This window comes from Calonectris borealis, chromosome 4 (assembly GCF_964195595.1).
Source record: "Calonectris borealis chromosome 4, bCalBor7.hap1.2, whole genome shotgun sequence".
NCBI classification, from domain to species: Eukaryota; Metazoa; Chordata; class Aves; order Procellariiformes; family Procellariidae; genus Calonectris; species Calonectris borealis.
The window spans coordinates 62,180,372-62,252,460 of record NC_134315.1 but is presented as its reverse complement, the minus strand read 5'-3'; positions in this window follow the sequence as shown (position 1 = coordinate 62,252,460).

The following is a 72,089-nucleotide window of genomic DNA, read 5'->3' as shown; positions in this document are numbered from 1 at the left end:
AGTATAATCCAAGTTAAAGTGGGTGTTTTCAAAGATCAGGCACCTTGATTACATGCAGATACCTAGCTGGCTTGTCGGGGTGCTGCGCAGCCAACAATGGGTGGCTAATGTTATCTGTGTGACATGATCAACTCTAGCTCTTAAAGAACCGGGCAGAGAAATCCTTCCTTTCTTGGAATCCCTCACAGAACACATGGGTTTGGCTTGGGAGCTGACATGTTTTTTATGAAACAATTCAATAGTGAATATAAAGCACATTCCATTTGCATTTCAAATGCAGATGGAAACCAGCAGCATATCTTTAAAAGAAAATGAATTGCTGCGTTGAAAATAAGTGTTCTGACAAGCCATGCATTGAGCTTGCACTGACAATTTGTCATACTACCCCAGCTAATGTGAGTCACAGTTTTGTATCTAGCGCTATGTGCTGTCCATCTGTATAGTGGGAAATGTGCTGTCTGAACTCTATATGCAGGCCTGCCTGAGAACTGATGCTCTGAACAACCAGCAAACAAGTGCTGAAGTAGCGGCAGGGAATCTTATGCTGTGGTGAGTGGGAGGCCAGGGGAGCTTTCTGGTCGTCTTCTTCAGTTTATCCACTGGCTATCTGTACTATTATCTCATCTTTAACAGTGACTGATGCTCTTTAAGTTAAAAAGAAACCCAGCCTCCTAAGTATTTGGCAAAACATATCCATTTAAAGGAATCAGTTTATGCTTGTGATGCAGAATGGCTGATAACCCATGTCATTGTTTTAACTCCCAGAGCTGCAGCTTTTAATGGTAATGACAAGAAGAACTTGGCCCAGCACCGTACAGTGTCTCTGATAAAGATGGGTTCATTTATGGACTCGATATAGGAGACTGCTAAGGGTAGATTTAAAACGACCTGTATTGAAATGACAATGGAGAATGACTCAGTTGTGAACTTCTGAACAGTCAGCCTGGGAAGCAGATGGCCCTTATGAAGATCTTTAGCTTTTATGAAAACAGTAGCAAAAAATGCCCTGAGTGGATGGACAGAGAAGAGATTAAGAGCTATCCCTCAGCTCTGTCAGCCCTACTGGTTGCACCTGCAGGCATCAAATAACCCCAGTAGTTGTACCTGCTTGACAACGGAGTGACAGTGAGATCAAGGGATTTAACTAAAAAATGAAGACAAAGAAACAACTGTTTGAAAGGAAAAGACTTGGAGATATATCTAATCCAGACTGACGTACATACCTTGGATAGCCAGAAGTAAGTGCAAGTATTCTTTTTTTTTTTGTTCTTTCTTTCTTTCTTTCTTTCTTTTTTTTTTTTTTTTTAAATTTTTGAGGAGATTCAGGTCTGTCAAAGGGGAGATTAGCTCAGAGCTGGTATTAAGGCATTCCTGGGTGTGTTGGTATTTGGTTTTGTATTTTTAACTGTGAAGTGACAACAGGAGGACTGGGGCTAAACCTGCCACCTTTGTCTTTGCAGTCCTTCATATGCTGAACTCCTGCAGCAGTTGTTGCTGGTAGGGTACCCAGATCCGAAGTCTTCGACACAGGAAATGTGTATCCTTCAAATTTCTCTGGAAATGGGAATAAGCATGCAGTGCTCCAGGCAGCAGCCAAAAAATAACATCTTTGGCTCCTGCTGGAAGAAAGCATCATACAGTCCTTTGCAGCACTTGTAAATGGCTCTTTGCCTTTAGGGGCTTTAAGGTCTACTGTTGAGGAGTGCTTGAAATGAGGCAGATGTGTGATGTTCCAAACTTATTGTGCCTCCTGGCTTCTAGGCATCTAACCTTGGCTCAGCTGTGAGGGTTCAGCCTGCAATAAGGGAAATGTATCCAGAACATAGTCCAGCAAACTGTTGCCCTTCCAAAATAGGTCTTTCAGTTGTTCCTGGGAGGCCTCTGACCCTCCCATGCCCATGTCTAAGACAGGGTCATGGAAGGATTATTGTGACTGGTCCTAGTGCCTGGTAGTCACATGCAGGAACATATGAAATCATATGAATCCGCTACTAATCATAGTAGTTCTTATTGGCAAAGACTTCGTTAGGTGATAAGAATGTGGTTTGATTTGCATGTGCAAGACCATTCTGTGGCTTATCTTGATGTGCTGTGAGAAAACACGTTAAGTCAGATGGCAGGCTGGTTGGAAGTTCCCATTTACTTTGACCTTTTGTGGAAGCTGCTCTGATTTCCTGGAAGGAGGCCTGTGCTGTTATGCTGAATTTGACCTATCCAGCCTGGCCATATATTCTTTACTCAGCTCTTTCAAGTTTCTGAAAAATAAATGTGTCTATTTTTGATGTCCTATGTTAACATGGCTTACTTGATCTGATCACTAGTGCTTTTCTCAGTGCATTTCTTTGGTTTGAAACCAAACTGCAGTATCCAAGTGTGATGTTTGCTTTGATGGAGCTACTGAATAGAGCAGCAGGACACTAGTTAATACTAGTTTTGTCTTTGTGTTTCTTTTACACTTGTTGGATATTTTTCTTTTTTCCCCCTGAACAATAACTTTTTTCCCCTGTACAAAATCAACAGCTGTGCCTGGCAGCTTGTTTTTAACTGGGGGACAAGATGTTCAAAATGCACATAAACGCAGTATTAGGAGTGCCACAAGGTTTTGTTCTTCAGGCAACTGAGCCTTAATTTCTTTCTGAATTTAAACAAATCTTTCTTCCTACATTGCACCAGTAATGGGACTGTCTATTCTAGAGTTTCTAGCAGTATACAGAAACTCTTCTCTGTTTTCCTACAGCAGAACTGCCAGTGTTTGCAAACAGTCATCTTGCATAAGTGTGTGTTCAGAGGGTTAAAAACAACGTGTTAGGAGACAGCAATGTGTCTCTTCTACTATCTCTGAATTGAGAAGTGCTGAAGAAATTTCTGGGTCCTTCTCTCTAATGGTGTCCATTGTGAGTTGGCTCTGCTCTCAGAACGGTGAGAACTCTGGGAAATGTTTGGCATATAAAAGTGAGGAGAAGGAAGTCCTATTTGCATAGAAATGCATTTCTCCAATTTTCAGATTATTCTTTTTATTTAAGAGAAGAGAGGAGAGGTATTCGGATGGTGGTATACCAAAAGGTTGAATTTTGTCTTCTACATGACTTATTTCCCAGGTCGGAAATCCACTACCTTCTTTGGAATGGACAAAGAATACAAATGTGGTGGGTGTTGTGGTAGGTGTGTTGGGTTTTTTTTGTGAGATTTTTGAATGCTATATTCTAGTCCTTGGGTAAGCTGAGCATCTGTAGCATAACTGCAAAAGAATGTGTTCAGATCCCCTTCATCCCTAGCCTTTTTGTGAAAAAAGGATGAATTCTGATCATTGACAGATACCTAAGTGTGTTGGTGATCAGTCTGAGAGAAAAAAACTTGTTCAAATGGCACTCAGACTGCCTTTAATAGTTTGAATATGCTTAGATTAACTTTTCCACTTGGTGCTCAACTGCGTGGCACACTGTAGAGACCCTGGCACTGAATGCAGTTAATTCAGCCACAGGGAAAGCTGGGAAGTACTAGAAGCTCTAGGCATGTCTGGGGGAGGGAGATGGTCAGGCAGGATGAAATGTCTGCTGTGTAGGAGCTGAAGCAAAACTGAGAACTCTGTGCAGAAGTTGAAGTCTGTAGTGTCTACAGCAGGGCCTTTGCATTGTGGAGAGTTGGACACTATTGGCCTCTACCTAGAGGTATGACAATCCACAGCTCCAAGAAATGCAGTTTCCAGTTGATGATAGATGCAGATAGATGTTTCTGCTTCAGCTTTGTGTTCATGCTTTCGAAGTTCTGGTTGTTTTAAGCTTGAAGAATACTTCTGGGTGAGCTCCATGGCAAAATCAGAGCATTACACCACACCTCATAGCTCAGCATGAGATTGAGCTACTTGGGTCTGCAAACCGAATTAAATAGTTAACCAAGTTCACTGACTGAGGACAATCATTACTTGCTGTGTAGGGGTGGGAATTTTTGTGAACTGCTGCTCAGGAGGCTGGCTCTCTTGAAAATGAACAATCAGATTATTATTGTCCTCTATTAATACTAGGGCAGCAGCTAAAGAGTCCACTGGTGTAGGCACTACACATGCAATGAATGACAAGACAACATTTGAGCAGTGGAAAGTAGCTTACACACGGGTCAGGAAAGCAATTTGCCCAAAGCTGCACAGAAATTCAGTGGCATTCTCTTGCATCACCCAGAGGATGATCTTGGTTCTGAGGAACCAAAGAAGGATTTTCAAGGGGATGGGACTGGAAGGAAAGGCACATCTTTGGCTCTTGCCCAGTTTTTGAGATTGAATGCTGGAGACTGCAATGCCAGGCGTGGGAATGACAGGCTTGTTTTGTTTCTTCATTCTCACGTCTTCCTCTGTTTTTTGACATGGTATGCATGTACGCTTTGGGAATGCATACTACTCCATCCATGCATCAGGCACAGAATTATTCAAATCTAATCATGTATTTTCAATAGCTATGTACGTTTTTTAACATATAATTTTAATGATTTGTTATTGCAGTCTGTGCTTTTTTTTTTTTTTTAAACTAAGCTAAGTGGACGGCAGAATTTTTCCAGAGCTTGTCAAAACTTGGGCGAGGAGGCTTCATTTTTAAGAGACCACATGTATTTTCTAGAGTCAGTGTACAGGACTGTCGTGGTTTAACCTGGCAGGCAGCCAAATACCACGCAGCCACTCGCTCACTCCCCCCGCCCCCCAGTGGGAGGGGGAGAGAATCAGAACCAGGACATGTACACTGACTTAGTGATATCTTTCTTCTTCTGGCAAGGAGATGAAGGGGATAATTTGTTATCAAGTGCCATGTAACTTAGGAGCAATCAGTGATCAGGAATGATGGGTTATAAATGACTCTGCTTGAGGACTTGTTGATGTTTAAGATTGCATTCCCACAGGTAGGGTGTTTCCGCCCCCGTACCCGCTGCGTTTCTCACCTACGCATACCTCGGCATCCCTTCTCTATGAGAACTGGAAAATGCTGCTTCTTTCTGTTATAACACCTCTGGAAACTTAGAGCTTGAAGAAAGCATGCTAATCAGGGCTGAAATAGGTTGGATACAGATTCAACCTACCGTGTGCTACACTCCTACCTGGGAGACAGCCACATGTATTAACAAGCAATAATAAAACCCCTTCAGTTAGAAGACTTACGGATAAAATAATGATTCATATTCTGCATCTGCTTTGAACTAAATAATTCAAGCACCTTACAGTGAAGCAGTGTTGAAATGTCTTAATTCTTCCATGTGGTCATGTCCTGTCAATAACAATGACCTGAGACTGGTGGCTCTGGATAGACAAAGGGCATGCTTCTATTTTGGAGTTCTCCGTTAGCTGTAATTATCACTGTTGGCAATTATAACCTTATTACCCTGTGGTAATGCCTCAGGAAATCTTCTGTAGGATTTGTTGTGATGATAATTAGCTTCCCCCGGATAAGTTTCTCTTCTTCTTGGCAATGGTATTGGGCAGTGAATTTCTGTCCACTCAGTCTTCATTTAGCTAAAACCAAACCAGGGCTGAAGTGATCTAAAAAATTATTCTTAGCTAGATGTTACTCAGTGCTGCAAAGGCTGTAAAATGAACTGGCCTCATGTTCCATTGTCTGCTGACCTGAGCAAGCGTTGAAAATACTAACTTGCCTCTTTTTAGATCCCACAGTGGAAATGAGATCTGCTCCATGTGGAGATGGATCTGCTTGCAGCCCATCCAATACTAAGAGCTCCTGCAGCAGACTATCCCATGTGTTTAGGCACAGCCCAACACAAAGCATGAGCACATAAATGGACTAGCAACAGAAACAGACCCATGAGGACTCTTGTGTCTGGTCCTTCAGATCCAGTTCTCTAAGCCTTGCTACCAGTATCAGACATTAGCAAGTTATAGACTATGGAGCCCATATGTTGAACTTGATCATCATTTGCTCATCCCTTGTGACTAATCCACGCAAAAATAGTCTTCCATCTACTTGGTGTAGCAGGAGCAGGCCCAAGTCCACAGTAAGCTTTCCTTAGTATAGTCTCTCAGATACTACGGCTCTGTTCCCTGTTCTGCTCCTTGGGACAGATCAGATAGCTGCTTCGGGTCTCAGTTGTCCCTGCTGTGATATTGGGGCCTTACCTTTGTGGTGTGTTGCGACAAATTAGCCTTTAAACGCTCTGCATTATAATAATGAGGAGTCAAAGTGTGTTATAGCATTTCTTGCCTACTTTGTTATTATATCAGTGGTGGTTGGGAGCCCAGATTGAAATTCTGATTTTAATGACGTGCTACTTAACTTTTGACTCTAACATTTTTCAGTTAAAAAGGGAAATGTGTCCAAATCCACCCTACAACTAGCACCTCAAATTTAAGCCTTGATTTACCTTTCCCTTTCGAGGAGTTTGCACAGCACCTGCAGTCTGATTTTTCTACTTCCATCAGTATAAATGAAGCCTCCTAAATCAAGCTATAACTACAAGCTTCTTATCTGTGAATTTTATTTACAGTGGGAACAAGGGGCTTCAGGAGGTGAAACTGCTATCACTTGAGCCATATTCACTTGCCTGGAGTAGCACACAGAGAATATCCTGCTCAAGAGGCAGCCTTGCTCTTGGAATTGATTTACAAATAGACTTCCAGGGTGTGAACCTTCCACATACTGTTGGAGTGAATTGGCATACACTTGAGCTGCACTGAAAGATGGCCTTTCCTTGGGATATTGGTATTTGCCCTTGCTTTGCCATGGATTTCTTATGACTGTACAGGTACATTGCTTGGGCTTTGTATGGGAAACTGTCAGTGAGTAGCCCAGGAGCAAACGCTGTGTTAATTCTCCTGCAAAAAAGCTACAGCATATGAAAATCTTTGCTTTTTATGTCACCTGCCATTCCACACAGGCTTTTAAAGGTACTGATCATGCTATTAAGTTTCCGTATCTTCTTGATCCTAACAGTTTTTCCATGTGGACAAGTCCTTTGTTTTTTTGTCTCATTACCCCTGTATAAAAAAGGGCTAGTAGCCCTCAGTTGTTTCACAGGAGCGTCACAAGGACAGATGCACAAAAAGCTGTTGTCCGTGGGAATGGGAGTGTATACCTTCCTGGTACAGCAAGATGAGAGTGGATTTGGACAGGGAATGTTGCTCTCAGCCTCTCAGGATTCTGGGCCAAGGCTTGCTGTAGAGTTGGGCTCCAGCTCTCTGTAGTGTTTCTGCTGTTGAGGTGGGAACTTGGAAAGGTTGTGACAGGGAAAAGGTCATCTTTTGGCCTGTAACAGCCCCTGCTTCCAGAGCATCCTGCCTTTTCAACTACGGTGAAACCGGGAGCATTGTGGTCCCTGCTCTGAGGAGGCTCTAGTTGCCAAATTCTGAGTGGACTAATGCAAGTTTGATTGGACTTGGGATAGGGCTGTTTTCCAGCAGTTCATCGAGCTCTAAAGGGTGACAGGGCAGAGTCTTCCAGATTACTGAATCTAGTTTGTCCCTGAAAGCTGATAACGTTTCGTTCAAATACTTGGATTATATGTTCTGTTTCTAAATAAAGAATGTGTGTGTATGTTGTTGATATTTTGAAAAATCTCGTTGGTTTTAAAAACCTAGATCAAATGAGTAATGCATTCTTCAAAATAAGGAGAAACTGTTGTGGACAATTTTTCAACACTTAAGAGCTTCCCAGCCAATTTACTTGCTCTCAGCAGAATAAATGGAGCTAGCCTATCTCTAGCGTGACTGCCAGCTATTTCATGCAGCTACCCCGACTGCTCTCTAAATTGAGCCCACAGAGAAATCGTTGCAATGTGGAAGAAGGGACTGAAGGTCCTTAATTAAATTGCAAACATAGCAGTTGTGAAGGCCTGGTTTCATCTCAGACAGGTAAGTGAACTGTGTTTAGAGAATTGATTTCCATATTAGTGAACGCATGTTTCCTGAGATCTGCTTCCGTGCATTACGTGGACATATGGTGGGTGTAAGAAACTATCAGGTGAACTTGTCTGGTGGTTCTGGATCCTGTCTGAAACTGGAGCTGACAAGTAGTAAGAAGTGGTCAGCTATGAGTGACAGTGTGGTAATCACTAGTTACAGGACTCCTTGCTGAAAGTTGCCTCCAAGCCACACCATCAATTTTTGCCATGAATTTTTCTAGTTCTCTTTGGAGTGCTCTGGTTTTGCTTTTTGCCTTTGCAAAGTGATGAGTGGTACAAAACAATTACCTGAGGCTGCAGAGAGGGTCTGAGCCTGAAGGCATTCAGCCATTTGGTTTCTCTTCCAACACGTGATCCCTTGGAGTCTCAGGCAGCTTCAAAATGGTTTGGGATACAAAGTGAGAACAATCTCTTTGGTGTATTGGAATACATAAAAAAAGGCAACAAGGTGATGCCACTGCAGGAAATGCAGTTGTTAATATTCTGGGATGCGTTAATAGGAGTGAATTATATTAGGTGGGAGAGGTAGTTGTAGTTATTCTACTCCATTTGACAAAAGTGAGAACCTGGTTGGATTATCAGTTTAGGCATTCCTGTGAGCACTGCAGGAAGGTGTAGATTCAACTTAGAGTCCCATGGTGACAACTTAGCATTTTTACCAAGAATGATAAGCTGTAAATGTTACTGAATGTTACCTTTAAGAAAAGAAACTGCTTGTTGAATCTAAAAATGAGATCCCTTCCAGTGTATAACATACTCACAAGAGAAGGGCAATGAACAATTGCCTTTTGCCTCTCTTTGAGGTTAAGCCAAGACGTAATTAATCTAATTGGAAACAATAGAGATCTTAGCTTGATACTAGGAAAAGCTTCTTAAACACTGAAAGTATGTTACCGACATAGCAGTGGAACTCTGGTAGAAGAGTTGAGTACATTACAAAAAGGGACAGAGTCTACCATATTTTATCATGTCTCTAGGTTGGTCATACCCTGCACTTCTCTGGTTGGTTGGCTGGGGTTTTTTTAGAAAAGACATACTAAGTAAAGACTTTGGGTCATTATGGCTTGGTTTTGCTAGAAGGACAGAACAGTGTCCTGAGACAAGGTAAGCCTCTAAAGAAGGAATGCTTAGATCTCCTGAGTGAAACAGACTTTAAATTGGAATCTTAAAAACAAAATTCCACACTGCTCAGGGAGTTTCATTCCATTCTGCTTTAATTTAGCAGATTTCAGTTGCTCTGGGCTGCACACAATCCAAGCAGTCCCCTCTATATCTCTTATAAAATAATTTTGCTTTTCATCATTTCCAGGGCTTACATGAAATTGTACTGCATGACACAGTCAAGCTTTCTCTCCACTTGATCTTTTGGTCTCTCATCATCCTTGCTCTGCAGAGCATTCTCAGGCACACTTAGGGAAGGATCATCCCCTCCTTTTCTAAAAAGTTAAATTAGATGCAGGAGACTGTTCTGGAAAAAGGCAAAAACTGTTTATTATATTCAACTACACAATAAAATGTGAGCAAGCAAATTAAACACTTCTCCTGTTTGCCATGTAGGAGGTGGGAGCAGTGACTTGCTGAGTTCCCTTCCAGCTCTGCGATTCCCCTTATGGATGAGATGTGAGTTGGAGTGTTATACATCCTGTTTGGACACATAGGCAATCCTTCTAGTCAATTGTATTGTGTTCACCAAAATGATCCTAGCTCAGAAAACAGCAGTACACTGTAGCGTGTAGCTTATAGACTGGCTGATAGATGTATGAAGTTGCACACTCCATAGTTCTGGATAAATGGAGTGCTTACTTTAAAGACAAAGTGCAGGGCTCATGAACCTGTGCCTGTACAGTGTAAATAGGATATAGTTTCTAGTCTCTGTGAGACACCAGCTGAAAATTTTTCTGTGGTGTCAATGGATAAATGAGGAGTACCTCATGGGTGCCTGCATTCTAGTGTTAAAGTGCTGCAAGGGAGAAAAAACAGCATTTCACGCTTCCTCTTTAATTTTGACATGCAAAAAAACCCTAGTCAGACCTTCTTATGTGGTTTTCTGAGATATGGGTTGAAGGTAGTAGCTAATATTTATATCCTGTGATGGGAGCCTAGGTTCCTAAGAAGTCAATTGCATATAACAATAGTTTTCTAATAAAGAGATCATAAACTACTCCTCTGAGTAGTTAGGTAACTTACACCTACCCATGCTCTGATCTATCGTTCTGGTGCTAACCCATCCTATATGGGCTTACCCATTGCTTGACCCCAATTTTGCTCTGCAAAGACAAGGCACGATAGTTGTCCTCTTGAGTGGGTCTGAGCCCATGTGTACACTGTCTTGTTTGTGCAGAGACACAGCTCTGGAACAAGATTCAGTGGAAGCTTCCACGTGCAGGTGGTTTCAGAGGAGACTTTTCAGAATGCTTCTGTAGAAAAGTTTTGTTCTCTTTCAGAAAGTCATTCCCAGCCCTTTCCTCCCTTCCAATCCAAAAGTCTTAACCAAGTCTATCAAAATTGTGTTTGTCCCAAAATGATATGCCCAAGTTCATACTGTATTCACTAGGTACTTTGTGCTAGTGAAAGTGTATATGGGAAGGGTTGGTGGAGAGAAAGATCATCAGTGATCGCTACGAATTTTACGGTGTGTTCCACAACTGAAGACTATTTCTTTTTTCCCAGTGTACCATTTTATTCTTTAATAAATGATATAATTACTAGAAGAACCATGGGAGAAGGGGGTGGTGTTGGGAGTGTGTGCATGTGCACAATTCTGGTCTCTTGATCAAGGAAGGTAGACTCCAGAACAAGGGCAAAGAGGTTAGAGGGGAAAGCCTGTCTCATTTTAGGGAACTAGAAAAGGTGACTTTCTAACCAACAATATTGTGAACTGGAGATAAAATAGACTTGTCTTAAAATAGATGGAGTTAAATGTTAGGGAAAGAAATGAACTACTCGAGTCCTATGACCGCACCTGGTAGTGGGGGAAAAGGCCATGACTGACTGCAAATTTAGCTTAGACCGGAAAGTGATGGAGGTTTTGGTATAGCAGAGGGAGGGGAGTGAGCTTCTGGAACAGCTTCCAAGGGCGGGGGGGGGGGGGGGGGGGGAGGAGAGAGAGAGAGAGAGTGATGGGGACAAAGCGATTGCTAAACTGCTTCTAAATGGAGCTAAATCACTTAATAGTAGTGATTGTATGGCACTGTGTTTACAGTGGTAGAAGACTGGACTTTGATGAGCCAGGAGAGGAGGTCCATGCAAACACTATTCTATCTCCACACTACCATATAAACATTAACTGATTTAATTCTTAGATCTCTTTAGGAGGTAGGCACATCTTAAGTGCATTTTGCAAGAACATTTGCACCCCATGCTGTGGTTTAGGGCCCAATACCATTGAAGCTCTACCACAATTAACATAAATCATACAGTGTGTGAATGTTATGTGGTGGAATTATCATTCATAATGCATGGCTAAGCTTGTGTTTGTTCAGGTGATTTGGACAGTTCTTAAGCAAATTGTTTGCCATAGTGACTGGATGTCACAGGTGGGTTGAGTTAAGTAACAAGCTATACCTCTTGCCCAGTTGTAGATGGCTGGGTTTGTCCAGCATGGTTTCATTGTGAGGTTAGCTCCCGTAGAAGTGCTGCCTTGCCAGATTGCCTCATGCCCAGCAATTGCACGGCTCTTACTGAGGTGGAAGCAGCAGGGAAATGCATGGTTTTTCAGGGCCTGGAGAGAAAGGTTTCCAGTCCTCAAGATGATGTCTGCTCTATATGACTGATTAAACGCTGGAGGAGGGATTGAGAGGCAAGCAAGTTCTCTGCAACACCTGGCTCGGCATTTTCTTTCTCCTCAGCTTAACAAGTTGTTGAAGTGCTTTATTTCAGCTGTCACTGCTTCAAGAGGATGGGCTGAGCTAGTTGATCTAAATTGATTGTTAAAAGGAAACAAAACAAATGCCCAAATACTTTGGTTAAGTAAAACCAGAAACATTTCCTTTCCCCCTCTTTGCCCTCTTCTACTTACCTGACCTTCAGTGGATGTTGTGTTTGTTGTAAGAATACTTGAGGCTATCATGACTGTGAACTAGTCCGTCATATAGATTTGTGAAACTAAAATGAGGCACTGATTTCCACCTCATTTTTTCCATGGGAATGGGTGTTTGTGCATGTAAAGTATTCAAATCTTTACTTTTTCAGCACTGGTAAAAAACAGTTCAGGCTTCAGCAAGGTGACTTTGAGGTTGATTGTGTACAGTTCTCTCTTTGAAATTCATGCAGCCACCTTATATATTCTGAAACCAGCTACACTTGTCAGAGAAGGAAGATGTGGGATTTCAGGTCTGCAGTAGGTTGGAAGGAAGAACCTAGGCATGAGGAGAGGGTTGTACTCTACTGCCAGTTATTCCAGCGTGAGTTTGCAATGAGTCTTAATTTCACTGTGCCATCTAATTCCATGAAATGTCTTGTGAAATTCATCAGTGATCTCTACTGCCTGAAGCTGGTGTTTCCACTGGAGATAGTTGTGCAGAATTGTCAGCGCTTCCGGTGGAATGAGATAAAGGCATTGCATTTTCCTTAGGAGCTGTATGTTGGCAGGTCACTGTTGTATGGCATCATGACAAGTGCTTTCTCTGTTGGCAGTTCTTATATGGCAGGCAATTTAGTGCCCCGTGTCTCTTCTGATGATGGTCCATAAGGAAGGCCTATTTAAAATCCTGTGGCAACAGGACGGAGAAGAACCTGTTAAATCACTGGTGTCAATAGGTCAGAGATTGTGTTTTGTGGCAATGAACACCGTAGTGTTGAGATTGTTTCCATTTAACACGACTTGCCACTGCCCAATTTATAAACCTGACTGGTGTACTGGGAATTGTGATGGCTTCTTGGGCAGACTAACATCCCAGAGACTAAACAGCAGCTACCAGCATTATCTGTCACTTCTCATGAGCACAAAATCCATCACAAAAAGAGCAAGCAATTTCTGATGCTTTTTTAATGAACTGTCTCAGAGAGGGAGTGAGAGAAAAAAATGTTTGTTCCTGAGTTACATAGTAAAAAGTTGGCTATAGAAAGCTCTGGATTTCTTTTGTGCTTGCTTCATAGTATGTAATATCACCGGGATTGTACTCTGAGCCTCTCTACCTAATACTACAGCCTCTTAAACACAAACATTGAATTTGGAAGCAAATTTATTGCAAACACTCAGAGAACAAAGAAGATAAACACAAGGGAATTGTTTCAGTATTTTGACAGTCAAGTTTGAGAGCTTTTACATGTTGATTCTTGACAGTTCAGGATGTCAGAATACTGGAAGTGAAGGGGAGTGACAGGAAGAAGCAAACAAAATAGGAACCTAACCCCCCAGCAAAATAATAATTAAAAATCAGAGCATACAGGAAAGATGTGATTTTTCCAAGGTGCTAAAACAAGAATACAAGATTTTAGTTTGTGTGGTCAGGGTGCACATGGGGCTTCATTAGGGCTTTTATGACTGTTGCTATTAACAAACCAATGATGTGTCCACTAAAACTCAACATCAGCTGTGGAGTATCAACATGGGAGCTATAAAAGCATGATGCTAATTTCTCTACATCTGTCTTTTCTTTGCATATAATCCCTAATTGCAATCTCTGGTTTTGGGTGGGTTTTTCTGAGTGGTAACCTTCAGTTAGGTTAAGGTCAATTTGTTCACACGGTTGGCAAAGTGTATTAAAGTTTGACAAGCTGCAATTCCTGAGAATTTCAATGATAACATCACCAAATGAAATATTGGAACAATAACAATCCTCAGCAGTTTTTCCATCTTTGATGCCAGTTTACTTTCTTTTTCCCACAGGACACTTCCACTGCTCTCCCTCTGCACCCATTTATATAAATTGTATTTTCTTATTGCACAGTGTTCTGATTATATTCCACGTATCACTGTGTGATGCCAAGTTATTCTGGTGGTAGAACAAGAGAGACTTTCTGGAGGGACACCACCCCCCCAAAACAAAGAAGTTATAACTGAGGTAAAATTCTTGAAAGATCTTGGTTCCTACGTGCACACCAAGTGTGAGCAAGCATCTTTTAAGTGTGGGGTGAGTTGCTAAAAAGCACCTGTTATATCTTAGTATGAACTCTTCTGCATATCTCTGTGATATGTACATGCATAGTGCTGCTTTGTGTTTCCGTGTTGTTTTTTCTTCTCTGTAGAAGACAAATGGGATTTTCTGGGTTCTTTTAATAGCTTGGGAGTGTACCTGGATGTTCTTGTATTTCCTACCTTGCTGTCCATGGGATTGAACTCAGTCCAGCAGAAAAACTTTGACAGATGCTGAGTACTTCTTTAGTAGCTACTTAGCCCTGACGGCAATGAGCTATGACTTCCTGCCATAGGGACACAGGGAAGCAGTGGACTTACCTGTTGTATTGAGATGCTTAATGGTATGCCTTGGTCCTTGTGGATGCTGAATTTTAGTCAGAAAGGTGTTCTTGTATTCTCCTCTTTTGAAGATTCTTGCTATATTAGTAGAAACAAGAACTTATACTAAGTGTGCAACTTTTAGATACCTTGAAACAGAAGAAGGCTAAAGATATCTTTTTGAGCTTTGTAATCGATTCTCACATGTGTGATTTTTATATACACTTTGCCCAATGCTAACATTGAATTTACAGCATGGAGGGTGAATCTGTATGTCTCACCTGTGGTTCTCAAACGTGTACACACATGCGCACGCGCACACAAACATACACACTCTTGTTCATCAGCCTCTCTGGTCTTAAAGCTTTGCATAATAGAGGTTCACACTTCAACTGGCAGGCTTTAGATTTGGGCCTGACAGCAGCCAGTGGTGTTTACTCAGAACTGCTGGCTGCACTATGTGAAATTGTGGGTCAGTTGAGGAAAACTGCTGAAGCCCAGCTTGCAGTAAAGGTTACAGAATTGCTGCTGCTCACCTCAGCTGTTTTCCTTTTTCAATAGTCAGGTGTTCGCTCTTGCAAAGTAAAAAGGGAACACTAAGCGCATTCAGAAAATAACTTAGCCTGAAATGAATGCTGGATCAGAGCATACAGGTGTAAGAGGAAGAATTGTAATTGAATTGTTTGCCCCACTGCCAAATCCAGATCAGTTCTTTAAAGCAGTCTTCTTTTGGGCACTTGGCATTAAGGAAGAAATTAGAAATCCAGTCAGTAGCATTCTTTCCTGTTAAATTTCATAGAATGTGGACCTCCATGTAGAAAAACATAGTTTTTTGTCTTGATGTTGCAGAACTGTCTTTTAAAGTGTGCTCTGTGCCTTTACAAGAGCACAGAACTATTTGTATGACAGTCATCTTTGTAACAAGAATTCCCCTTCTGCTTCTCACTGTGTGGGAAGCGGGGTCTGCATGCAATACTGATCATGAAATGAAGATTGTGAACATACTGCTCAGAATGCTGCTGCTGTGTTATAAGTAGTGATGAAATCAGGCATCAAGGTACTTCAGTGTAATGTCAAGAGTTTCAATTAGTCATGCTGGCAAGTTATTTGCCAGAAGATGCTGTTCAGTGGCCTTTGTAGAAGTGAGTGGTCTTGGACTATTTCCTTCTAGGTGGGCGAGTCATGCTCAATATGAAGTATTGTTGCGTAGTGGGCTTGTATTCAGGGCTTTAAAATTGAGGTAAATAAGATAATTTTAAATGACTGGTATGCCTGCTTGTACAGGTGAGGCCTTCAGTCCACAAATCACTTTGGAAACCACAGCACCTCAGGCCCACCGGCTAGCAGGGAGCATAACAGCACAGCAAGTTGTCTGGAAGATTGTAGCGGAGGCTTGCAATGTTCCTGAGCTAGAGAAACTTAGTTCTAGAGAACAGAGCTCTTTCAGTGCCAGCATGGTAAGAGTTGTTTGTTGTGTGATGGTAACATAGTATTGTGTTTATTGAGTATCTTGAATCTAGCCTTACCAAGTTCTGGTCCTTCTTAGGATTTCCCTGGGTAGGTCTGAAGCACAGGGCCTACCTGCTTCTGCCTCCCTGTTAGGCTGATTTTGCCATGGTAACCAGTGGTACATAATATTTATGTCACTTTTCTCTGGCTCTGGGCAACTAGACAGAGATGATCATAATTCCTAGTGTGTGGGAAAGAGCATAGTGTTGCTATCTTCTAGCAATAAGTGAGATAAAAGCCATGTTGCTAATGTGTACTAAGAATGAGTATGACTCTTCTATAAAATTGAAACTAAATCATGCATTGGGGCATAGGCTTGAGCAATGCTTGTTAGGTGAATTGTACCACTCTTGAGGTTGTGCTGAAATTTCACGTACTGCTGCTTCAGAGAACTGCAGTTTAAGGTAACTCTGTTTGCCTTGTTGCCTTGGGTTATACGTTATGTTTTGTCACCAGATAGGAGCCCTCGGGAGGCAGCAAGGAGTAGCAACAGCAGCTGCTGCTCAGAGGAGAACACACCAATTCCTTGTTCAGCCATTATTCCTGGCGTGGCTGAGAGAGGGCAAGTGCACAAGGAGAGAATTCTGCATAGTTTGCAAGGTGGTTAAGAGGAGGAGGAAACCTTCACACTTGGTATTGGAGAGGGCCATGATGCTGTTACTGTAGTCCTAATGGTGGAGAACCTCTGTCCATCCTTCTACTTGAGTAGTTGATAGGAAATATCTGTGTCTGATATTTCAGCTAGGGAGGCTAGAAGGCATGTGGTGCTCACACTGGAGCTATTATAGATGGAGCAAAGGAGGCTGTAGTATGAGTCTCAACAGTTAACATGTGGTACTGTTGTCAGTCTTAACCTATTGGGTGAATGAGACCATAACATGAGGTTAGCATGAAGGTAGTGGAACCCATAATACCTGCCGTAGAAAGGAAAAGCTGCGTGTGGGTAAAGGTCTAATTGTATAAATGACCATCTGAGAATGCTAGAGAAGAATCCCAAAGGCTTAGTGGAGGGAATTGTCATGGAATATTGCCTACACGTTTGTGTGCTGTCATTTGCATAGTGCAACAATTAGTTGGGGGTCCTAAGAAAGAGATGTTAGCTGAAATGATGCCAAATATTGCTTTGGTTATATAGCACCTGTCACCTGAACCTCCACAAAGATTTTACCTTTTTTTTTTTTTTAAAAATTAATGGTTCTATTTTGTTTTAGTTTCCATTACGAATCAAGTGTTGAAGCACCTAAAAAATGAGATAATGTTGGTTAGTTATACTGCAGCATTCTTCAGCTGGCTCCTACTCTACCTCTTCTCGTTTATCCTTTTATAGTAATAGTGGAGGAGTTCTGCGCTTTTTACTTCAGCAAAAATCCAGCAAGTTTGTTGCTTTGAAATACAGCTGGGAAATGCTACCTTAAAAATGTGGTTATGTCCTTAGAATAGATTAAGAGTCTGATGTTTCTAATAATAACAAATTAGGGAGACAGTACATTTTCTGCTTGGTAACTGACTGGAAGGCAACAAGATTACTTACAGAGTTTAGATTCAAATATCAGTTTTCTCTTCCTTAAATTGCATTAGTTATATCTAATTATAGGTACAGTTTGTGGTAATCAATTTGAAGCATAACGATGTGAGTTACCTCTCTCTATAAAGAATATATTTTCACTTGGAACATTAGAGGTATTTTGAATGCTGTGTGATTTTCATTTATAACTTGATTATACAGGTAATTGAAATGTGACAGACTCTGATAACGTTTTGTTGGAACAAATTTGTGAGTTCAACTTGTTTCTCAGATGTTTTTTTTTTTTCCTTGATAAAGGCGAAAGAAATGAGAGTTTTCATCTGCTTGCCATACAGATACTTACGAAGCATTTAATCTTTTTGCACTGGGTCTTAATTTTTCTTTCCATTGTGATGTCCATTGCAAGACAAAAACCCAAACAAACCTCCCTCCCCAAGCCAATAAACCCAGTAACAGAGCTGTTACTGCCCAATGACAGTAAACCAGACTTAAGTGTACTTTGGCAATTTAGGTGTAGGTTATAATGAACTTATGTCAAAACTATGCCGTTGCAATTATGATATTCACAATTAAGTTATCTAGCAATTGAATTACTTCTTGATTATGAAGAATTGCAAAACTATGCAGTCACTTAAAGACTCCAGAGTTGCTCAATATTCAGTAAATATCTGTAAACACTGTTACGACTTTTTCCTTGTGATGAAACTGAATGACCAACCTTATGTGAAATGTCAGTTAAAACAAGTACTTTTACTTCCATCTTGTAATATGTCTGGGGACTGATTGGGCCACTACACACAAGCCAGCACACAAAACCTTCATTCAGAAATAAACTATGCAAAATACTTTAAATGCTATATACGTAGCAGCTATTACATGTGATTAGATTGTACATAGCCAAATTTTTGTCTTGAGTAACCTGATCATAGGCTCCAGTCATGCAAATGTACACACTTAGATTTACTCATGAGTAGATTCATTAACTTGTTCATTTACAGTGAACTAAATTCTCTCAGCATTGGGACTTAAATATGTTGTGATAAATTGTTTTGTTGGAATGGGTGAAAATAAACAAAAGCAGGCTAACCAAAAAATGTTGTTTCCCTTTGGTGGAGAATCTGGGGAAGGACAGAGAGAGGGATAGTAAAATGAGAGCTGTTCTTTACCAGCCAAAAAGAAAAACTTGACTCTGAAAGTTCCCGCAGAATACAAATTTCCAATGAGTTAATTCAGGACTACTGATCCATATTGTTATGGATACTGTTGAAACGCTTCACTGGGAAACTGTCTAAAACTTAATTTAGATAATGTATTGATAGATTTGTGCATAGGTATATGTGTAAATACACACAAACACACATATGGCTACACACTACAAGTATATGGGTGCCCTGCCATATGTAATATTACAGGTACTCTTCTAACACCATGATTTGCAATTTTTTTTCTTTCTTCTGCTATTTGTAGATTGCTAAAATTTCTCCATGGGACATGTGGATCCCTGTGTAGTAGATTTAAGCTTACTAAAAGCAAGCCTGCTTTTCCTGGTGGTCTTACAAATTGTCACAGACTTGTAGAGAGTCATAAGGTTAATAGCAGCTTTGAACTAAGTTTGAATGTCTTGTTAGTGGCTTTTTTCTTTTCAATTCATTATCAGCAGTGTTTAAAAATTAACAAAATAGTCCTTCTGATAATTTTTTGGGTGAAAATAATGTGATCTAAGCTAACTTTTCTTAGTGCTTCCTAGTGTTTCCCTGTGTTCAAAACCAAAACAATCCTTCATTATTTGGTGTATCTGTGCGTGTTGTTTTGTGCGAGTAGGTTTAGTGTGATGAACTTGCAGATCTAGGTAGAAACGCTGCCTTCAGTTACATGTTGAATCAGATGAACCATGGGCATGTCCTGAGGTTTTGTGTGTGCGAGCTGATTCTCACCACCCTTTCCTGGGGCAGAAGTTTGCCTGGCTCCTTCCTAAGTGTGTCCTTCCAGTGCCACCTCTTGGTAGGTTCACACACTGACATAGCTGCAGAATTAATTTCCATGAGTGAAGAGGTAAGTATACCCTTAAAACACAAACAGCCTTCTGTCCCGTTAGCTGCCCGCTGAGCAAGCATTAACCTCGTCTAGTGTCAGTGGATACATGGAAGCCTGGAATCCACATTTATTTGTTGAAAATACAGTAGGCCTTATTCAAAGCAGGGGCTGGCTGATGCACCTCTGCTGGGTTTAGTGATGTTGCTACAAAGGTTTGCATGCATTTGGATTTAGCCCAGTAAATAAAAAGCTGTAATGTAATATTTTCCAGCAGATTTTCATCAATTCAGTGTGCCTAGTAGCCTGGATTATGGTGCTGAGTGGTCAGCAGTTTTTACAGCTGATGTGGAGAGAGATGTGCTTTGGGTGTTTAAAGGGTTGCGTAATCTTATGTGCTCTGAGGAGTAAAATCAAGGAGCATGTCCTTTCAGAACTTCCTTCTTCCTGCTTCTCCCAAGATACCCATAGTGCTTCAGATTTTAGGGAGGAATATTTTCAGGTGGATAATGGCAGTATACATTCAGCTTCCTGCAATAGGATCCAAGAATGAAAGGCCTAAGTGAGGTGGGTACCTAGCACCTCTTCTTCAGATCTTGCAGTTTCTTCATTCTGTCTTGATTTGATCCCTTTCTTCTTTTTTGATCTCCTTTCTCCTAAAAATGGAGATTGGATTGGTTAGGATTGGTTGCTTAGGATTTTCTGTTGATTTCCAAAGCAGTGTAACTGGTAAATCTGCAGGTGAATGCTATTTGCTCAATAGCCCTTGCATACATGGGCATGCTTAGGCACAGCAGAGCCAATCCTGTCAATTTTGGCCTTTGGTCAGTTTGTTGTGTTAACATCTCTTCTTTATGGCAGTGGTATTGGTGGTTATAGTGCTATAATCAATAGCTCCCTTACCCTTTACTTTGTTATGGATTATACCTAAAAATGCTGAGAAAAGCTAGAGATGAAGAAATAGCTTCAGAGAATACTCCATAAAGATGCTCATCTAATCTAATAATATAGACTGAACAGATGAAAAGGAATTGAAAAGTGCTATTCAAATGCCAGACAATACCAAAGAAATCATCCTGCAAAAGTGTTTTACAAGGATAATTAGGAAAGAAAACCACCCGTAACTGTACATACTTGAATGGGAACAGGGAGGTGAAAAGCTTTCATTATGTCAGTGGAGAAGGTGAAAAGCTTAATTTTTCTTTCAAGTTTACTCCTAATGAAGTTGTGGGTTCCTGATTGACAATTGAGCCCAAAAGCCCTACTGCCAATCTCAGTAACGGCATTCTTGCTCATTTCAAAAGCAGATACGTAATGTTTAATTGCTTCAGTGTTTCTGGTGATTCTCCCCCCCATGTGTTTTGAAAGCCCTTCATAATGCTTGTTGAAGGGCATACACAAGCATCATCACTTTCTCTTGGCTCCACTGACAGGGAGGATCCACTGGCGAGGCACAGGTCTCTAGGTACGTAGGAAAGAATGAGTTTTCTCTGTAGTTTATCTTAAAGATGTAGATGCAGAGGTGTCTAAAATTCCTTGTGTGTGTGTTTGTTTGGTGTTTATTTGTGACCTGATTGGAGGATTGCTCAAAAAGAATGAAAATAATAGCATCTTGCCCCTGGCAACAAAACTGACTCCTTTCAGAAGTAGTGGAACTGCTCAGAAGAGAAAATATCAGGCTTCTTAATGGACAATTGCAAACTGCTCTTAATAAGCTAATTTTAATTTTGTTTATTTTTGAGGTTGCTGAAAGTATTAACAAAGTTCAATCCAAAATGTTGATTTTGGAAATGTTAAAATTAATGTTGGGGGTTTGGCACCATTCCCCAGATTGTGGTGGAAAATATGTTCTCTTTGATACCTGAACATCATAGCTTAGGAGCTGCGATGCTTCTCAGCACTATGCGAGGTAGGGTTTAGGGCTCCAGTTTACATGGTTCAGAGCCAGAGCTAGAATTTCTTCCTTCTTTCTCCTTCCTCTTGAAAATCAGTGTACAAGATTATGCTGTGTGACTTTCTTGGCTGCCTGTCCTATAAAAAAAATCACTAAGCTTTGTGTAAATGTTACTAGGCCAGAGAGAGAGAGAGGTGGAAACAGTTGAGGCTCTAGGCTTATAAGTTAGGACATTCACATGGGGCACAAGAGACTGGCCTACTTGGAGTGTGATGTTTTTATAAAATTGAATTTATTTTGAGGGGTCCAAATGAAACTATTTTCATTGTCTTCATGGTTCAATGAGATGATGTTTCTTGCAGCTCTCTGCATGATGGTTTTGTTCAAGTACTACAAAATTTGGAGCTCTGTTGGCTTGCATTATGGGTGAAGCAAGTTATATTGTTTCACTCTAAACCAGTGGGCAGTAAGCTAAGCTTTCTAAACTGTTTTTTAAGCAGCATACCTGCTTTATATCACTGCATTGTATAGTAGTTATATAGCCATCCTGTATTTGTTCCTACTCGTTTTAGGTATTCTAGTAAAGTGGAGGGTTTCTGAAGTACCCCAACCTGAGTAGAAGGTGTTTATGACAAGGCTTGAATTCTGAGGTGCAATCTGTTCAATATTGGATTGAATTCTTGGACCAGCTGAAACTGATGCAAATACCTGTCTTCTCCCTGCCCTTCAGCTGTGTCCAGACTGTCACTGTATGCCTCTGTGTATAGTAGTTAATGCTCTACTGTTAGGATTATCTGCATTAAAATAATGAAAGACTTTGATTCTGCTGTCACATTCGGAGTGTGAAGAGAACTGATTTGATCTGGGAAAGTTTCTGACTGAGATTTAAGGAGAATATTTTTGTGTCTGTCAGTGCCGTCTGTTTTGCCTTACCTGTAAGGCCTGCATCTTTGATGTGGACAGCTGCCTATGCCCGTTGTAAAATCAACCTGACAAGTTTAGAGTTTGTGGTGCCCTTTTTTGTAATTACATGCTTCTCTCTGAAACATAGCAGAGCTGATCTTGGTAGAATGTGGTGATCTCTCCCACAGCAGATTTTATAGGCAAGTGATCACAATGCAAGTAGTGTATTGCAACTTAAAACAGGCAATAATAATAAGTCATTAACGTGTAGTAGTAACTCGGATATATGGAAACCAGCCTGAATGGCTTCTATAATTTTGTGTCATGTATGTGTTTCCCCTTTTTACATTTCTTCTTTATAAGTCACAGAAGTTTTAATGGGGTATGGAGGTCCCCAAGGCCTCATTCATCACAGGCATACTTACTGAAGTGTGTCTTCATTTTTTGGGAGATCTTCTGCCAAGATTCTCTTTCCTTGGTTTGATTAATGGATGGGAGGAGAAGGGTGCATGGAGTGGGTAGAGGCATGCACTTCTGCCTTGCAGAGATGCATTCCAGGCTCGTGGCACAGGGGAAAGCTACTAGGGAAGAACTGAGTTTTCTGAAGCATGTTTTAGAATTAGATTGCAAGTAAGATTAAGTCATTAGGTTTGATGATATTCTGAGGTACTGGAAACTTGGCAATGAGACTGGGACAAGACTTACTGAACTCAAGTGACGTTCCTGATGCAAGATGACTCTTCTACTGCGAAAGCACATGAAAAAACATGATCAATGCAAGGGGTACCCCTCATTTCAGGCACCATCAAAGCAGTGGGGATTTTTAACAGCTTTCAGGATGTGGAGCACTGTAGAGGGCATTTCCTCCCAGTGTACACTCCAGAGTCACATCAGGGTGTGTTGAAGAACACCTTGAAAAAAGATGTAGTACAGGTGAAGAGATGCTTTTTTCTTCCTTGCCCTGGGAAGAGGCCCATCAATTTTCTGCTGTGGTGACAGCAGAATAATCCAGATGGTCCTAACTGATACTGTGGGAACCAGAGAGCATTTTCAGTCACCAGGAGTCAAACTGATCTCTGCCAGTATTAGGCACATCATCTAAGCTAATTGTCTGGGTTCTTTCTGTGGCTGATTGAGATTTCTTTTAGTGCAAAACGCATCTGAAGTGGATGAAATTAGTTGCCTTTTGGCGACTTTGGTTCCTAATGGGAGGCTTGTTTAACTGGCCTAGACTGGGTAGCTAACTTCTAGCTAACTGAAGTGAGGTGAGGTAACCCCTGCCAAGTTACAAAGTTTATCCCGTGAAAGCAAGCTTGTTGAAAGACTCCTAAACTTGACATCCTGCTGGACTGCTTGAATCTTTCTGATCATACAACCAGGCGTTATGTTCCGGCAAAGCAGATCAATGCTCTTCTTGCTCAGTGAGACCACAGCCCCTGTAGCCTCTGTGCTGAAAAGAGAAGGGAGGGGTAGATAATGGGAAGAGGAAGCGAAAGGCACGGAGAAAGTCGTGGCAGGCTGCTTAAACCTTCTAACAGCACCACTGAATATAAGTATGGTAGGAGGTAGAGGCAAACCTATCTGGAATGTAAACTGCTACAGTTGGTAGAAACTCTCTCCCCAAAACCTAAACTGCGTTATACTTTCACGTGGCCCACCAGAGCTTCTGATATGTTACCTTTGGCATAGGTTATGCTGTTTTGTTTCATGCACTGGATCAAAATGGAATATGATATTGTCCAAAAGCAGAATTGAAAAAGTTACTGTAGATGTAATGTTCGACAGAGGCTTTCTCATCTCCCATAATATCTGAATTAAACTAGGTAATTGGAATTAAGCAGTGTGTCAATGAAATTCTGCACCAAATAAAACTAGTGAGTAGCATTCTGGTCATACACTTTTCAGATGATTTTAGGAGATATGCCCAATTGCAGAGAATAACAAGATGATACTTCGTTGTGCTGTGATTCTTTCACAAGATCTGCCTATTAGCAACACACAATTTGGAAAGCTGTAACTAATGAATAGGTTCTTACTTGAGTTCCCAAGCGAGTACACAACCTAGGAGAAACAACAAGGATAATATTGAGGAATTATTGCCCTGCTCAATCTTGCACTCTCCTTGCCTGGACCTAGTTTTTAAGAGTTAAGCACTTAATCCCATTTTCAAAGGCTTTTAAGTGTGTGAACCGAAGTTCATCTGAAGGAGCGGTACAGAGGGGCCTAACAACCCAGGTCTTTCCATGCATTTGTGTCCCTAACTCCCAAAGATTGTCATTTGGACGCTGGGATTCCTTTAGCAGTTTATGAGCTTCTGAAATGTTTCTCTTCTGTATGTAGCAGGAGGGATTGCAGTAATAAAGTGCAGTCGGGTGGTCCTCTGTCTGAAGCAGGTGTGTAAGTGTATCAAAGGGAACTGTCCCAGCAGTTGCTGGGAAAAGGCGGGGAATAGTGGTGAGTGAATTAAACAACAGGTAACTGAATAATGCATTTGCTTAGTTTCATGAGAACTTGTTCACTCTCTCCTTTTGCATTTATCTGTTGCCTGAGAATCGAGCACTATTTACAGCTTATTCCGCGCTGAATTATTTCATTTGCTCATTATTCCAAATAAGAACTTTCTGTAAGTCTCTATCACAGGTGAAGAAATCTAAATAAATTAAGCACATCTGCAAACAGAGCTGCTGTTGTATTTCTTATGAACAAATAGACAAATGGCAGGAAAAATATTCTTAGCTCACTGCTGTGTCAATGTGTCAAATCTCATCAGGATTAACTTCCAGCCCCTGGGTATCTGCGTATCTTTCTTCACAAACATTTGTGATTTCCTGGCACTGGTTACCTAGTCCATACCAACAGAGAGGCTTTTATGCTGAGATGAGTTACACAGATTGAGCAGAAATATTAGCACAGAAATTGGAAATTATTGATATGTGCAGTGCCTTGTCCACAAAGCTAGTTAGTTTGCTACTTTTGACAAGGCAATTTAACCATAGAAAATTGTTGATAGTGATCAAAACAGATTGCAGTGTGGAGACGGTGGGTTTTTCAAATGGAATCTAAGCTTTGTAAGCCTGCTAGTTCTGCCAAAGTCTACGTACCTTAAGTTGCCCAAGTTCTTAAATGACTTAAATGCTTTGGAAATACTGCCTCTAAAAAGGGGGTCCAGAGAGTCACAAGACCTAGACTTCATTTAATGCTCGCAATTGAAAAATTACCCAAGTAGGCATGGGATTTGCGCGTTCGTATATCTTTGAAGTATGGCTCTAGAACTTCAAAGGCAGACTATGGAAGTGGACTCCAAAGACACAGAGATATGCTTCGGTATTTTATCTCAAGATTTATTCTTTAAATCCACGGATTTGCTATCCAAAGAGAATGTTGTGCTGTGTGCTAGATTGAAAATTCGCTTCTAAAGATCACTGGGTATTCCATGTTAGTCCTGAGCTGCATGCAATCTCTGGTTGACTTGTGCTATTCTGGTGATTTGCAACGGTGGAGCTCTTCACCTGATGTGTATTTCCTTCTGCCATGCTTCAGTTGCTCCTTGTAGCTTTCTGTACTCGTGTTGTTTCCTTGTATCATAGTGGTGCTTGCACGCTTCAGCCATGCTTAGATCTCTTACTGAGCTTGATGCTGAACAAGTGCTGTAAAGGGATAAAAGGTAAGGGGACAGAGGCAAGAGGATTTGGAAGGACCTGCCCAGAAGTATGGTTGCATTGCCTTTGGTCTTCCTTATTTTAGCTTAACCAGGGATGTGAAGGTCATGTCCATTGGCTGGGGTGATTTCTTCTTTGGATACGCTCCAGCTTTTGTCATCTGCTGTGGGCAATGTGTAATGGCACTAAAACAGCATGAAAAGGGGATAATAACCCTAGTACCTGGCATTTCTACATTTTCCTCAGCTATTTCAGCTGGGATTCTGTCAACAGATGACTATACCTTTTTTATTGTTGTTCAGCTTCAGGTCACTCCCATGATCTCATCTTCCATGAGAGAGAAAAATCAAATTAGTTTCTTAAAAAAATTGAATTGATGAAATCCAGTTTATGACAGCAGTCTGGCTTTCTTAGAGCAGCAGCTCTTTTATCAGGATCAGAGCCCGAGGAGCTCTACAGCCCCTTTGTTTTTATGATAATCAGATTGTTTCATCCCAGAATCCAAAATGCTGTTGGAGCGTATTTAATATTCTAGCCCTTCCATGTGTCAGACAAACATTTGGGCTGTATCTAAGCTGGAAAACAAAATTACATTATGTTTCCTTTTCCTCTGTATGGCTGTCTGTCTTTACACATGTTGTTGAAGGGGTTTTCTTGAGCCCAAATACTGTGGGGAAAGGTGAAGTTATATCTCACCAGCTGCAGAAAAACCTAACTTTGTTAGCGATGACAGAGACACTGCAGAACAAGTAAGGAGAGCAGCAGATCCTGAATGCTACTTTGATTGATGAATATATGGGTGGTGCTGGTGGAATTTTCCAAAGCATCCAGGATTGACTGTAGCTCTCTTGCCATAAATTACTCTGGAAGACCCCATTTGCAAAGTGATTTTAAAAAACAGGCTGGATATAGAAGAGGAGCTCTGAATGTCAAGCACTGATTTCTTGCCCAATCCAAGATTGTCTTATGCAATATGGTACAATCTATGTACCTGTCTTTTACAGACCTAATTATGAGGGTAACAAATCTTTTCTTTTATTTTTTTTGGAAACTCACCTAAAAACTGTCTTTAAAATCATAGCCCTCCTTATTCACGTAACAAGATAAGAGACAATGTGCAGACAATATGCCATAGATTATTTTGCTAGGTGATAATGAAAAGCAAGATGTTCAGAAGACGTATTACTTAATTTTAAAAAAAGGTAGTTAAATATATAAATCTTTCCTCATAAATTCTCCCTGAATGGTCCTAGTTAGAAATTTATCACGTAGAAGTATTTTAGTTTCACAATTCATTTTTTCCTTACATTTTTAAGTTGGAGATTGATGCCTGATTAAAACATCTCTCCCACACCAGAGAAATTTCCAATTAAAAAAAATCCTTAGCAAACAAGAACATGTCAAGTTAGAAAATTCACAGCTACCTGCTCTGTGGATTTTCCACCAGATACTGACACCTGAGCTCTTTGTAGAGTACAAGAATAATTACAGTGCATTTGCATAGGCTGGTGCCGAGTTCCTGCAAAATAAATGCAGGAAAGGATTAGCATGCTTATTCACAGACCTTGCATATTATACACTAGATTCTTGAAATAATTGTCTCCTCTTCCCCCCACGCCCCAATTTTATTGTTGTATATTGTTTCTAGCTTGAAAGTTTTAGATAGAAAATTACTTTCAAACTAACTATATTGGAATTTGTAGAGGGAACCAAGTAGAAACAAAATCAGTTTATTAAGTAAATATTGGCTCTGTCTGAATTTTTTAAGTGCTCTGTAAGTGCGGAGCCTGTGTGTATCATAACTTAAATGGTATTTCCAGCTGGTTGAGGACTGTTAGGATTCTCCAAGGATAAGTAGTTGACTCTAGGTGGGATCAAACATCAACCTACAGTTTGTGGTTTTGCTGAAATGTCAACTAGGAACGCCAGCTGAGATCAGGCTCCTGAGTACCCGGTTATGTACACAGAGAAAGCAGATTCAACACAAGACCTAAGTGAACAAGACACTTAAAAAGGGAGAATGAAAGCAGTGCTCTGAGAAGTTACTTGTTTAGTTGAGCCCTTCTCCATACTCTGACTAAGAGAACTGGAACAGTCCTTGTGGGTTACTCAACTCGAATGCCTTCCTTCAGGTGCCAAATTTTTCCCCATGCAACCTGTTTCTGTGTAGTCTGTTTGACTCTGAATGTCCTACCTAGTGTAGCTTCTGCTGTTTCATTTGATAGGCTTTTCTGTTTCACTGTAAAGAAGTAATATTCTGCCACTAGTAAAGGGAAAGGATTTTCCTGCAAAGGGAAAATCAAGGAGAGCTGTAACTGTTTGCAGGTTTATAAAAGGCTGCTGCACTGATAGGACAAGTAGTGATAGGCCTGAACTTCAGAAAGATTTAGATAAGATGTGTTAAGTGGAACTTCATAACAGTGAGACTATAAGAGCTTGGGCTGCTTGGATATGATGCAGAGTCTCAAGTAGCAGAGATATTGTAGGAAAAGCCCGGACACGCTTTTGCAGAGGATGGAGATGGCTCTAGGCAATCTTTTAAGGTGCTTTTCAGTCCTGTGTCTCTGCCTTTCTTGGCCCTTCAAGGAGATGATGCCTTCTGAGAATTAAAATGTCATTTCATTATTTTGTTCACTATTGATTTTTTTTATTGTTAGTGGACAGAGCACTAATGGGAGCACAGAAGGGCCTGTATTTTCCTTCCAGTTTTACTGCTAACCTGCTGCATGACTTCATGACCCTGCTGATCAGAGAAACTGCAAGAACCTTCCGGCGTGTCCTTGTTATAGGGACGGAACACTTCACAGTCCCCACGAATGTTAGAAATGCACATGTCTTTTCATGGTAAGCAATGCTTATGGTGAACAACTGCCATGCCTAAAGCAATTCTGCAAGCTTATGTACAGCATTACAGAAAAAAAATGTTTTTTAATCTTTTTTTTATTATTCTTTTTTATTAGAATGTGTACTGTCTTCCTTGTATTCATTGCGATTTATTTCTGGGTACTAAAACTGCGCAATAACATAGGTAGAGAGATCCTTATTACTTTGCTTAAGAGGCAATAAGATTTAAAATAAATAAATGCATAAATTATTTACCCAGCATTGGTGTGAATTACACTCTTTTTGGCCGCAAAGCTATGCATTGCAAAAGTTATTTTTGATCCTGTAAATTGAAGGGATTTTGAGATTATGGACTAGGCTTTTGAAGGCGCTCATAGCTGCTCTCACTGAGAGCAATAGAGGAGAGCTTCCCCATTGAGAACAAAGGGAGCTGTCAGGTGCTGAGCACTTCTGAAACTTCATCTGTACAGCTTTGGACTGTGCATTTTGTTAAGGATTCTCTCTAAAGGTTCCAGTAGAAAGACGGTTTCAGCAGGCAATAGGACCAAGGGATTTGAATTGATGCTTATTTTTCCTCAGTTGGGCAAGCTAGGGCATATGGAAAAGTATGACTCCAAGATTCCAGGCTTGGAAGAACAATTTTGTTTCCAGCCTGAAAATTTTCCACTGCTGCTCAGTACAGGTCTGCTGCATTCACACCTGTTTTTGAGCCTTAGCCTTCCACCTATTTAGTATTTCTCCCTCAGTGTTTGCACTCACATCCCTCTGACAAGACTAGGTCTTTGCCTGCTTTTTTAACAGTGAACCCTACCTTCAGTTTTTCTTGGTATCTCTCTTTCCAGAACTCTTTCTTCACAGAAGCCCCTTTAGGGCTGACTTCTCAGAAATACCGATCTCTTCACTCTGCTTTCCCACCAATAAAGTCTTGTGCTAAAGCAGTAAGTGCTTTTCAACACTCTACCTTCCTGTGAGAAAGTTGAATGGTCGTGGTTTAAAAACAGAAATTTGCGTTTCTTTGTTGCCTGTTAATGTCACAGTATCAAAGTGCTTCGGTACAGTTTCTTGTATCCCTGTGAAGCAGAAAAGTACTTTTATATCCAATTTGCAGAAGAGATGTAGTATAGAGATGTTATTGCATGACATTTTACTTAAGAAGCAGAAATAAGCAATATCAATATGTCCATGTTAAACAAACTATAATGAAATTGTAAATCTAGAATCATTGTAGCTGTACATGTGTGTCTAGTAGGGACTTGGATTGGTTGGTTCTTGGTTCTGCCTGTATGACACTTTCATCAAACAAAGCTAAAATCATTACTGATAAAATCTACAGATGACATTAAGGCTAAAGGAGTAGCAAATAATAAAGAAGAGGTCGAAATCATTGGAGTCTGCATGCAGCTTATTAGAAAACTGCAAACAATGTGCATTCCAGTATGAATACGTGAAAGGGTGAAGAATGCTCACTGCACATGCATGTGTGTGGGGATCTGTCCTAGGACACCATGTCTCGAAAGGAGCTAGGCACTGTGATGGGTGATGAATGGGATATTCAATGATGGATGCCCTATGGTGCTTAATGAGTCAAGAGTCTTACATGAATTCCCACATATATAAAGAGCAATGTACAACAGGAGTACAATTTTTATATTGTGCTTTGATGCTGTTACGACCACTACTGGAATACGTCTTTAATTTTCATGTCTATAGCTTAAGAAGTAGCGGAAAAATTAAGAGGAGAACTGCAAGAAAGATAATTGAGATCCTGAAAATTGAGCTATGGGTTATAAGCATACTTGCTTATGTATTCTATTTCTTCAAAGAAAAAGTAGATCAATTTGATCACAGTCTAGCAATACCTATTTGAAAGCTTGAAAAATACGGTAACAGATGTCCAGCTATCAAACAAAAGCACAGCAACATACAGTGTCTAGAAGTTGAAAGCGCAGCTTCATTGTGAATGATCAGGATAATTAATGGCTGAAATTTTCAAACATCATTGCGGATCTACTCCATAATGAAGATTAAATAAGAAAACGTTCCTAGTGTGTGTCATACCAGACTTGAAGTTGGAAGGTGAAATTGGTTCTAGATGGCTGTATCATCTGAGTCTTGGGGCAATACTTAACCCAAAGGCTGGGGCTACTTGATTCCTCCCCCCCGCCCTTTTCCTTAAGCCTCCTGGATGTAAAATGTAACATGCTATTTCCAGCTCTACAAAACTGGGCGTGTTCTAGTTAGTGCCCTCAAGACTAGAAGCTGCAGTCGTCTGCTGCATCTGCTGCCTAAGAAACTAGGAGACCATTAAGAAATACAGGGAACTCTAGTAGGAAACTAGGAGGCATGCCATTTCTGCAGTGTTACCAAATTTACTTGTATATTAGATTTAGGCGATAGCTTGCTACTTGAGTAGCTCAGTACCGTCCTCTTTCCTATTCATTCACACCTGCTCTTCTAAAAATTCATTCAAACTCGAAGTGTAAAATTTAATGCTTATTTCATTATATCTAGCACTGACTCCACCAATCTCAATAAAATATATCCAGAAGGGCACTGTGTCATTTTCCTGAACATTGCAGGAGACATGTTAAAATGTGTATGCTAATTGAATGTAGGAAAGCAGGATTTGAAGGTTATGAGCTCTCTCGTTTTTCCTAGCTTTCCTGTCTTGCCCTTATTTTCATGTCAGTTCCCTGCCAATTTCTCTTCTGTATGAAGTAATAGCAGGATTAAATTTTAGAATAGCAATAATATAAGACTTTTTTTATTTTAAACAGCATGGCATGTACCCATGCTCAAAAAAATTCTTTGAATATGGCCATGATCTCATTTCCTTCCTGTTCTTTCACCGTCACACATGCACTGATGGGAGGGGCAGTCATTGCCAAGTACTGAATTGCACGAGGTCCAAGGGGTATTTTCACTTCTTTCATCAGCCAGGCTGAAGTGCTCATTGCAACTACAGTAAGGTCCAATAATGTGCACATTGATGAGAAAACTGCAGAGCAAACAGAAGTACGGCAGCCTTTTGTGTTTGAGATTCAGCAGGCACACAAATCTGAAAGTGCCTCTTCTGCTTTGACATTATCTACAGGTTCAATCTACAATATGCTGATTCTATCATAATACAGAAAATTGGTTAATTCCCTCTGGAAATTTACAATAAAAATAATTCTCCCCTTGAACTGCTCTTGCTTCTTCCTTTGATTAGATGATGCTATCGCCTTTATTCTTAAGCGGGGGACAAAGAGAGCATTTTTATAGCAAAGTATGTGCATTTATATAAAATCTGCGTACTTTATGCACATACTTTTCACTTTTTCTATAAATATTGGCAAGTGAAGGTAATTAGTCAAGCATATTTCCAAGTCGCCAGGACCTGTGCAAAACTTTATCATTTGCAAGTGGTTATCAAATCACTTGAAATTTCCTTTCCCTTTTGTGAAAAATTTTTCCCTCCCCATGCCGTGGCCTCTTCATTTCTTTGAGTGCTGTACTCAGCCAGGGTGTCCAGCTCAGCACTGGAATTACAGGTCACTGTATTGTCTGATATGGTGATTTTACTGTCCCAATAGAAGCTGTTTTATTAGGTAAATTGATCCGTTTCTTTCATCCAGCTATGGAAGGCGAGAAAGCTTGGCAAAAAACTCTAATTCGAAGTTTACACTTGTTTCTGCAGAGCAAAAACTAGCCAGAAGCTGGGAATAAGGCACACATCGTTCTGGCAGGGAAGGTAATTAAGCACCAGTACAACTTCACTATCATGTGGATGAACTCTCTAAACTTTATAAAGTAGCTGCTAAGGATCTGATGGACATCATGGTAATTAGGAGGTGGGGCCCATGGCTGGTGGCATGAAAAAAGATCAGATGAAGGGATGGTGATCACCCCTTCTGGCTTCATAATCTCAGACACTGTGCATTTCCTGAATTTTAGTGTGTTTATGGGTAATACGTACTTGAAAGTCAGGTGGCTCTGCTGTTAATGCATAGTGAAACAAGCCATATTTGATAGGATGCCACTTCTGTTTTCCATATGTGTCACTATGAAACTTTAAAGCATCTTTGTGAACTCTTTCTGCATTGTGTTACAGGTAGAATTCACATCCGATGAAAGAAGTTCTTAAAACAACGTTGTCAGGCGTTTGCCTGATGCAAGTTAGCACGTACTGAAGTCTTGACTCGGGGTGAGCATAGATGGCTAGAAAAGGGACCTCTGGGAGGTGATCTGGTAGGGCTGCCTTGACAAGTGTGTTTGTGTGTTTGCCCAAAAAACATTCTTAAAAATGACAGGCTAGTTGTATAGTCCACAGAAGGAAATACACACCTTGATCAAAACCAAGTACTTCAGATTACTTGGCCTTGCTTGAATTGTAGACTAGTAATAGACTACATTGTTGATCTTCTTGTTAATGTTAATCATAATCAACTGTAATCCTCAAAGTGTTATTGTTCTGTGTATAGCCCTCACCCAGAACTGGGTTAAAAACCAGCTAATAAGAAATCAGAATGATGAAGCTAGTGAGTGGGTGTTTGATTGGAGGAGATCAAGATGTATATGTTTTAATTTAAAAACACTATGGTGATAGATAGTTTAGTTTGTTGTGGATTCTATATTGTTCACTTCTGTAATTTTAAACAATGAAGATTTGTTGCTTAGAAGTTAGGTAACTAACAGGTGCGTGTTTGTAATTGTGTGGAGTAGTAATTAATTATAAACTGTGTGTTTTAGAGGTATTGTTAGATTTAGTGACAATTAATTTTAGCTATGAAAACTATAAACAGACGTGGTCCAAGCATGGCTCAGGGACAAATTGCGACCCTATAAAAGGAAAGGAGGAAATAAGTTCATGAAGAGTTCACTACCCTGCTGACCACCAGAGACCACTCGAGACCCTCAAGAAGACCGTAAAGACTTTAGTGCGCATGTGTCTAGGATGATGTAATATTATAATTAGTTCTCGGAAATTTAATGAACATGTAAAAATTTAAAAGAATTTTAAAATATGTGTGAGAAGCATGGATATAAACAGAAAGGTGACTAGACCAGGTGTGCTTGATTTGTGGCAAGTCCACCGAGCACCCAGGCCTGAATAAAACAATATCTCTCCTGAGTGTGTGGAATTGGTTACTTGCACACCGGGCATGAATCCGCTTTTTGGACAACATTCTCACAGGTGGTTTTTGCCTATTAATAGTAGTCTTCTATTAATATAGTTTGTGGTAAAAAACACAGATGTAGAGAACAACAATTTTCTGATGTACCTCTGCAGTCTTTGAGGCATGCTGGCAAGTACTGGAATACTGTATGCATGCTGGTTCCTAAGCTTGGAAGGCTTTGTGAGAAACTCCCTGCAACAGAAAATTTCTTGCTACAGTAAGAAGTGTGATTTCTGCTTCCTGTTGAGCTTTACTGGCTTGCTTAGTTTCCCATAAAACACAGAAGAAATCTGCTGCGTAAAATCTTGGGTTTTCTTTTTTCTCTTTTTTAATTTCTTTTTTATTTATTTATTTGCAAAAAGCCATTTTATGAGCAATTAGTTTTCTTTGCCCCAGAGTAACTTTTTTGTTGCTGATTTGGCATATCTTTAATTAGGCTAAATAAAAAAAGATCTGCTTAATTTCCAGACGACTAAAGAAAAATTACATGCCCGCCAAAGACATATCATTTTCATAGTCAGGCACTTAGGTTTGATGTTGGTTCAAGTTTAGCAAAAGTGCAGGGAAGAAGGGCTGGCTCTGGCCAGAGACAGAGTAGGTAGAAGGATTGCCACAGCCTTTGCATTGTCTTCCTTGCTTGTTCTAGATTTTCGGAAAACCACGCTAATGGCCCCTGCCAAAGCCAAGATGGAGTCATAGCAAACTGCAGCTAGTTTTGAGGGGCAGAAGATAGAGGTAGGACCCTCAGAGCAGTTACTGCCTCTACAAGCAATGTTCCTGATATCAGAAGCAGGAATAGCTGGTCTGGGTTTCCATTTCAGCTTTCTCTGCTAAGAATAGACCAGTCTCCTCCTGTGGCTGGCAGAGGCATGGCTTAGGCCATTTCAGGGGCTCCTGAAAAGCTGCGTGATCAATCTGCAGTGAAAAACAGATAATATACACAAGTGCTCAGCCCCCAGGGAAAGAGAAATGAGACAGAGACTCCTGATGTTTAGGCCTTTTCTCCTCGGGACTCCTGATGTTTAGGTCTTTTTTCTTAGGTCTTCTCTTAGGTCTTCTGAATGCAATGGTCTGTAGTATTTCTTCTTTCCCAAAAGGTGAGGGATATATTCCGAGGTGGCTAGAGAGCTAAGCTGATAGAAATAAAATGAAGGAAAGAATTTAGAAATTTCTTAGTTGCTTGCATTAAACAGGATTTTTTTTATTATTTAAAAATAATTTTTTTTTTATTATTTAAAAATTATCTGGACAGAACAAAGGTTTCAGAAACAGTTAAATAATCTTAAGGAAACCAAGATTTAGTTTAGCATTGAACTCTTTATGTACATCCAAATTAAAAGTACTCTTTTTTTTTTTTTTAATGTTTCATACATATTAAAAACTATTTGGTTGCAATTTATTTTCCTTTTCCGTATTTGGAAATCTTTTTTCTTTCTCCTTTTCTTTTTTTTTTTTTTTTAAATGAAGCAACTAACCAACCTCCCATTCATAGGGAAAGCTATCTGTAAAAGCTCTATAATACTTTTACCTGTAAAGTGGCTTACGATCATTTGGTATAACACATTCCAGACAAACAGTTTGTTAACAGCCAAATGAGTTTATGATGAACAGTTGAGTTAAAGTATCATTCTTGTTTTTTAACTACTTCTGTAATATATTACAGGAATAGTGAACTGCAGTATTACCTGCCATGAGGACACACCCCGCAAATAACCTCACCCTTAATTCTGCATTCCTATTCCCTTGTGATTATATAACAATGATGCACTTTCAATTTTGAATTAGAATATTGACATACATAACTGTTTTCAGGAATGATAGATTTTCTTTTTTGAGAGAGAGTTTATAAAAACAATCTTACTTTCTTGAACATGACAGGTTTGTATATCTATTAAGTATAAAGTGGGGCAGAGTCCACCAACTTTACTTAAAATCAGACAAGATAGAATAGGGCATGTCAAGTTCTGTTCTGGTATGCCCTTTGAAATGGACATATATTACTTCACTCTATTAAAAAAAAAAAAAAAAGGCAATATCATAATGGTTTTGTTATAAACACTTTGGAAGTTCCAGGGTATGGAAGGACTTATTCTGAGTTGCTACTTTCTGTTATGACAGAGGAAAGGAAATAGTTTTTTGAATGAAGGTGAACTTTAGATTCCTGACAGGTGATCCCTACGGCAAAATATCACAGTAGCCTCTTGCTTGCTCAACAGTCCAAAATTTTGGTCTTGCTGAGACATTGCAGGTGTTGCTTTCAGCAGCTGTAATTATTTTCAGTTGTCCCTCCTGATACGACATTTCTCTTGATCCTTTAATTAAACCAGGTACATCCAGTCAGTAGGAGATCACAGCTTTTACCAGTCAGTCCAAAATAACATGAATTGGAGAGAAGATTGTATTGCTTTGACTACCTAGTGTATTGGGGTTTTTTGAGGGGAAAGTACTGAAAAAAGGCAAAATAGGAATAACAAAGAATTTTATTAATGATAGGGAATGAACTGGGAAAAGAATTCAGATACTATTTGAAAAGTTAAAGGAGAGAGGGATGGTTTTGCTGGTGGTTAGCAGTGGCATTTCAGCAACAAGGAGCCAAAAATAGGATTGCTTCAGTGTCATGTGGCCTGGTTCGGAGAATGAAAGGAGACCACTGGGATGAGGCAGTATGACTTCCTAGAGTCTCCTAGTCTGGAGACTTTCTTGCCAATATTTCCTACACCAGACTGATCAGCTGTAGTGGAACTAGACAGAAGCATCCAGAGTTGGTGTGAAGACCATGAGGGACAGAAAATGCAGCCTGGCTCTTGGCTAAGAAATCTCAGCAGTGTGGAGAACGGGAAACTGCCCAGCAAGTCTTCACTTCAGGCTGTAAACTGCAAATTCTGTATTGGCTTGTTAAGAATGAAGAAACGTGAGTCAGTTTTGACTTTTCCTGCTAAGCATCTTTGTGAGTTGCCTCTTTGGACTTGCTGGAGTTTGAAGTCCTGAGACAAAATGCTGTGTTTTGAGACTTGTTTGCGTCTTAGTGATGTTTGCTAATTTTCCCCAATGAAATGAGAAAAACAGCCCTGCTCCCTTCTTCTCTCTGTTGGTCCACAAAGCGATGGAAAATAAAAAGTGTAGAAAGAAACAGAATGAAAAAAATCCTGTACGTCTGTGTGATGCTGATAAACCCTGAAGATACAATTTTGGTAATCTGGTGCCAGTCCAATGCAATAGGAGACTCCTAGTGATTAAATACCCTTCTTAACATCAGTAATAATTACTGTGGTACACTTAAGCAATAAACTAATCCCTGACTCCAATCCCTTATAATTAAGCTTAATGAATTGAATTGTCTTTAGTGTCAGATAGGCCTAAACATTGCCTAAAACTACAAGGAAAAGAGATATAATAAAAAGCTTTTGCAGGGATAATAGAAGGATCTTGTGACATTGTGTTTCTTTAAAATAGAAATATCTGCAATTGACCAAAACACATATTTATTGAAAAAATATTTAAATGAAATGCTGTAGTTACATTTTAGCCTGTTGTCTCCCTCCACCCCCTGGTTATAAAGGCTTCTTGAAAATTTTCAGAATTCCAACAAATATTTTGATGATGTGTTTATACTGTCTTTTTAGCTCACTTTCTCATATTATTTTTGAAACTGTTGTAATGGGAAAGAAGCTGGATGAATCAAGAAGTCTTTAGTGAGTTGGATTTTCAAAGCTCTCAGTAATAGCCTAATTCTGTTCATCATTTGACATGAGAAGCAGCAGTATTAGGGCCAGCAGAAAGTTCCAGGGTAATATTGCAATTTGAGCTATTTTAAGGACTAGAAAACTATTTTCTTCTCATTCAGTTTTGCGGACTTGTTAAAAATAACAATAATTAAAAAAAAAATATTCTGGACAGGATCTCATGGAAAAAAAGTTCGTAAGTTATGGCTTGTAATTCATTGATCCTCAACATTCCTGACAGTCAATGGTATAAAGAAGCATTTCATTCAATCCAGACGGGTTCCTACATGTGTGTAGTATAAGCAGTTGCTGAAGGTGGTTGAGGGACGGAGAGGGATGCTGGATCATGTAGTTTCTTCTTGTGCTATTAGTACCTGCTGTAAGAAGAAAGAAATACAAAGAGACTATGGTTCTGCCTCATGCCTTTGATAGTTGATCTTGATACAGAGTGATTTGGAATCGCATCTTTGTCTGGCATGCATGTTCTTTGGCTCTGCTGCTCATGCAAATGTGAAAATGTACTGGGGCTTGAATCAAAACCTCCAGTGTGGTAAACTGATGTCAGTGGACTTTGGTGCAGACTGGTGTAGTCCCAGAGAACTGCCAAATCTGAAAAGGTCTGGATCTTCTGTAGGTTTCATGTGCCTAGATGCGCACTTTAACAGCTATTTAGTGTCTTTAAAATGTCTGGTATTTGCTAGTATCGACTTTTCTGAAAATTCCCTTAGATGGCACTTGGGCTGCCTTAAAAAAAATAAATCCAAACCAAATCCCTTACACAATCCCCATTAAATGAAAATGTTCAGTCATTTCAATCTCAGTGGAAGATTTTTGTCTGAGGCAGGATTTAATGTGGTGCTCATTCACATCTGTAGGAATATATTAAAAAAATCAGAATGACCAAATGTACTAAAATGAAGCACATAAATCATATTATGTCATTAATCAGATTGCCATATGTAGTTGCCAGGCTCTGCTTAATTTGACTGGGATATATCAAAACATAATGCATCAAGTAAAAGGTATTTTTAAAAGGGATGAATGTAGCATGTGCTCCATTACCATTTCTATTTTTTTTATTAATGATCAAATGGAAAAAGCTCATTTGCAGTGGTGATGACTTGAAAACTTGGCAGTAGTGTTTTTGTATTCTTTGTGAAATAAAAAATGTGAAAGAATACGAGTGCCTCAGAAATGGCAAAGGTTTGTGTCCGTATATAAGTGTGTGTGCATATTCACATAATTTACATAATCCTCTTTAAGAGCCTTTTCACAAATGGGGCAATGGAAAATGTCTTGAATGACACTTCTCTGGATATCCTCTGCACTTTCAGTGCAGTGAATTATGTAAAGGTCCAATGAATCAAGTACTTTATAAGGAAAAGTGCCTCTGATTTTTCCACCCTTTATATATATGGGATTGGACGTGTAGCTTTCCTGACTCAGACAGAAAACAATCACCGCATAAGAAATTCACCAGTCACAGCCTGGATTGCAACTGGCTGTATGATTTTAAAGGTCTTTTTATATAGCTTTCCCTTTTCCATTCTGCATAATACTTCTTACTTCGATGAAGATTTGGCTGCTTTATCACCATCCTCATCAGAATTTCTCTGTCTTTTATTTTTAAAGAATGTTTTTGAAAGGAATCAACTCATTGTGGTTTTTACTTCTTTCTGAGCTTGACATTCATAATCATGAAAATCTAAAAATGTCAGTGCCGCTACCGTGCTAGAAATAGATATAATGCATGTTAATGAAGACTTCAAAGGAGGACTGTTTTTATTATTTTAGTTTAAAAATGACAGATATGTTTTTTTGAGTTAAACCGAAAAAGCGCATTTGAGGTGGATCAGTTCAGGGAGGAAGCAGAAGGAGATATTAATTCACGAGATGAGCAAGGCGGTTTCTTGTCATCTTTCCTTCTGTAAGCACTTGTACTCTGGCAACTTTAGTCGTCTTTTTGTGGAACTCACATGGACTGCTTGAAAGTTTCTGTACTTGGTTGTACACTATCTCTTTCTGTCTTCATATTTTATGGAACTTGGATTGAAAATGCCAGCTTTGTAAACAAATCACCAGTGCTGAGTAAAATGTAAATATGAACTTCTAAGTTTAGCTGACGATTGTAATAAAAGCTCTAACTGTGGGAAGAAAGATAAAGCTAGTTACAGATACACTTTAGTCTCTGCCTCAGAATTGCTGATGTGATGGTTGAGGAGCTGAAATAAAATTGAGGTTTTTTTCTTTTCCCGAAATCCCTGTCGTCATTGTGCTTATTTAAGATAACATTTCTTTTTACTACAGTTCATTGCTGCCAAATGTTTTTGATATTACTACTTCAGAAACCCATTTTTGTGATAATTCCAGATTACCTACTTCAAGCCATTTGCTTGTATGATCTGCAAAGATTGCTTAGTGGCCTGATGAATGGATGTTAGTGTGTTACGGGAAAGAAAAGGGACATAGGGACTGCATTTCAACTTTTCAGTTCATCTCAAGGATTCAACAGCATCCTATCAAAAGGCTGCTTCTGAAAGAAGATGGGCGACTATGTGTGCAAGTCAGTAAATGGATTTCCTGGTTTATAGGGAAGTCACCTCTCTTTCTGGTTCAGCTTAAGCTGTGCATGCAGACCAGCAGAGCCAGAATTGGCTCAGTGTCTGACCGTGCTGTCCTTGCCCATCTGATCTCTGCTGCTTTCTTCCTGTGCTGCATCTGCTAAGCATGATCTTGCTCTGTGTTAGGTGACTTATTTCTCAGCTGTGTAAGTGGGCTCATGACTAAAACCTGAGTCTCTTGTATCTTTGAATTACAGGCTGTAGAGCATAGAGTTAATTGCTTATGCATTTTTCAGTGACAAATAGGTAGGAGTTTACGTTCTGCATATAGTTATCCCTCTCATGTTCTGTAACTTGCTCCATATTGCATTTGCCTGGCTGTTGGTTTTGCACTGTTTTGCTGTATTTTTCTAGTCCAAGTTGCTCCTTTAGGATGAGTTTTCTTCTCAATATTGCTGCATGCCCTTTGCAAGAGCTGCGCATGGGAGGTGATACACTCCAGTTCCAAGTGTAGCCCATGCTGCTCTAACTGGAAACCAGCCTTGCCTTGCTGATAGCTTTATAGTTCTATTTCAGGGGCTGTAACTAACATGCGTACTTTCTTTTGGGTTTTATGTGGCATGTATTGAAGAATGCTGTCACCCAGCCTCTAGAGAATAGTGAGAAAATGGAGAAAACAGAAGTATAGACCTTTGCGGTGACTTGTTCAGGGCTAAACAGCAGTTTGGTCTTGGAAATTGTTTCATTTTTTCCCAACGGAGTTGTGCACAGAGTGGGTTACATTGCTCTCTTGCGCTGTACAGCCTTCTCTGCTTGTCAGTGGTACAGGTAGCTTTCAGCTCATCATTTGCTTGATGTTGCTAGTGCTGCAATAAACTTCCATATGTGTGCATTCTTGCCAAGTATCTGTCCTTTGCCTGGCTGAACCTACCTCTGTTCCTTCTAGTTTTTAAGCGTATACACCACATTAAAACCATCAGTGAAATTTTCTGCTGGGAGATGGCACTCCGAGCTGAGAAAGTGAGTGATAAGTAATGAGGAAAGTGGGAAGTAATGTGTAAATGCAGAAGATTTATCCTCTGAAAATTACTGTGGCATCAAAGTCCCCAGATGAGTAAAAACAATGCAACAACATTTCATCACAGACTCTCATCAAACCTTCAAGTAAAATTTTTACATCCATACACTATCATGAAGTACTTATAATTATTGTGCCAGGAAATCTAGCTGGTGATTCTTGGAAATCAAAGGATTAAAAATAAAAACCATAAATGAATAAATAATTATAGACTCTCTCTGTGCATTCTCTAAACCTAGAGTGTCAAAGTTTTTCTGTAGTGGGGGGTGACTGGCATTTTCAATTAAGCTCCCTAGGAGAGAAATAAAAAATGTGCCAGTAGAGCAGGGAAGGCTTTACTGTACACAGCTCCTAGTGAAATCAGTAGGAGTGCTCGCTGTGTAGCTGAATATCTGTGCCCTGGTTGTTAGGAGTAGGTATTTTTTTTTAAGATATTCAGGCACCAAATAAATAGGCAAGAGTTTGGTATCCAAATATCTCTCAGGGTGTGGCCCTTGCCTAAGTCCATTGTTATGTTTAGCTGCCACACATAAACATTGTGATATGCATAGGGCATTGCTGCATAAGGAAATCCTTAATTCTGAGTGAGGGCTTGGGCTTTTTTCATAGTATGTGGAGAGAACTAGGGGCAAACAAACATGGTTCTTGGAAACCATTAGGGCACTGAGCTGCTAATACGATCAGGATGGAAAGATGGAAGAAGTGCAAGTTGGAGGCTTCTAGCCAAGTGGCTGGGCCGATGCTTCTGTCTGCTTGGGATATCGCATGGGGAGCAAGCCAGGCTGTAGGGAGACGGACGCTGGTGGTGGAAGGCAGCAAAATCTCTTTGAGCAGCAAGGCAGTGAAAGAGATGGAAAACACTCAGATCTGTCTGGTGCCATCAGCCTATTCACTGGGCTTGGGACATACCCATCCAGCAGTCTGGAAAGTAACCCAGGATTTGCCTGCCGAGATGACATTAGAAAGACATAAATGATTTCTGCTCAAGTTTACCTAGAGCTGAGCAGAACCAGTGTGATCTCAATTACTGTGTGCTGAGCTGAAGGTAAAAAGTTGTGCTGGGATACTCTGTGTCCCTACCTGGATGCTGGTCGGGTTGGGGCAGTTGCAGGGTGAGACTGCGTGCAGGTGATATCCCTCTGCACAGAGAGGGCTTCCTTTTTGTGAAGTGCCACGGACTCATTGGGCTGGTGGTTGAGAATAGACCTGGTGCCTAGTCTTTGTCTCCATACACCCAAATGAGACAGAGGTAGCTAAGGGCACTGGCATGACTTGTAGGAGGTGCAAAGTAACACAGAACTGACTTTTTAGTTATTGTTTGTTTTTATGATAACAGTTACATGTGCCTTACCTGAGATGTGGTCAAAAGAAGCTCAGTTTGCAGCAAATAGAATGTATCTCAAAATGGACAGACAGGGAAAAAAGAAAGGAAAAAAAAAAAAAAAACAAAAAAAAAGGAAAATAGGAGTGCTTCAGAATCCTGGCCATGCCTCAATATCTTGATCCAGCAAGTTGCTTTACCCTTGTAGATCTCAGTTTTATAGGAAAAGATTTCATATTCTTTTAAGGTCTAGCATGGCAGCATTATATCTTAACTTACGCATTTTTCAGCTTTTGGTGGCACTTTTGTGTGTATTCAGTTGTTCTACTCCCACTGCAAAGCTGAATCAATCTTAGTGCCACAGTTAAATACTGGATAATTTAGTGTGCCATCAAAAACTGCATAAACTACCTGTTAGAAATGTATTAAACATTCAGCAGGAAATTGACTGTTCACATATCTCCTTGTAGTAAGAATACCTAAATAATATAGCAGTCATTACCCAAATTATCTGAACTTGGTTAATTGCACAACAATGTGATGATGATTTTGTGACTGATGATTTTGATTAATAGAGTGCAAGAATAAAGTATGACAAATATATTTGAAAAGATGGGGCTGGGTTTCCATGAGCAAATGACAGGGAAATGTTTGCAGTGATGTTCCCTAATCCCCACCAGGATCTAGACTCTCAGACCTGTGACCTTTTCTATAGTAGGTAGTTCTCCTTTCTAGTCGTCACAATTCCGGTGGCAACTTCAATGAAACAAATTCTGTGCACTTCACACTAATTTACTTTGCCAGATTTATGCCAAGGAGAGAAACAATTTTTCAGATATATTAAATTTTTCGAACAGACCTGAAAGATCCTTTGAATCCTGAGATGATAATATATGTCCTGACAGTGTTAGAATTTCCTTTATTGATGGAGTAGGTTCATTGTTTGATTATTACTCACACACAATAGCAGAAAAATCCCAACTGTTAATCTGTATGTTACTCTCATTTTGTTATGAAATGCTGGATAGGAAGCCAACTCTAATGGTTTAAGTTGTGATACAGTTTATCAGGGTGCTTTAAAATCTCTGGCACCATGTTGAAATAGACACTGTCTTTTATATGGCTAAAATACTGGGAGAATATGTACTTACCCTCTAGAATTAGGGGATCAGTCCAAAGAGATGATGGGAAAACAAGTTCGTTCACTGAAAGATACTGTGGGGATACTCTTCACCATCATTCATACATTGGATGAGGCCACAGATACTAAGGCCAGAATGAACTGTTCTCATTGTATCTGGCATTTGTAGGAAACGATGTGGAGCATTGCCATGACTCATAGCTTCCATTTGAGCTTCATTACTCCTCTAGAAGTCTGTCTGCATTTTCAGAGGATTTCTGTGCTTTCATTTTGAAAATACAGAACACCTGGAAAACAGAAAGAATGGTTGGGAACGGGAAGCATTCCTCGAGTTAAAAGAAATGCAGAGGGTATTTGGAGGATTTTATAACATCATAAGTGAATTAAATATTTGCCCTGTAGTGACAGTGTGTCTGTGGTGAAAGAGCATGGTCTTCTCATTTTCATCCAGGCTGATTTACAGTATCGCAGACTCTAAGCAGGGACCTGGCTGATTTGTCCCCGACATGTTTCAAGGGGTACATTTTCTCATCCCGTCTTCCCCAGGGAGTAGCGAATATTAATATTAGTCCTCACCCTGTTACTGTTCTGAGGTTTTTCCTGAGGTAGGAGAATAAGCCCTTCTCACTTGAGAGCTGCAGATTCTGGAGGAAATCAATTTTGTCCATGGTTGGGCCCGAGACCCAGAAGATGTCAGAGCCTAGAGATGGGTTCTCTGTCCCCATTTGGGCTTTATAAAATTGCTTCACTTTGCCTATACCCAAAACTCCATTTTCAAGTCATGAGAATGAAAGGGAAAGCAACATGTGCCCATAAAGAAATGCATTGGAAATAGCTGCAAGTCAGGTCTCTGCTGATGCTGGCCATCTTGTCAGAGGGCAAGGGTGTTTTTTAACAAGGTTTCTGTGATAGCCCTACATTGCAGGCAAAAGACTCGAAATGTCTCCCTCTTCTTTTTCTGTCTCTGTACTGCTTAGGCTTTTGCACCATCAGAGGAATGAAAGTGATTAACTTTTAAACATGTTGTTGAAATATTAAACAAAGTTTTTCCCGCTGATTGTTAATGCTGTATCAAAGCAGGTTTAAAACGGCTTCATAATCTGTTACATAATGCTGTCATGCTGTTCATATCACTGATGCTATTTCATCCTGATAGCTGCCACTGGTAGGAGGCTCAGAAATGTGATTCTAACCATTCTCAAATGCATTTTAAAAAAATGTCACAGATTATTCTTGGCGAGATGTGCTTTCTTATGTCACAGTTTTTTGATGGAAGCCGAATAGAATGCTCCATTACATCAGTCTTCTTGTCTGTGCATTGCAACACAGATAGTCCTCCTCTTCCTCCCAAAAAGTGGATCATCCTTAAAATAGGTACCTTTTGCTGGAGTAGGATTAAGGAGCTAGAACACAAAATCTTCCCAAGTATTCAATTCTTGCATATAGATGGTTCAAGGATTCAATCCTGTGTGGTATCTTCCATTGCAGCTAACTCTGGTGCAAAATAATCCCTTTGTACCCAGAGAGGAGTCTGTGATTGAAATGAAGGAGCACCTCCCCCTCCCTCTCCCCCCAGTTTCTGGTAGCTGATGAAGGGATTGATTCATGTGGGATTAGGAGATCCTGAGTTAGATCAATAACTTGAATAACGTCTTTCCACTTGAGTGGCCATATCAGTGTGTGAATGTGCCTGGATATAGGAAGTCTGTGTTTCTTTGGAGGAAAAAGAAAGAAGAATTCTTCAAAAAGAATCTAACTCAACCTGCTATGGATGGGAATACATACTGAAATAGCAAATATCTTTTGGCAGTTAAGAAAGTTACTTAGATATGGGCAGGAGAATCTTTCTAGATTATATCCTTCAAACCTCAGTGTAAAAGAAAGTCACTGGAGCATATACTAATGTCTTTTGGGACAGGCAGATGCTTGACTGCTTCCCTGAGGCAGAATGCTTCCTGGAATTAGCCTTCAGGTAAATATACCTTTTGGCATGTTGATTTCTACCTGGAGCCTTTATGAGCAAACCTGTGTTCACAGTCCTTACTTGGAGAATTGTACAAAATACTCGTGTGTTGGAAGGTGAGGAGTCAGGGAAGGGAAAGAAAGAGGAAGAAGCAACAGAATAAGGACACCCACCCCCCACCCCCCATTTCCAATTTGGTAGTGTATTTAAAATCCAACAAAAGAATATAAACCCTGAGATACTTGTGCTGCTGTTTAATCAAGAAATTACAATCGCTGTGCCTCAAGGCAGGTTCAGCCTTTTTGAGAAAATGCTGTCATGTTTCTTGAAAATCAGTCATCTTATTTCCTTAATCAAAATCTGTACAGACTGTTTTAAAGTGGTAGTGAGCGTCTGGAAAGAGAAATGGTCCAGTTTGGGATGTCATGGGAAATTTTGATCTAAGAAATAAATGAAAATGCTGTGGCCTGAAAGTAGAACTGCCAGAAGGGAAGTTCAGAGGAAGTCCATGAATGCGGCAACAGCCAAGGAGGAGGATGACTGAGAGGCAGAGAACCTGTGTGTGTAGCTGGTCTAATCAGAATTGTTTCCCTAAGATCATGATAAAGACATTTCTGTCAGAACCCTAATCAGAAAGCTTTGGCATTCCGTCTACTGTTTTGCATCTCTATCAATACTTACTAGTTTTGGCGGTTGTTTTGATCCAGTGACTCAGCTGTACTAGGCATCTCTCTGAGTATGGAATAATTAGTCAACTAACTGTTAAGTCTAATCTGCTGTCCGCTAAATTCAATAGGAGGACTTCCTTCTGACTTTGTAAGATGCTGGAACAAGTTCCAACCAGTCTAGCCTGCTTGAAGGCTGTAGGTCTATACACAGCTTGCTGAGCAAAGATATGAGCTTATGTCATTCTTGTTGCTTGGGTGTTTACCTTTTCTATAAAGCTTTCTTTCTCTTTTCCTCTTTGATACAGTGCTTTCCCTGCTTTGTTATTACTGCATTGATGAAAGTACACTCAGCTTTTGCAGTGCAAAACCCGTACCTACCGGAGTTCCAGTCTTCTGAAAAAGAGAGGGGTATATTTACCCTAGAGGGGTGTGATGGAAACTGGATTATCAGTGTTCCTGCTGGATGCAGAAGCACGGTTTGTAAGCTTACCATTATGCATGTGAATACAGCTTTATAGGATCAGGGCCTTAAGACCTGAAAAGTGCTTTGAAAGATTTTTGGAAGGTACTCATCACAGCTAATTGTATTGATAACAAAAGAAGATCTCATCTACATTAATGATAGGAAGCTGGCAATCCACATATTTCTTTTCATATTGTTTAAGGAGAACAAAAAAATCAGCATCTTTAAAAATAGCAGTGAATTTTAAAATATTTTAAATACTGAACAAGTTATTCTAGCTGTCACTATACCTCAGAGCCTGATACTTGTTATGATTTTTCCATCTTGATTTCAGCTTTTGCAGAGGAAATTCACAGACGGGTTTTATTTATTCAAGGTTAGGGTAGGCTTTCCAGCTCCAGCAGAATAGTGTTTCACTGTTAGCCCGCTGCTGATCACCAACGCAAGTGCCAGCCTCACAATTGACTCCTTTCTGCACACACACAGGGAAAGCACAAAAAGTTCTCAGGCTTATTCCAGCTATGCCTATAAATCTGTCTGGAAAGGATTCTTCCCCTTCAGCAATCCTGGTGATTAATTAGCTAGCACGAGTCTCTGCAATAGCTCAATCACATCGAACAAGTGGTGTCACATTCCCTTCCTAAATGTGATTATTGTAAATGTCCATGACATAGCAGCAGGTTCCTTCAGTGAGATCTTTTACTGCTGCAGAGATTACAGAACATTTGCTGCTTTCATTTACTACCAGACACCAGAACATCTCAAACAATTTCAGCTGTAAAGCCAGGGAATACATATATAGTTTTAGGATGTATTGGAAACTTATCTGCACTATTAAGGATCACAAAATCAAATATATGCAGGATCAAACTGGATTTACAAGATAGATATTTTAGAGGTTATGTTTTATGACTGATAATTCAGTCTTCTTGAAAATGTGATTCTACTGCTTATTCTTGCCTGCTACTGCTTGCTTGCAAACACCAACCTCTCCTCATGCAGCTAAATTGTTTGGTTTCAATTGCACAGGGCAGATATTCCCCTAAGATACTCCTCATGGCTCCCCCACTTTTTGGCACAGCTGACCCCTGCTTCACATCTAATTCTCCAAATGCTCATATCTGGGGAGAAAGACACCCTGTCCAAGAACCTGTGAACTCAGAAAGCTGGGGTTAATTATTGAGCAATACAATTAAATTATCAGCTCATAGTAATGTCACTGGTATTTATGCCTGAATTCTGAAGTGGCTGGCATGTCCTCCTTGTTGTAATTTCAACATGTACTGAGTCTCAGCAGGACCATACCAATGTCAGCATTTACAAAGGAAGTTGCCCTTAAAACCTTAGTCATGGTGCCGGTACTTTAGAAAGTGCAGTTTAATGTAGACATTTGCCTCTGTGTGTCTCCTACTGCTGCCTCGTTGGGCACATCTTGTCAAGCACAGGACCAAACCCTAGAGAGCCAAGTGCTTACTCTGTGGATGCAGCTACAAGTGACTTCCTATTATTTTTCCGGTGTTGTGTCTCCATGATACTTAAAAAATTTTGTCTGTGGTAACCTGTTGCTGTACTTGATCATAGTACCCCCTGGAAACCCCCTGCTTATCTTTTAATAATGTGGGGGGCTATACTAGAGAAACAAGAGACGAAGAAAGTATGCAACCTCAAGGCAAGCGTTATGCTGGGACCAAAGCTGAGAAGAGAGCTGGGGTCCTGTGTATCCTAATCCAATATTCTCCTGAGTTAACTGCATTGCAAAAATGCAGCTCTGGTGTCTGACAGAGCTCAGGGTTAAAGGACAGAGCAAGAAAAAAAAATGTTTGATTTCCTGTGTTATAATAAAAATCTTCCTAGATGTAACTATTTCTTGGGTTATGTTCTGCCACTAATATGTTTCTCTGTGGAAGATGGTGCAGGTTTTTTTACACTGTGGTGTGTAGTAAAGATGGTCAGTTTTAGATGCCACTGTACTCGGCACTGGTGAGGCCGCACCTCGAATACTGTGTTCAGTTTTGGGCCCTTCACTACAAGAAGGACATGGAGGTGCTGGAGCGTGTCCAGAGAAGGGCAATGAAGCTGGTGAAGGGCCTGGAGCACAAGTCTTATGAGGAGCGGCTGAGGGAACTGGGACTGTTTAGTCTGGAGAAGAGGAGGCTGAGGGGAGACCTCATCGCACTCTACAACTACCTGAAAGGAGGTTGTAGCGAGGTGGGTGTTGGTCTCTTCTGCCAAGTAACTAGCGATAGGACGAGAGGAAACGGCCTCAAGTTGTGCCAAGGGAGGTTTAGATTGGACATTAGGAAAAATTTCTTTACTGAAAGAGTGGTCAGGCCTTGGAACAGGCTGCCCAGGGAAGTGGTTGAGTCACCATCCCTGGAAGTATTTAAAAGATGTGTAGATGAGGCTCTTAGGGACATGGTGTAGTGGGCATGGTGTGTTGGGTTGACGGTTGGACCCGATGATCTTAGAGGTCTTTTCCAACCTTAATGATTCTATGATTCTGTGAGAATCTTTTCAGCCTTTTATGACTTTTATTGTTCATCTTTTTGTTGGCTTTAAGGAAAATTTCAGATAAATTTTCTGGTACTGCTATTTCTGTCCTGGAATTGTTGGTTGCATCTACCTGCTCTGGTATCATTATCATTAAATCTATTTACATTCTGATCCACAAATGTCACATGCTGATAGTTATTAAAACCGGAGATAGGGTCTGAGCGGCCTAGCAATGAAACCAGTAGGAGATTAGCCTCCCCGAGTGCAGTTCCAGACTGGAATGCATAATTCAAGTGGAGATAAGTAACAAAAAATGAAAGGGAGATAAATTCAGTTTCAGTTCAGAGGCAGCGCTCCTACTTCAGATGACCCTAAGAGGGAATTTGTTGGTTAATTGAGAGAGGTGCATAGCAAGACCTCTCTCAGCGACGGCTGTGACCCTAGTAATATGACATCTTGCCTAGACATGTGTTCCTTTTGATTGCCCTGAGAAGATCTCAGTCAGTGAGGACAGGCATCTCTGACATGTTCCTGTTTGGTAACCACATACCTTCAGGATTTGGCTGCTGCTCACGCAGGGTGTGTTTCCCTCACAAAATATTTGGGGAGCAAGAAGTCCTTATATGTATGTAGATGTTATCATTAGGATATCGAGAAGGGCTGATCCCTGATCAGTACAGGGCAAGGCACTGCTAGAGAAGGGGAACTTACAGTCATTCCTGCTCTGCTACTACGGATATTTGAGAGGCATGGTGTGCTGGTGTAGATCATCACCTGAGAATTACAGTCCCCTGTTGTAGTCTTGACTGTTATACTGAATTGCTCTTTAACCTTGAGCAAGACATCTTCCTTGTCTTCTTCTCTTTCAAACCTTGAATACTGCAAACAGCTGGGATTTGTTCCTGTTGCTAGGTGTGGAGTTAATGTGTTTCTTTTAGCTGTTTACTCACCAAAGATGTCTTTAGAGTCAAGAGGAAGGGACAAGAACTTGTGGGGGAGAAAGGAATTCAGCTCTTAGGCTGTACATATCTCTTTGCATTGGCAATAGAAAACCTGACCAAGAGGAGCAACAGCAATCTCCAGCAGATACCTAAACTCTGGGGGGCCAGGGCTGCCTGTGCAAGATGTCTTGCAGTGCAGATGAGACAGAGAAAAAGTAATGTTCTCAGAAACATGGGCAAACCCAGTCTCAAAAGTCAGGTATGCATTTAAAGGTAAGCATAGGGAAGCCAATAGCGTTCCTGATAGTACTAGACAGCTAAGGAAACTGTTACTTACCTTCCAGATAACTACCTATATCTTGAGGGATTTCAAACATCCTTGCAGAAATTGGGCCATTAAATGATTTTGTGTCCTGTTTCAGAAATGAGTTAGGCATTTATTCTTGAAGGAGTAGACCGAAAGCCGGGGGTATCGTGGTATTTAAGTGCCTCCTCCTTTTGCAAATGCTACCAGTAATCCCTCGGCCTCAGTTTCCACAGCTGAAAAAAGGCTATGATATACTAATGCCTACCTTATTCCTGTGAGAACTTGGCTTTGCCATGACAAATTCATTCCTGTGTTCAAAGCACAGTGGGTTGCAAAATTATGATTATTAAAGCCAGCTATTAGAGAGTGTTGTCTCCTTTGAGAATATTGATTTAATCACATGCCTCTGTGTATTTAAAGTCTGAAGTGGTATGATGTGCAAAGATCAATTTATTCTATGTTTGTATCTAATGAATAATTATGGAGTCTTCTCTGTTCTTTCTGTAATGAATAAAAATAAATGTTTTTAGCCAGGAAAAACAAGACAATGTGCTTGACAAAGGAAGTCCACCAGACCGTGCTGCATCAGCTTCAAACTTTCTTTCCTTTTTCTAGGTGTACTTTTTTCCTTCTTTTTTCCCCCATCTGTGTTCTAGTCAGTGCAGCAATTTTCTCCTACTCACCAGCTTCTGTGAAAAAAAGTGACTCTTTTTAAAAAAAAAAACAAACATGAGGATTACTGTAATTCTTATTGTTCCCTGAGGAACAACTATTTGAACTTAGAGTATGTTCTCTAAGAAGAATAGTCGTCACAAGTTTGGTCCTTCTACGTGAACTTCATGACTTAATTTAATATTGATACTGTTCTGGTGTGATAGAAGAGTAGAACCATACTTGACTACTGAAGGAACATCTGCTGAGGGTCCTGTGGCTTCTTGCTTAAAGGCATCCATGACCTTACATGAATGGCCAGGGATGGACTCCTAGAATGTATTCTGTTTAGGAAAACAGTTTGTGTGGAGGATGAGGCATGCCAGTAAGGCGCAGAGCAGCTGTGCCTTAAAAGCTGAAGATCAAAGTTCCTGAGCCTGGGGGTCAGAAACTCACCACTTAGTTCAGAGTCGCTGAATCATCTATACAATCCTCTTTGGAAAGGAGGATAGATGGTTACCAGCTCGGTCCGTAGAGTAAGTAAGGCCATGCATGCACATATAAGACTCTTGTGGCTGTCCCTTGTGTCACCTGACTCCTCACCAAAGCTTTTTGCTTGTGTATTGATCAGAAAATTCCCTTTCTCTTACTCTTGAGGTGCTTAGATGAGGCTTCATGTTTCTGGCCTTCATTCCAGCAAGCAGAGTAGATGCGTTGCACTGTGTTGTGTTGCCCCTGTATCGGCTCTCCAGAGGAGCAGGGCAATTAAGAGTACCGTACTCTGCCTTTTCTCCAAATGTAGGTTTGCTCATCACCAAGTTATTGTCCTCCTCTTTGTCCTTGTTCTGTCTCTTATTACAGAGAGTACCAATAAACCATGCGTTTCCATCGTTACATATCTTTCATATCTTTCATGTCACTGTTTTTGAGACCATGGCCCAAAAGGAAAGAGATTTATAAAAGAAGGGCATGTATCCAGTTGAGCACTCCCAGAGACTGTAAAGCTCCAGCTGCAGTGAAAACTAGTCTCCATGAGATTCTGCTGCCCTTCTGGGACAAAAATTACCAAACGCATATCTATGGCCTCGTTAGTAGGGATGTAAAACCAATATCACTAGGGACTGACCTTTTTCTACAAAGCCACTTCAAAACCCTCTGAGATTGCAGGCAAATGTTCTTGTTTGTCATTGTTGGCCATGCCACCTCTGTGTTTTATAGCTTAGACTGAAAGTAGATGTACAAGGAAAAGAAAGCCACCTTCTTTTGAGCTGTTTAGTTCTGTATCCAGGACTTCAGGGTCCCTGCGTGAAGGGTAGGCAGCTTTGAGAGATGGCATCAGACCTCTGTGGAGTTGATACAGCTGGGGCACAAATTCTCAGTCCAGCCTGTGTGCACACATGGAACTGAAGCTGATGGGGGCATCTTGTTTTTCTGAGAGGAAGGGAGACGTTTGTGTTCAGCTCGGGCTGAAACAAAATTTAAAAAAGAAACAGAAACCCACCAAATATCTTTGCCTCCCAACCCCAGCCCCCTAACATTTCCTCAGCTGTCAACACTGGTTTGGCCAGCTTTCCTAATAACAATGTTGATCCACCCTTAAAGAGAAAATTCGAAGGATTGGAGCGCTCCTTTGGGAAATGAAAAATACTTTCAGGTCCAGTGAGAGCTGATTTGCTTTTATTAGACTCACTTCTCTGTTGAAATAAACTAGGGCATGACGTTGTGAATTGCATGTTACAGTATTACCACCAGTAATGTCAACACTATTAATATAATGTCTGTAATTCACTGCATCGTGCCTCATTATTTCATCTCTATATATTCTTCTTGTTGTGAGTGTAATCGTTTTTATGTTGTATTAAATTAACTCTCTAAGAGGTCCAGCACTCTGTTGTATTCCTAAAAATAGAAGATACTAAGATATGCACTGCCTCAAAGGTGTTACATTTTTATTGTGAAGTGATAGATTACCTATTGGAATGCTTCCTGTTATATCAGTGGAAGGATGTGAGAAAAATCTCGTCTTTAAAATATTTCCATGGTATCACAATGGCTCTCAGATCTGCTGCTTTGTGCAGGTCCTTTTGGGAAGGATGCTGTAATTCTGTTTTTGTCGAAGTAGTATTTTCTTTGTATCTTACCGATTATCTGAAATCATTTTTACTTCTGCAGCCTGTAGGGTTTGTATTAGCAAACTTGCTTGCTTTGTGTAAACACACAGATGTGACCTGAAAGATAGTTTTGGCTCCACTTTTTGACACTGGAATGATTATCTTTTACCCACTTTATATTGTATGAATGCATCCAACCTTTATTTAATACTAATTTCTTACATTAGGCAGCTGAGGAGAATAGAGTATTGTGGGTATATGTTAAAGTTGCTCTTGAGATGTTTGTACCTTAGCCAAATGCACTGCAAACTGCAGTAGCAATATAAGGCAGCTACTTTGGAAGCTTTGGAACCAGCTGGTCTGGATGCAGCTAACGCTGCTCTGTGGCATCTTTCTGAAAATATGAATGTAGTCCATGTCTCAAAGTTTCTGGCCTACAGAGCTCTTTAATTTGGAGGTGGAGTTAAGGCTGAAGTTCAGAACAATTTGTACTATTTTTTAGCATTTATTTAATCTGAAATATATTTGTGTATGTGTGGTGGTGTATGTTTTCATCACTGTACCAAGGTGATGCAATTGGTTAGATGTTTTGGTTTTAATACAGGTCAGGCCTATGGTTTCGAAAGCCCGCCTGCAACGTAGTTGAAATTCTTCTAAAGGACATGCATTTTCAACCTTTCCCCCATACTCGTTAGGCATACTCTTGATGTTTTCTCAGGGAATTATTTTCCCATAGGAAATTTCTCACCCACAAAATCTCATTGTTGCTGGGAATCTGTGCTGGAACACAGATCTCATCTCTATGCTCCCTTCTCTGCCTTATCAGATGAGACCTGTCACATGAGCAACTGCAGAAAGGACAGAGGCAGCTAGTTTCTTTCAGTACTATATTGTAAGACAGCCAGCTTGGAGCCTCAGACCCAACTAATTCCCAGGTTTTTCTGACGGGATTGTTGGAAAACCCTATTCCATGGGAAACCGGCATTTGTGTATTTTTTTGTTTCCTCCTAAAAGATTTTAAAATTAACATTTCTTTTGGAAAGGTCTTCTATTTTCTCATCAGATCTGGCTGTAATATAGATTTTTCTGCATAGTGACAACAATAATTCAGTTTTCACTTTCCCAAAGTTTTTTGCTTTTTTCTTTGTACATATCCTTTCTTATGTCACACTGACTTTTGTAATAGCAAGTTTCTCCTTTCTTCTTCATTTTCCTATTAAACTGTTTGGGCGGCACATAAAACATTTGCCATTGCATTTTTACTTTAAAAGTAGGTAATTTTCTGATTTCACTGCATCTTTTCCAAAGTGGGAGGAGCTCCTATTAACTTTCATGGACCAAATAATATAAGATGATACATACTAGAAGTAGCAAGGTATTATGAAAATAGAAACATAATGTATGCCCTATTGAAAAAAGAGCACCTTGTAACATTGCATCTTAAACTGAACATGGAGTTTCAACAGGACGTGGCTTGCTAAGAGCTAGAAATGTCTTTGGTCTTTGACTTGGTTCTAGATTTGAAACATAAGAATGTCTGTTCCCTTTAATCCATATGAGTGCAAAACCCCTGAGCTTGTAAGATTTGAAGCCTCTGCTGAAGCGAAATGGAAAACGCATGACCCCTTTAAGTATGTGGAAGATAACCCAAAAGCCTATACTTAATAATAAGTTTCTGTGCATTATATGTACTCCTCCTCAAGTGCAGATTTTCTTTTAAAGATATAAAAGTCACTGTAGAAACCTGCAGCAACAGCTTTTAAACCATCAGCAATGTATAAAATTCTGTTCTGAGAAGGGCTAGGGACAAATCAGGTGAATTAATTTGAATCTTCTGAGAATGGCAGCAGCAGACCTGGAAAGTAGGAGAGAACAGCCTACAACAATTAGTGTCTATAATAACAGCCTTTGGGTTCAAATAGGTCAGTGGCACCATTCCTCTTCTACAGAAACTACCAGTTGAAGCTTCATTTACCAACTTCATTTAATAACGAAACTACCTGCAGTATCTTTAACAAGCACAAAACTTGTAAGGTGGAGGAGAGAGATCTAGCATTCAACCAGCTAAAGTTACTTTTTCTATGGAATTAAGGTGGGAGCCAGGAAGAAATTTTTATTTACTGCTTATTATTGTTTATGCATACTGCATTTCTATATGTAAAACAAGCAATAAATACTTTTTAGTCTTTTTCATCACTGAATGTTTGCAGGAGAAAGAGAGTTTCACTTCCTTGAACAAATAGAGTTACCATGGAATTCATCCCAAATACCTGAAATTCTTGTTCATTTTTAATAGCAAGCAGGACTGATCTTAAATAGCAAGGTAACTGGAGAAAAGTTGTCAGTTAACTTCATCACTCCTTCCCAGAGCTGAGTTTTTTCTTGTTTCAGTTTGCACTGAGGCAAGGACCGGAAATGCTAATGACTTGCTCTAAATCGAGAACATGGCAAGAAGTCCTCATTTGCAGGCAACAATGACTCGTAAAGGAAATGCCATGACGCAAGGGATTTTTCTTTCTTTCATTTATGGTTTTATTTCTGTCATCATTATTTGATAGTCATAGGCGTAGCTAGACGCCACTCAGGCTTTTAAAACAAACAGAAGTGAACCTGAAGCAAATCTCCTTGCACACTGGGGAAGTTCAGAACTGACTTCTCACCAGGCTTGCTTTGCCTTTTGGATGTGATTGGAGAATAGAGTTTCCCTCATAGGAAAAACTAAATGTTTTGAGACTTCCTTTCAGCATACATCAGAATGAAAGCGAATCCCTCGACTCTACTTGTTCCCTCTCCTCACTAGCCATGTTGTTTCCTAGATCCCTTCACTGCTTCTGTGCATCAGTCACTGTCTTTTCCCTTTGCTTTCAAACATGCTAATGCCTCTCTCATGCTACCTTATGAAACATCCCCTACATCCCATCTGCTTCCATCACTGTCACTTCTCCTCTTGTTCCTGTCTCCCTCTGTGTTTCAGCTCCTCGAGCAAACTGTGCCATGGCACACTTTCTTAGCTGTTCATTTCCATGAGTACATTGCATCTGTCCTCTACTTGCTGTCTGGGCTTCCTGCTCAATACTGAGCAAGTCCATCACGGCTGCTCTTCGCATCTTTAGCCTAGACTGCCTGAAGGTTTAGGATAAAAGCCATGTTTCACAGCTTGGTTCCTCAGGAGCTTCTTACTGAAAGGATGGAGTTTCTATTCATCAGAGGTGGAGTTTTCAGCTGAGAGTGCAAAGTCAATACCTCCACTTTTTGCCCTGCTACACAGATCCAGGGATTAAGAAATGCCTGTAGAAGTCTTCACTTTTTTCTCCATTACAAGGCTTGTCTCTCTTATGTGATTGCCCCAGAAACACACAAGGCACAGAAGATCTTAAATACATCTAATAAGACTTTTATAGACTCATTTTCCAATTGCAAAGGAAAAGTGACATAGGATATAGGTGCCACCTTGCACCTTTCCTGCTCTGTTTTTTAGGGATGTTGTCTATGTTATGGCTTTTGGTGTTTTGTACTGAAGGTCTGTACAAAGAATGCTGGGAAAGTCATTAGTTTGTTTTGGTGCTGTCAAGTGTTCCGTGACACGTTTAGTGGGGTTCTCAGGCACTTTCTGGATACATGTTCCATGGTGGACAGTGTTTACAACAGAAAGACATGGATGAGTCAATTAAATTGTTCAGTCCTCAGCCCCTAGATTCACAGGTAATGATTTCTAGTTGTACTGCTGTTTGGACATGAAGCTTTGATATTGTGTGGGAAAGAATACCACTAGAACAGCATAGCATGGCCAGCCGAGGAGCAGTGTGGAGTCTTTTCCTCCAGCGTGCTGCAGACTCATCTTCAAAATTTTGATTCACTCTGCTTCAGAGGCTGAGACGGAGGATTGAACATCCAAAACCTCCTGGTCTTTTTCTGTTCTCGTTCTCCCCAGTGTCTGTCTTGCCTTTAGCAGAAGGGACTTCAGTTCTCTCATTGAGATAGTTGTCCTTGAAGACTCTGCCATCTCGTGGTGGTCTTCTCTGTTGACTGCTCCTTTACTGGGAGTTACCCCTTTGGCAGGATAAACCCAAATTGTGTTGTATGTGAGTGCCTCATGCAGAAGGTAAGACCTAACAAGCTGGAAGTTGGAGAAAGTTTGTATTATTCTCTCCACATTGCAGTTGAGAAGCTGAACTGTGGAAAAGTGAAATAACGTCCCTGTTTCTGCACAGTGAGCACTGGTCAGGAATGTGGATGCAACTGCCTCCTTTCAGGTCTAAGCTTTAGCTTCTATGCCATTTTCTTCCCCTCTCCCTCCCTCAGTTTTTTTCATAAAGAAGGAAATATTTTCTGCAGTGTTGCAATAATACATACCTGAAATTTGAAGAAAGCCCATACCCAGCTTTTCCTGGCCAATATTCTTGGCACTATGACATCATAACCCCTGCGTATCCTGTCACTAAAACAAATGTATGAAACAGTTCCACTTCTCCTCTTTAATTGGAACTAGCTTGTTTCAAGGAGCTGAAGAGGCAGACTACTCACAAAGGTTAGTGTGGAGAAATATATCATTGTCTTGCAGGATGTTCTAAGTGGGTCTCTTGAGTATCAAGGTCAGAGTTTATTTAGCAGCAAGTTCTACTAGTATGAATCATCAATAGCGTTCTCTAAAGAAGTTCTACACTTTTTCTCAGGAAATGGTGCATATTTTTAACTCTTCATTGTCCTTTCTGAGTATAATTCTCAGTTTCTTTGACGCAAAAGAATGGATGAGATAACATTGTGTGCTTTTGAGCAGGTTTTAGGTCAAAAGTCAGTTCTGTATCAAAACGAGGACTTCTTCAAAAGCAAAGTTGATTGAGACAGAATTAATTTTCAGTAAAATCCTGTTTTTATTGATTTTCTGTGTTTTAAAGAATGTGATCTTGGGGCAATAGAATGTATAATTTTTTTTTTTTTTAATTTCTAATGGGGGAAAAAAACACCTTCTTTTACACTGGGAAATGAAATAATTTATTAGTAGCTTAGTCCATGCTTAGTGAAATTGATGAACTAAGTATTTCTGAAAATTCAGGATGTTTTTTATCAGTTTGGTGAATGAACTCAGAAGAATGAACCTCTGTTAACTGCCAGACTAAATGTGGCTGGGCTGTCCTGGCTGAAATGGCTCTGAAATTCCAGCTGTTGGCACCTGCTGTCTCTAGAAATGAGCTAAAGCACTTGACTGAGGATGGACCCAGTAAGTGCCAAACATAGGCAGTAAATCATGAACTCTAGCTCACTGAGTAGCCAAGAGGTTTTTCCACAGTTAAAGGAATACTGAAAAATAGAGCAGGTAGTACAGTTATAGGCAGCATTTTGCACACCTGTAATTGCTTCTTGGACTATAATTCACCATCGCTCTAAAAAAAAAAACCAAACCAAACAAAACCAAACAAACACCAAAAAAACAAAGCCCCAAAAATGAATCACACAAATAAACAAAAAAAAAACCCCAGACATTGATTACTGAGTAGGAGAAAGACACATTTTTCAAAAAAAGTTGTTGTTTTTTTATACAAATAATACCCAGTCTCACTATCTTCACCCTTTGGTATTTTCACTATCTTCACTAGCACATAGTACTCCGCTGTTATACACTGTGCCGATGAGACAATGTTCCCAGACAAGCTCCTGTGCTTTGGTGGAATGCTATGACCTGTATGGGACATGGTGAAGATGCATGCGGCCTTATGTTGCATTTCTGGAGGCACTCAGTGTTTCTGATCCACCTGTCCAGTCAGAGCTTCCCAGTGGTTCATCAAACACTTTATTTCTTGCTTCTCTGCTCCTACAGAATCGAAAGAACATAACCAACCTAAAATACTAACTAGCTGCAAACTCATCCCTCACCAAACTATTTATTTATTTATCATCCACCTGACATTTCAAGCTTCAGAATGTATCTTCAAGCTTTTCCCTGCAGTTAGGCAGACTAGCTACTTCCTTTTTGGGAAAAGCTCAGACTCCCATGTAACTGAATTCCAGGACCTCGGTCTTCAGTGCAAATACTAAAGATCACAAGATTCCCCATCTTTCTGTGGAGTGCCTTTCCCAGACTGTGCCTTGAGCTGTGGCTGAAGTTTCCCCAAGTTATCTGTGGAGATGAGGAATGCTGCAGGTTAGATTGTGTCTGTGTACGGTGGAGAGGTTCTCGGCCCCAGAGAACTTATATAGTTGAGACGATCAACAAAACAAATACAGGTATGAAAATATGGAAATGTCGTGGTTTAACTCAGCAGGCAGCCAAACACCACGCAGCCGCTCGCTCATTCTCCCACCCTGCAGTGGGACGGGGAGAGAATCAGAAGGGTAAGAGTGAAAAAAAACCTCATAGGCTGAGATAAAGGCAGTTTAATAGAACAGAAAAGGAAAGGATAATAATAATAATAATAATAATAATAATAATAATAATAATAATAAAGAATATACAAAATGAGTGAGGCACAACGCAATTGCTCACCACCCACGCTGACTGATAACCAAGTAGTGATCGCTACTTCTGGGAATGCCTACCATTCATATACTGAGCATGATGTCACATGGTATGGAATACCCCGTTGGCCAGCTGGGCCGGCTATGCTCCCTCCCTTCCTCTTGTGCACTTGGCAGAGCATGGAATCTGAATGTCCTTGACTAGCAGCATGCTTAGAAACAACTGAAAACATCAGAACAACATTCTTCTCGTACTAAACCCAAAACACAGCACTAGGAAGAAATTTAACTCTATCCCAGCCAAAACCAGGACAGGAAGTGACTGTCATGTTAGTGGCAGAGCTACGGACAGTTATTCCTATCCATTGTGCCAGCCTTAAAACTGGATCTGACTGAAGAAGCTGTTGTGACGTGGTGGGTGCACAGTCAGGGCAGAGCCAGCATTCAGACCTTTCTATCAGCATGTAGCTGAGAGTGGAGTTGAGCTGAGAGCAGAATACTCTGTCCTGCACTTAAGGAGCTTCTTTGTGTTCAGTAGTAGCAGGGGGCTATGCTGCCTTCTGATCTTTCCTCTGTTATTTGGGATTCAGAGGAGTGTTGCTAGACTTCGGCATTAAGTGCGGCAAGTCATTCAGAGCTGCACTGTGGATTGGGCTACAGGGCGAGAAACTCAGTTCCATATTCTGCATGAGCTGTGCAGATTATGGGGGGCTTTGCTGAGAACTGCATGAGGTGGGAAAGGGAGATGTGGGGGGATGGTGACTTTATTTCCTTAGTTACCCAGTGGGGAGATTTGTTTCTGTTATAAGCCATCAGGAAATAATAGCCTCACTGGAGCAAGAGGAAAGAGGGAGAGAGCTGAGTCGCAGGATCCTGGGATCTACACATCTCTTTAATGTAGTAATTTCCCTGAAGTCAGCCCAGAGGAGTGTGTCTGCCCAGGTATTTGGTCAAAAGTGGCTTGTTTCAGTTTGGAAGACATATACTTGGAGCTGATTTGTGAACTGTGCTTGGACACTCACTTTTTTTTTGCACCTAATTGATTGAACAATTTAATATTTCATCAGAAGTACAATCAAACTGATACAACTGTGTGTGTTGGCAGACACTGGACATGTCTTCTCTGTGCACAAGTTGTGAAGCAGAAATAAGGAGTTAGATTTAACAGACTTATCACCAAGTCTGGAAGCAGTATAACCATGTCAGCATAGCACTAAACCTGGTGTAATTAGCCTGGCCAGGAGGCAGAGTTTATTTTCTTTGGCTCTGTGCCATGCTGTCAGGGCAGTATTGAGCTAGCTATTGAGCTAGCATCTCCTCGGGGACTGTGTTGTGCAAGGGAATGTATCCAAGATGAGAGTTCAATGGTGTGGGGGGTTGTTTTGTGGCTTTTTGGGTTGTTTTGTGGTTGTTGGTTTGGGAGGGGGGTGGTGGTTTTTTTTTTTTTAAATGTGTTATGGTCGGTAAAGCGATAGGAGGAGTCTTTTCAGTGTTCTTGGCTTCAGAGCTTGCTATGGACCTTGTTCTCGTCATCAGAACAGGCCAGTGTGTTCAGGCTATGATACGACCTAAGCTGCATTGAATTTTTGGGGAGGCTTTATGAGAAACCTAAGGTAATGCTTTTAACTTTCATACAAGCCAAGGAGGCTGTACATGTGTGAAAAAGCTTTTAAGACAAAGAGGGAAGAGCCGCACCCTTTGAGGGGGATACAGGATTTTTCACATAGAAATAGTAAAATTGGTTCTTCTAGAATGCTTCAAATACACTGTGTAACACCCCAGTCTCCAAAGTAGGTGTTGAGGTATAGTGAATGTCCCATCCCAGATTATCCTGCAAGCTTTGGGTACACAAAAGATAGAGGGGTCTACTAGGATACCACAGTTTGACGGGCATTCATGAATTAAGAGAGGGTACGCTTTGTTCTCAAGCTTACCCCTTTTTCTTTTTTTCAGGAAAAAATATTATTATTAGAAGGGAAACTGCGTTACTTGGTGGCAAATGTCGTTTTTATTTTAAAAGGGAAACTGCTTCTTGTTGGAAAATATCCTTTTTATTTTACTTGGTTATGAGTTATTGAGCCTGCCGGTTGCCTTGCACAGAGCTTATTAAAGCTGATTCTGGTTTCATCAGAGCTTATGATAGCAGAAGGACTGTAGACTTGTTTTTTGTTTATTTTTACTGGGCACACTTAGAAAATACATACAACAGTTAGATGAAAGTGAAAGTACTGCAGGTGGCTTAAACGATATATTGAACAAGTAGAAATAGCACTGCTGGGGAAGTAGCAATGTAAAATGGTGGTGGATCAGGTGAACAATGAACAGTGGAAAAGAACAGAGGGAATCCTCCCAACCTAACTCCTAACTTCTTATTGATCAAGTTTTCTCCCAGACTACTAATAACTGCTTGAACATGTTCCTGCTGCTCTGTAAAGCTTCCTCTCTTGGCTCAGCTGTGGGCTCATAAATATTCAGTGAATTCTGAGTTATCATAGTTTCCATAGAGAAAAGAAATTATCTGGGCAAATGTTTAATTGCAATGAAAAGTCACCTTAAATGCAAGTTATGGGCATCTGGAAGATCTTGCCTACTTCTTTTGCACAAAATTTTACTTCTCTAAGGTATTCTGTGGACAAACTATTCCCATAATAGTTTTCATAGAGATGATAACATCCAGTGGTGGCTCTGGTACATACCTAGTACATGCTCTCCATGGCAGGGAACACAGAAATTCTGCCCTCTTGCACCACTAAATCTCTACACTTGCTCACTTACCTTGTTTGTTTCTACTTTCATTTCCCTCTTTAACCAGGGAAATTTACAGCCCTAGACGTTACTTCCCCCTCTCCTTCAATACTGTGTTTTGAAATGCTGGTAACACAAAATCCTTCATCTGTCTGGGGACACTGTGGGCCAGATTTTTATGTTCATAGTCCCTTGGTCTGGGGTGGAACTCAACTTCAAGGGATGTCATCTGTCTTCTAGGTATATTAAGTGGAAGCTGAATATTTGAGAGGTGCATCCAGATTGCTTAAATAATTCAAAAACACAAACCCAAATAAATGCCTAAAGAGCTAGTCATGAAGTTCTTATGAAGGCAGTGCTTTCTTTCTGGGCACAGAAAAAAACTCTGCAAGTTCAAGTGTAGATGCTGCTGCATGACCAGCCAGCTACTCCAGGAGCAGCACAACCTATTTTTCTATTGCTCTCACCTTTGTGGATTCCCTGGCATGAATTTATTAACCTTTCCTCCATGGAACCATTAGTCCTGTTTTTTTCTTCTCTAGGCATGCCTTTGCTCACAGACCTTGAAAATCTGTTTCTCTCTGAATCATCTCTCAGATCTTGTTTAATATGATGTCCTATTGGCTAAGAAGTTATTTAGGGCAGTAGGGAAAGATACCGTGATTGTATACTTCTCTACTCCTTAGGACATGAAGCAAGAAAATAATACATTATAATGAGATCAACCAACTTTGGCCCGGTGTGTACAAACGGTACACACAGTACCTTTTTAAGGGTACCTTTACAAAAACATTTTTTAAGTATTTGTGTTATAAAACTGTAGAAGGAAAAAAGGCCTTATTTTATTATTAGCCTGCTTCTTTTATGACATGCTGATGTTAGTGACTTTAATTCCTAAGGGGCACACGTTTTTATGATAATTTTTCTAATTGTACTGAAGCCCCAGGGGACGTGCACGGGAAACTATGACTCTGGCTTTACATGGACAAGAAGCAGACTGAGTGTCAGAGCTCTTGGGTGAATCGCACAGACGGAGCCTAGCTGACTTCTCGAATGGAAGGTCTAAGCAGGTGTAAGCACCTTTCAGTTGAGTTTGCCATGAGTTTTCCAGATGGATTCAGCCTTCAGGCCTCTGCTTACTTACTGTTTTCAGGCACTGAATTCTACACTATAACTATATAATCTCTGTTCGAGCAGATAAGTAATTTCAATTTTGCCGTCTTCTGCAGAATACAACATCTTGGTTTAGTGGTAAGGCACTCTATTTGAAAAATCATTTATCTAGGAAGTTAAATTTGTGAGGCACTGGACTTTGCTGTTAGATTTTTTTAACAAATAGTTTGACAAAGCTGTAAATGTTGGCAGATTAATGTTTTGGATTCAGTCATCTGTTGTCTCTGCACTCGCTTTTCTTGCTGTTGTTACTTTCTTTTCTTACTGAAAATAATCAAAAGGGGAAAGTCTGGAAGAAATAGCTTTTGTTGTATTATATTCCAAAACAGTAATATTTTCTCCCTCTTTTTTTTTTTTTTTGAAAAAAAGAAACATCTTTCTGACTTATTTTCAAAGAAATACTTTAAACATTTGTAACTGGTCTAATAATTAAATCTAGCTCACATCCTCCCCATCCCATGTGTTTTTGCTATCTGCAAAGCAAGGCACAGCAAGCTGCTTCTGTGTTGTGTGCCTGCACCCAGAGACCAGGCACACAGGAGAGAAACCCTTTACTATCCCCTACCCAAGGGTAAAGCCCCGTGGTGGAGCCTTCCCTAGAGCAGCATGTTGCGTGGGTCAGCAGTGACTGCTCAGGGGGCAATGTGCAGGTTTTCCCAAGAGAGCTGCAACTGCTGTTGACTGTAACCAGACAGTGTTGCTGAACCAAAGTGTTGTGAAATCTCCATAGCAAGGGAAACAGGAAAGCCTGACAGAGAGGGAACTGCAAAAACCAGCCTACGCAGATACTTCATCTGTTCTAAGGCTTGTTGTCTCCTGGAAATTTAGGAAAACCACTAGTGTTGTCTTAGTCCTGAGCAGGAATCCGCTGACCTGTTTCGGTCTCCCTGCTCATGCAGGTGAGGTCCCTGTCCCTATAAGCCGGGTCTGTTTGGTCTGTTCTTTCCTAAGCTTGGCATAAGAGCAGTGTGACTCTGAGGGGAAATAGGAAAGCAGTCTCTTCAACTGTCTGAATACAGGCATTGTTTACAAGCCTCCTGCCATGCTTATTGGGAGATATTTTATCTGGAGCTGTTGTATTTCCTTCTTGCCTGCTTTCTAGCAGGCCTATGGTGAAGCTGTGAATGCGGAGAATTAACCCTGTGTCACCACATTAGAAACATTTCAAGTGACTCTCTCCCACAGAGCATATGGACTGGTCCCACGTCTTTAGTTCTGTGTGCTGTTCTAGGACAGCAACTCCACATAGGAATTAAATGGCCTGACTACTGTTGAGAAGGGACCCTGTCTTGCAAGTGCAATTTAAATCAGTCCCTCTTCCTCCTCAGTTGCTCCTATTACCTCATCTGTTCAGTATCTAAACTAAACATGGTGTGTTAATGGAGGGGACGAGGAATCGTACTACTCTGTGAGATACCAGAGATGTCTGAGCTCTAAATAGAGTCTTCTCTAGGTTCTTTTAGACAGTTAGTGAAGAGTGCTTCTCCTCCATGCAGTCTGGCTTGTCTGAAGTGAAAGGTCCTCTGGATGATCATCTCTTCCTGTTGTCTTTCAAGACTCTGGGAAGCCTTGCCTTTCTGTGTTGATGCTTGAGCGAGGATTTCCTCTATGCCAGTGCTATACATGTCCTTCTTGGCATCCATGTGCTGTGACCATGCCAAATCCTACTTCTCATGGAACTGTGCTATGAATAGCTGCTGTAACCTGCATATTTTAAATCTGAATTCCAGACAGTTGGCAATCGTGAAACATTAAGCATCATGATTTCTCTAAAGATACAGTTTAAGTGGTTATATAGTGCAAGTAAATTGCTCTGAAGATAGTGAAGATAAATGTTAAGGCAGAGGATGCTATTGTCACCTGCTAAGCTAGTGATATTTTGCAGTTTGTTGTGTTGATTCCATCAAGATTCTGCAGTGGTCTTTGCTCATCTGTATCAATGGTTAGTATCAGACTCTCCTGTTATGCAACATAAATCAGTAATATCTCTCCCTTCCAGGGAAAATGTGCAACAGTTTATTGCCTTGTAGAAGGAAAAATAAATTAACAGTGCTGACTGTAACTACAGTGAAACACGAGGGAAATCAGTTTGCCATGAAAACATCTGTAAAGGAATTATCTTGCCGAGAATCACGTATAAAAATTGCCACTTTAGTACATGACTAGCTTAGATGAAAAGCTGAATTGCTGAGCTGCATTTCTCATACTGTGAAGTAATATAACATAGTTCTAATGCAAACACATTAGCCGAGGGCCAACTTTATGATACCTGGAGTCCAGATTCTTGGATGCTTGCCTAAGCAGAGCTGAGCTTACCACATGCAGCAAAACTCCAAGCCCTGTGGTTATTAAAATGATGACTTACACTCTTTGTAACATCACAAGAGTCAGAAGGAGGAGGGAGAAGAGCCTTTGTACTCGAGGATTGGTGGCACTGTCTGACTTTTAGGAGGAACACGAAAGGGAACAGGTTGCAGTGAGAAAAAAAGGGGAGGGTTGGGCCTGAGGAACAAATTGTCCTTCCTTTAGGCTGACAGGGAGAAATCTGGAGCAGTTGTGTGGGACTTGCAATCTCATTGGGTCGGGGGGGGCAGTGCCCCTTGCTGAGGACCTCAGATGACTTCGACCTTTGCTTCTGCTGAAAACCACCTGCAGCTGATCTAGCTGTAAATGAGTAGCAAGGCATTTGGGGTAGGGGATCAAAGATGAGCTGTAATGCCGGTCAGATTTCTCCTGTCTGTGTCATTGCTATGGAAACAGATATTATGTTTGCTAACCCAGTGGACCCAGAAGGCGTGGGTAGACCTTTGACCTATCTTCATTTTACCTTTGTGTGTGTGCATAAATATATGAAAAGCAGAATACCATCTCTGCCTAGAAAACATGCATGTCCTTTCTCTATGATGTGGCTATGCAGAGTTATACAACCCAAGCTCTTGGACTTAATGGGTAGTGGTGTGACTTTGCATAAGACTTTTTGATGGGAAATTATCTTTTAAATTCTCTCTGAAGTCATCAGTTGTTAAAATAATTTTAAGTAGTCATTAAGTGCTTCATTAGAGTGTTTTCTTCTTAAGATGCTTTAGTTTGATTAAAACTGAATTGTGCCTATTTCTTATTATCTATTTTTACCTTCCTTTTTTCTAAATGGACTTTGGCTCATGTATTTTTGAGGTTTAATATCAGTTCAACTGAATGCTCTTGAGTTCCTGAATTAATTCAATCATTTTCTCTTAATGACCATGAAGAGTTTTGTTAAGCTAGAGTGCCATTAAACTCAAGCGCTGTAGAGTTTAGAGCTAGCAATCACTGGGGGAAAGCCTACAGGTAGAAAATAGGATTGAAAATTGAACAGAATGTATGAGGGGTTCATTTGCTGTGAATCCAGCGATAATCACCTGGAGGCTACGTGGTCCAAAGTGATCTAAAATCAGTAGTTCACTGAAGGAGAGTGTGCTAATTCTTTCAGGATATATTTTCCGGTGGTATCTATACTTTTGATCTGGGGCTCAAATTTTCCTCTTGAAGTCTGATTAAAACTTCATCATCTGTTGCAAATAAAAATCTTATGTTTTGTGAATATGTTTTACATAGCTGCTGTTTAACTAAAGAAAGCTCAGATGGCCTTGGCATACTGACACATTCTCTTCCTACTGATGCTGGGGAAAAAACCCAGACAGTTTCGTTCATTGTCATATCTGTACCCATGAAAAAAGGAGTTTTGAATTGAATGGAAGGGGGGGTATTGTTTTCAGGACAAATTACATTTTGTCTTAGGACAACCTAAAATTAAATTATTTATTTATATTTTTAAAGCTATTAAAAAATAAAATAAAAGGACGTTTGAAATGAAAAGTCATTGAAAACATAAGTTAGTTATTTCTTTCAAATTCCTCAAAATTCTTTTCTGTTCATCTTTTGCTCAAACATATTTCTAAACTTTTTGACATCACCCAGTTGACATTTTCACAATGGAAGATAAAAAGGTTTAACATGTTAACCTAATTCTGGTTTAATTATTCTAGATCAAGCTGTACTCTGTGGTTTATGTGAACTGAGGAGAAAAAGTTCCCAGGTTGTACTAAAATTCTGAGTGGTAGGGGCCGCTCCTTAGAAGTGAGGGCAATATGAAAGGTGCTGGTTTATCTTAATCACAAAGAACAATTTTGTACGTACTTGGACCAGGCAAGATTTTCAGAAGTGGCTGGCCTTGGGCTTGGTTTCCTGTCACTGAAGCTGTTGAGATTAGGAGCCCTGGCAGGCTGCTGACTAGCACTTTGAGAAGCCCATTTACGCCTGCTCTCAAAATAGAATGGCTTCTTTCCATTGCTACCACCGTGTGGGGGAGGTGGACAATGCTGTGGAGAAGAAAGGATGTTCTTAATTCAAGCTAATGAACTTCAGTTAAAATCTTAGTCATTTGCCAGAGCAGTTTTTAATCTTCTCGTGGATTAGCAGGGTGAGGTAAAAATAAAGTGTTTACCTTCACAGGTAACACTTGTGAAAATTGTGGATGGCTTTGCCTTCCTTTTAAATATAAACTATCTGTCTGGAGTTTAGAGGACCTGGGTTTGTGGGGGTTTTTGGTTTGTTTTTTGTTTTGTTTTGTTTTGTTTTGGGGGGGTGTGGTTTTTTTGTTTGCTTTTATAGTGAAAGTAGGGATTTCGCCCTTTAGGCTTGTCCTGGTTTTGGCTGGGATAGAGTTAATTTTTTTCCTAGTAGCTGGTATAGTGCTGTGTTTTGGATTTAGTATGAGAATAACGTTGATAACACACTGATGTTTTTAGTTGTTTCTAAGTACACTGCTAGTCAAGGACTTTTCAGCTTCCCGTGCTCTGCCAGGTGCACAAGAAGCTGGGAGGAGGCACAGCCAAGGCAATTGATCCAAACTGGCCAAAGGGATATTCCATACCATATGAGGTCATGCTCAGTATATAAACTGGGGGGAGTTGGCCGGGGAGCAGTGATCATTGCTCGGGGACTGGCTGGGCGTTGGTTTGTGGGAGGTGAGTGGTTGCATCACTTGTTTTTCCTGGGTTTTGTTCCTCTCTCTCTCTCTCTCTCTCTCTCATTGTTTTCCGTTCCATTACAATTTTATTATTCTCCCCCTCCCCCTCAATTATTAAACTATTCTTATCTCAACCCACGAGTTTTCTTACTTTTGCTCTTCAGATTCTCTCCCCCATCCCACGCGGGGGGTGTGTGTCAGCGAGCAGCTGTGTTGTGCTTGGTTGCTGACTGGAGTTAAACTACAACAAGGCTAAAAACAAGTTCATGATTTTAAAGTGTTATGTGCTCCCCCCAGGACTCTCAGCTTTCAGGTTTTCTACCTGATACCCCACTCTCTGTCAGAGAGCTTTCCTGGCTAACGTGTCTCACCAGAAGATGTTTCTTCTTTGAGTATCTGCTCTGAAGGGTCACTACACACAGAAGAAGGTGATTACCTTCATAGCACTTTTAGCTCAGGTCAAGTTAAAGTCTAAAGGAAATGTGAGTATATTCATGAAATGCAAAATACATGAAGTCGAAGCAAATGATGTTTATAGTGACAAAAGTGAAGAAAAGAAAAAGAAAGAATATGCTTACTTCACTTACTGCAAGATCACCTTTGAAAGGTGCGTGTGGTAAATCTCTGGCTCTCCCTGTATCCAGTTGGCAAACTGGAGCTAATGCCAGACTACTCAGGGCAGGAACCTTGCTCTTACTGCATCCTCTGTCTTCTCTCTTCAGCAAAGATGCTTTGCTAGAGCAGAATATGCTTGAGGGGCTCAAGGAGGGGTTTGTCCAATTTCTCATCTTCTGCTCCAGATTATTGATCCTTTCTCAGCACATATTTTTGACTTCTCCCTCCCTTCTCTGTTACTACGTTTCCTTTTCCCTGGAAGGGTGACCTACTGTTCTGGTTGCCCTGATATACACACATATGACTGAACTATTAGGAAGGTGTTTGCCTGCTCTCTTCCACTTGTAAAGCCATGTGTATGAAGTCTTTCCCTACCCTAAACCTTGTGATTCTCATCAAAGTAAATAAACAGCTTCATTTCATGTAATGTTTATTATATGTGAGGCTCACTCATGGCTTCTGAAGTGACCAGTCGCTATGATAGCTATTAGGCTGGCATGGGGGAGGATTTGGGGGAGGGAGGAACTAACTCAAAATTTGAGGGCTACTGCTGTAGAATCCATTGACCAATTCCCATGAGGGGCCTGCTCACACCACCATTCTCAAAAGTTTTCACTAATAAATTGATCATATGCTTGGCTAGTAGATATATGGAACTTTCTCAGCTGTTGTTATTTAGCATCTTCTCCTTATGAGCTTTAAAAAAGGCCTAGCATCCCCCTTCTTCCTTCTTGACTGACACATATATCTTAATAAAATGCAGGTAGAGAGCTGCTTCAGCAAAGATTGCCCATGCTTAACAAGCTGCTGCGCACTTAACAGGTATACTTCAGCTTCCTTTGAGAGCTTTGAAGTAGAATAAGAGTTGCTTTAAGTTGGACAGCGCTACATCACTGCAGCGTGTTAGTACAGCATGAACACTATATAACTCGTATTAGAATAGATTCTAAACTTATTGCATAAAACTGGCAGTCACTGGGTATCTTCACGTACTTTGAAAGTAAAACTAGGGCTCCAGAAAATGCTCTGCTACCTGTAAAAGATACTGAGCCCTAACTTTTTGGGCTGCGAAGAGGCAGTGCTGTTCACCGGGCAGCATAGTATAGGAAAAACTCTTTTTTGCTGTTAAGGCCCCAGGAGCTGTGCGCCTCCTACTCCATCTCAAACCATGTGGGAATGGGGGAAAGTCTAGCAAGAATCAGTATTTAAAAGCTGGAGTATCTCAAACTAACAATTGTGTTTTACAATTCCAGTAGATTCTGTGACATAGCTCACTGGAGCTGCTGGTGGAAAACTGGTTGCTGTCAGTCTCACTGGGGCAGATTTGCCTCTTGCTTTTCCAAACAGGAAAATGCCCTGACAGGTTCTTCAGGCTCTCAACATCTTGTGACAGGTCTTTTACTTACAGTCCATGCAACCTTCCTCTTCCCTTGCTTTCCATCAATATCCATGGGCACAGCAATGCCAGCCAGGTTTGCCATTGACCACAGACAGGTTCACGGTGTTTGTAGTGTCCTGTCCCTTTTTCTGACACTGTCTCTCTGACATGGTTTAAACAGGTCTGAAGATTTCGGTATTCTCTTGAATCTCATGCCACAGGCCAGTGGGATTAGTTGCCCCAGACCATGTTTGCAAACATGCCAAGCCATGGACTGATGCTATGAGATATAGATGAGACAATTTTATAGTGAGTTTTGGGGACAGATGCTTTTTCTCCATCAGCCTTGTCTGTGTGTCTCTAGCCTGTGTGAGCTGTTTGTGATGGAGGCTGCTTATTGCTGTTTGTGAACACAGCACTGGTGAATTAATTTAATGGAATAAATGGGTCAGAGATATGGGTGCTGTACAGATACCTGAACTCGCTTGGTGCATGGGCAACAACGTCTTTTAGAAATAGTTGCTACCTTTCATTTATAAATGCAATAGGAAAAGCTAAAAAATGATTGCAGCGTTTGAAATGTAAAGGGTTAAATAAGGCATACTTAGTCAATATTGCTTGTTTGCTTTATTTTTTTTCTTAGGAGTGATTGAGGGGAAGAATGCTTTTGAAGCCTGTGTTCAAATTAAAGATTGAAAAAGAGCACAAAATAGGCAAGATGGGCTAAAACTGCTGGAGTTTTTGTTCTTGAAGTGTGATCATGTTTCCTTGAAAGGAATTAGAAATAAATGCCTCTTAAAGGGCTAAGATAACAATAGCAAAATAAACAAACTGCGTTTTTGCATCTGGTGTTGGCTGTAACCAGTAACTTCAGTACTGTAGAAATGGGCAGAGCTTATTGTCCATCATCCGAACAAAGATCTGACTACCTTGTTCTAGCTTGTTCTGGGATGTTTAAAGTATTGAGTACTTGCTTTTCACTGTACTTTAGCTATTGGTTTATAGAAATGCTGCAAAAGATTCCGTCTTGTTTGGACAGGCCATGCCCTTAATGTGCAAAAGAAAGAGGAGAGTGATAAGAAAGAGAAGAAATGAAGGGGGAATGAAAGAACCTAGAAGAGAAGAATCTCTTTCTCTGCCTTGTTATGGGATCAGAACCTGTTGTGAGGCATCCGTAACAGAAGGAGTAGAAAAGTATGATAATTAAGGTCTAAGAAAATGGTGGAAATTATGCTCTTTCTCCCTTCTTCCCCGTTATTTCCTCTTGGCATCCTGCTTGAATTTTCCTTCTGACCTGTTCCACATGAAGGATGCTGGAAAGAGGTGATGGTAAACAGAACCTGTTTCTACAGTTGTGGGTTCACCAGTTAAGTGTAGGTTTGGCACACACTTCTAGATCCTTTGTCTTGTGAGTCCATGCTGTTCTCATTCAGTAGCTGTGCTCTAACACCATCTGAAGGTGGATGCATACAGCTTTTTGATTCAG